The 72089-nt window shown below is 38.7% G+C and overlaps 1 protein-coding gene across 1 annotated transcript; it reads right to left on the bottom strand.

The window, feature by feature from the left end:
• Window positions 1–202: 202 nt before the first annotated feature.
• TSPAN8 (tetraspanin 8) lies at window positions 203–32289 on the bottom strand. The gene is made up of 8 exons (XM_043565034.1): window positions 31832–32289; window positions 18868–18930; window positions 14006–14143; window positions 12477–12551; window positions 12272–12379; window positions 7814–7948; window positions 4952–5035; window positions 203–499 (listed from the first exon to the last, which is right to left on the bottom strand). The coding sequence occupies exons 1-8, from the start codon at window positions 31889–31891 to the stop codon at window positions 446–448; spliced, it is 717 nt and encodes a 238-aa protein (XP_043420969.1). The 5' UTR covers window positions 31892–32289; the 3' UTR covers window positions 203–445.
• Window positions 32290–72089: the final 39800 nt, after the last annotated feature.

A 72089-nucleotide genomic window follows, 5' to 3' on the forward strand; every position in this document is an offset into this window, starting at 1 on the left:
CAATTTGAGACTCAATTCCGTCTTATCACCAATGGTTGATACGGCACACAAAAGAGAGTGTTGCTTCTGAAAAGCCCACATTCACTGCTTTAACTAACTATGGCCTTGTCTGTCACTTAGCAATGAAGATTATTCCACTGGGTGGCTCCAGAAGAAGGTTTTAAGCACAGTACCACCTGAACACAATGATCAGACATGAAAATACACCAGCACAAACAGTGTTACTTTTATTTTAAGTAAAAATCACATTCATATCATTTTCCTTGGGTCGCTCAAATCTTAAATATGTTCAGTATGTCTGGAATATATCAGTGATCTAGCTAAATGAGACGTTTTAATAAGACAGCTGCTCCTAACATGTACAGCACTCATATATTTAAAGTTACAAAACCAAAGCAAAATTTTAAAGGGGGTTGATGGGTGATACCTCGACACATCCACAGATTCATTTGTTCCCAATCTGGCAGTACAGGACCATAGAAAATACCAGACCAAGTATCTAGAAAATAGAATAACAAGATTAACATGGAACTTAAAATGATGGCAACATTATAAATAGAAAGAACATTACATGTGAAAAGATCCTGACTACTGGCAGTTCTAATCTTATTTTATCTAAGTTATCTCTCTTCTTGGGAAATTGGAGCCTCCAGTGGGACAAAAGAGCATTGAGAAAGCTTTCTGAGTATTGTTGTGTTTCAATCAGGGTTTTTAGATGGCCGATCTGCTTCTAACTGGCCCAATTTGATGGTGCAGAACTGGCTACCACCAGAGCACCCTACCTTTCTGGAAAACACACACTGGATCTACACTGTGGGGCATCTACACTGGAGCTCTGGAGAAGTCAAGCCTCTGGGGGCTAAATACACCTACTGCTTCCATGAAAGGGTTATATGATCATCTGGTTTAGATCATCTGCAGAAAATCAAGGAGTCTAGAATTTCTCTTGCCATATTTTTAGGCATCGCCAAGAGGAATGAAGAAAGTAACTTTTTTTTTTCTTAAAAAGCTTCTAAATCTGTGGGGAATAGCTTAATTCAGGAATTTCCTTTGAAGTGAAAAAGTACAGCTGAAAATCTGGGGCATAATTTCCATCTCATTAAATGGCTCTCCCAAGGAATGAGGGACCCCAAAACTTGCCCTAATTGGCCCTGCAGTTAGTGCTTTGCATGCTGTGGCTTTGATGTAGAAATGATGGAAAGATCGAAAGTTTCCTCCCCACCAGAAGCAGGAGGATCATGAGGTGCCATTTATGCTTAGTCATCTCCAATGTTCCTACTGTACTGAGGCATCCTGCTTACTAAATCTTTCCTGGAAACGAATCTCAGATGAGAACTGATGGCCAATACCTTCTTAAAAACAAAGCAGTAGACACCAATTCTCTGCAAAAAAAAAAAATATATGATTTTCTTCCAGAATGTTCCAAAAGTCATTCTTTTAGAATGACCTGGAAAAGCACTGAAATTCAGTCTTTCTGCCTTTGTCCCAAGCTTGAAGTCTGGGAGACAAGTACCAGGACAGAGTAAAGAAAGTGGTCAAAATACTGGGATAACACAAATCTCTATTGTCATTCACTGTCACATCCTTGAAATGGAAGCCCACCATTCATCGGCAGACAAGACACTTAATGTCACACTTTCTTGCTTTGGAAAAGATAATTTATCGTTGCTGATAAAAATGGAAATAATTAAAAGGGATTCGTCATATGGTAATGCATGCTGAGACTCAGGATAAACTTGCTAAGTAGTGTGCGTGAATTCCCACATTGTGAAGCAGTCTAAAAAAATGTTACACAGTTTTCCTTTCCCTCTTTTAACTGCTCTGTTCCTGGGACCTCCTGCCAAGCTAACTTGTATCCTACAAAGTGGTGACTATCATTATCAACCGCTTCTTCTTTTTTTTTTTTTTTTTCTAATTAAAATGAGAGTGAAAGCACTGTTTATGTTTTATGCTTGTAATTTGCTGTAGTCAAATAAGGAGAGACATGATAACCTGGTCATTTAATTCTGAACAAGGAGAATTCTGATGCCTATAGATAAAATTTTCTTACAAAATAAAGCATCCTGCATAGACCCCTAGCATCTTATCTGAGGAAAATTCCTCAGGTATGTGGTCTTAACAGAGCCTTGAAAATAACCATCGGCCGCAGTCTGCTACAGGCTGTGACTAAACAGATTAACACCAAAAGTCTAAATGCCAGCGGGTAGTTTTTTCATGTGAGATTTTTCTATGGAAAGAGTTTGAATGTAATTTCTGCAAGAAGATATTTGTTTCTTTTTCCTTCTTAAAAAGAGGTATTACGTGGGGGCCTGTGCAAGTCCCAACCTGTCTGTGGTTTGGGCTTGCTATCTCCCTCATAAAGCAAAGTAAGAGGGTTTGTCTTCTGGGAAGACAAAGTCGTATTCTCCTCTGAAGAAGCTTGCCATGTAGTTGGCTTTGGCATCTTCTGGGAATTGGGAGGCAGGGACTGAGGCCTCATGAGTCTGGGTTTTCAGCTCAGGTAGAGAGAGAATACAGTGCTTGTAACCTCCAGGACTCATTGCTGTTAACCCAGTCTGGACTTCATGCTAGTCACACAAGTGGATTCCTTAACAATAAAATAGTAATAATACAGTTTTTTAAAAAAGCTATTAGAGTGATTTTTCTATGTATTTTTGTGTTTTCTTGAATTTGAATTTGGGAAACAGAATGGAGATAGGCCTGTTAGGCAAGTAGTATTAACACCTGTAAGACAGACTAATGTACATTTTTTGGATACAGTTTTATAGACTAGATATTTTCAAAGCTCCTTTTTGAATAAAGAGAGAGGGAATATAAAAATGAATTTTTTTTTCTCTTGAAATGCTAGAGGGAGGGCAGATTTTAGATTGAGGGAATGAACAACAAAAAATGTCAAGCAGTTCTTTGAACTAACTATTTGCCATATCTACATATAGTCTAAAAATCACGCTTAATTTAACTGGCATTAACTCATAAAATGGTTATAATTTATGATATTACTATATAAATTCCATACCTATAAGTTACTCCATGGAAATTTTTTGTTAAGGTCTTTCCCCATACGTGTCTTTAGAACAACCAGTAAAATATCTAAATATGCAACAAATACATGGAATATACCAATTTCATAAAATGTTATTCCTCTTGTAATGCTATCCCTCTTGTAATCTCATTTTCCATTAGATGTATTTAGATTCTTGGCAATGTCTTTGGCTAAGATATGAGAGACATCAATCTTCCCAGCTGATTATGTCCTTATTTTCTCTGGCTTTGCTTTTGAGAAGATTCTTAAAAGCATCAGTGGGTTGTAGCCAGTCATAGTCAATTGTCTGAATTCAAGTCTAACATGGATTTGACACTTAATAATATTGACACTTACATTGAAAAGCCTGTAATTGAAAGCTTTACATTTAAAGCCTGATCTTTCAAACATTCATTTGAAGTCTAGTCACCAACATGTATTTGTGTGTGTTTTATGCTTATAAATGTATGAGTGCATATGTGTGTGATTCCTAACTCACCTCTACAACCAATAAGGAAAACAGAGAAACAAAGGACATTTTACAAAAGGCAGAATCAAGAAAAATAGACCTAGTATATGGCACCATTTGACTTCCACCATATATCAGACAAAAAGAAAGACAGCCATATCTACCAACAGAGAATGTGTCATATTTAGACCTATTCATTTGGACTACGAGGAAGCAATACTCAACAGCCCAACTTACTGCTTATAGTACCTACCCTTTCCCTAATGGTTGGTGGGAAACTCTACCACTAACCAAAAGACCACTTAGAACACTAAATTGCTTCATTCCCAGCTAAAATTCCTCTCTGTTGGAGGAGTGGTTGGGTGGCTCAGTCAGTTAAGCTTCCAACTTTGGCTCAGGTCATGATCTCACGGCTCCTGGGTTCAAGCCCAGCATCAGGCTCTGTGCTGACAGCTCAGGTCATGATCTCGAGGTGCGTGGGTTCAAGCCCCGTGTCGGGCTCTGTGCTGACAGCTCAGAGTCTGGACCGTGTTTCTGATTCTGTGTCTCCCTCTCTCTCTGACCCTCCCCCACTCATTCTCTCTCTTTCCTTCTCTCTTTCTCTCTCAAAAGTAAATAAACATGAAAAAAAAAATCAAAATTCCTCTCTGTTGGTAAATTGGCACAAGTAAGAGGTAGAAAGTTACCAGAAATCCCAAGGAGGACATTGTACTACGTTCCATGACAGTGAAGCATAAGTCACTCCTCTGACCTAACCAGCCCTCAGAGGCAGTAACCAGGAAAACACATCACATATTAGAATTCTTGCCAATGTCCTGATAGGGAATCAAGAGTGAATTGACTCATTTGATATCTAAATTAATATCCATTTTATATCTAAATTAATCCAAAATCTGGAATTATTCAAAAAATGCTTCTCTGAAATAGTTTTATTTCATCTTTTTAGCAAAGAATTTTAGGCCATATAGAAAGCATCCTTGGATTCTTTAAAAAGTCATGCCAAGAAAGTCCATCAAGATAAAAATCCTACACAGGATTTTTTTTCAACATCAGTAATCACATTGTTGAGAGTAAATATATAAACCTTAAATTTCCTTTAAAACTTCTTCAAGTGAGTTCATAGTCCTTAAGGCAACTGTCTCTAGTTTTTAAAAATTGTTAGATTTCTCTTGTTAGTCCTTATCTAGGACTAAGAACTGGGTGGAAATTAATTCAATTTTTGTTTCCCCGTAGAGAGATCATTCATAAATAACGGTCTCAGCCCTGCTCGATTGATAAGATTATAATCCTCTCCCCAGACCAAAGACTGCTAGAAAAAGATGCTAGACCTTGGGCGTTGCTACCCAATGTTTTTCTCAAGAACCTGGTCTACATTTGGCTCACTAAAAATATTTGTTGGAAGAATTAATGAATAAACAAGGGAATGAATGAAGAATCAACATTGCAAGATAATACTATACCTCAATTACTGCCAGTCCAAACGCAATTCCAATTACTATGAGAATATGTTTTGCAACTACGTCTTTTATCAAAGAAATGCATGGCTGTTAAAAAACAAAACATAAGAAGTTACCTTGAATCAAAACTTGGACCTTACTTTAAGATATTTGCTCATTGGGTTGACTTTTTACATTACTACTGAGGAACACACTCAACCAAGAGGAATTGGATTATATCACTCTGCCCCTCCACACTCCTCAAAAGATTGTTAACTGTGGTTTGTTCATACATTAGAAAGCACCAAGAAGTAAACTTTTGCTTCAACGGTCTCGTTGCTAAATCTAGGGATCTTTAGGCATAAATAATAATTTTATCCTAACTTCCAATTTTTCATTTTAGAGTTATTATCACTTTGACTGTGTATTTTTTAGGCTTGTAATCTGTAGCAAAGAGTTCCCTAGTTGGGGTTTCAGCTAACAAATTTTCATTTTTAGAACACGGTTTTTTAAAAAATCCCTTAATAATATATATCAGGGTTATTTTCACCTTAAAAAGGAAAAAAAAATATTATGTCCACTATTTTGTCCTTACTTTAGATAAAAAAGAGAATTTAGAAAGCTGCTTATCTGCCACATTTATTGAATTTATTCAAGCTAGCATGCAATTTCAAGCTTATAACATTTCAGACCAAACCTAAAAATTCCAACAATTTTAAATTATATGGCTAATTTTCAAAATGGAAAAATACTACATAATGTAATAGTGGTATTATCCATATTGCCAGAAAATATATCACTATCCCTATGATAGTTATATATGCACAAAGGGCTAACAAAACATTGCTCTGGTTAATAAAATAAGAGTTCTCCGTACAAATGAGTAAAACATTCTTTTCCCTCTCATTCTTGAATGTAATTGGTTTCTCCATTCACATCTGATCCAAAGTGGTAAACATTAAGGTAAATTATTATGTCTTTTAGGGTTAACTATGAGATTAATGACCTTATCTACTGAGTCACATTTATTATATTTGAGGAGCTTTCTCCCTCTTTCCCTTCCAGATAACCAGGTTATCTTGGCAAAAGGGAGAGGACAAAAAAAAAAAAAAGAAAGAAATGTGAATTATGGCCATTCCAGATTTCTTATTTTTCCAGACTTCTTGCAAACTACAGAAGTTTGCAAGTACAGATGGAAGTATTTTATGAATTTATGACCCTCCTTTTGGGAAACTAGTGCAGCTATCAGCCTATCTTCAGCTGAATTATGTGTGAATTTGAAGGGAATGTCAATTACTTTTTAGGATAATGCTAGAGCTTTGCAAAATCTATCCTGAGGAAAAACATCTTTGAGTTGAATCTTAAACAGATAACAACTGCAACTGAATTTACTAAGTTCCTCATTATCCGAAGTAGAAACTGCACTCATTTACACCATATTTATTTCCCCTCTTCCTTGCAGATACTAAATTAGGAGTATAAAAAGTAAAAATAAAACTGTTTAGTGATACCACTTGGCCAATTAAAAAAAACATGGTAGCTCTGTAGTCTGGTAGATAACTTCTCCACATGAATTATCTTAAATATTGGTAATAGCAATTTTCCTTTAGAAAAGAGTCTCCTTATTTTGATTGGATTAGTAAAAAGGGATGTGATAGCAGGAGAGAAATTTCCCCTGAGATGCTTTCTATTTCCTAATATGTAACTAACCTTAGTAGCCATTACTAAGCCAATGGCAAAATCAAACTAATCTTCAGGTATTACAGAAATTAATTCATTGGATTATAATAGCTTTAACATATCCCTCTGCCAACTAGATTATGATCTCACAGAGGGTCCAGAAGTATGTGCGATTTTAGCAAGGGTCTGTCTGAGACATAGTGGGCACTGAAGAATAACAGCAAATACATTAAACATTAATATTAATTATCATTTTTGTATGCATTCCTCCCAGGCAGAAGGAACAATTTATGTAAAGCCCTCTGGTAAGAGACAGATATCATATCCTCTAGGATACCTTGAACCCTGAAGACTGAGTTAGACAGAGTTCCATAATACCTCATGCCTGCCCCTATCTAAGAATTACCAATAATTCATTTGATTGAAGTTGCCTAATTATCTCTCTCTTTTCACTATTTGAACATCAGTTCCATGAGTGCAGACATTGTGCCTGTCAAGAATGGATTTCCAGTGGCCAATAAAAGGTCTGGAGAATCGGAGGGAGTCAATATTAATTGACGAATTAAGCAATGATAAGAAATATGACATCCATATATTGATGTTTACAAGTGACACAAATGTGACATTTACAGCACATAAAAGATAAACCCAGCTTTTTCAATATACTTTCAATGTCTGAGGCAACTTCTCAACGGGAGCAAAAATTAGGCAGATTTTTTGATAACATTTAGTATCCAGAGCCCAACCCCGAAAGGGCAGGTCTACGCAATTACTTGAGAAAAGGAACATTTCATAAGAAAAAGAGGTCTTTATTTGATAACTAAAGTAAAAATATAGATTTCCAGGATTTACGTTAAAATAGGAAAAAAAAAAAGAGAAGAATAATGATTAAGGTCACCAAAGAAAGGACACGATAAACTTTCATCAGTTAGCTTGTACTTTCATTCTCCTTGCAGTGGGATGTTTCTTTGATCTATTAAAGTTGACTTCAAATAATATCAGACTCAGAAAAAAATGAACTAATTTCACTTTTTTTATATCTGCTTTTATCTTTAAATAGGATTTATTTTTTATTTGGGAAATTCCTGGGACTTTTATATCATGATTCCTATTGTAATTGCTGCAATTTAATTTTTCTATAGAGACTTTCATTGTGAAAAAAAATTAATGGAACCACTTACTGTATCAAATTTGATTTGTCCTCACCTGTTTGTAAACATATTTGCCATCATACAATGTACAAGAAGAATCTGATGGACTTGGACATGCACATGACTTGGAATTCTGTTGAAAATTATTTCCCCAGTCAGCAGGTCCATTGACCAAACCACAGCATTTAAACTGTTGGATGAAAAATAGATATAAAAAGCTATCGTTAAAGAAGATAAAAATGTTGCCAATACACTGAATCATATTCCTCTAAAACTATTATTAAGATGTTTCTTATACTAAAATATCATCTAAATCACCTCACCAACTTCTCTGAATGTAGAAGCAAAAATACAGGAATCTTCCATTTTGACTTTAATATTAATGAACGAAAAATAGGGTTGCAGATGCATAAGTCTCAGGAAGTTGGAGAAAAGATGAAAAACCCACCTAGTTTTAAATGACAAAAGAGAGGGGCAGAATCAAATCTATGTATCCTAGATTTTGGGAAAGAAGCTTCCAAAGAGTTCATGAGAGAGTCAAGGTCTCTTTAAAGAACTTTTACCCAAAAGAGATGAGAGGTTTTTAAAAAATTATATTTCCATCTTTGATCTTTGATCATTTTTGGAGGAGAGGAGGAAAAGAGTGAGAGGCTTCACAAAGGAAAAAGTGGCTTAGCAGGCTTCCCATAAGTCTGAATTTAACATGGACATCTGCAAAATGGGGGAGGGGTGCAAATGAAGGATGAAACTCTTAGGATAATGTCAAGGAAGTTTAAGGCTCGGAATATACTGAAACACTTAGAGAATTTGTGGTCGTGTTTTGGGAAGAAAAACAAGGAAACCAAAAGCCCAATGACTCAGGGTATATGGCACATCATATTATTAGATGAAAGAGAAAAATAACTGTCCCTCATCTTGTCCTATTTGCTCTTCATGAAGAGCATGTCCTTTTCATGTTCTATTCTTCATGTCCTATTCAACTCTTCATGAAGAAAGGTAGAAAAAAAAATTGCTGAAGAAAACAGAACCAAGAGTACATTGTTTTCTAGGCTCAGATGCATTGTAATGCCAGGATATTGAGAAAACCTTCACTTCCTCACTGGGTGACCCACATTACTTAACCTCTCCGTGCTACAGTTTTTTCATCTGTAAAAATGCAGATAATAGTAGTTGTTCCCAATAGTATGTAAGTTTTAGATTTGTTGTAAAGATAAAAATGGGAAAATTGCTGTGAAGATTTGAAGTGCTTAACCCAGTGCCTGACTTGTAGGAAGTACTCAGTATATGTTAGGTATTATTGTTGTTGTTTCTATTTTGCAGTGGTTGTTGTTTCCATGATGCTCTCACATGAACATGATCTGTTCAACACTGATATCAATAATTTAGACAAATATTTGGAAAGTACCTTTTCAACTCTGTAGTTGATGTACAGCTGAGAGTGATGGTTAACACATTGAAGACTGGAATCAAGTTCCAAAGTTAGTTCAAACAATGGACTCAAACCAACAAGTTCAACAGAGGCAGGTATAAAGCCTTGGACTTTGGCTCAAAGACTTAATTGCACAAATATATGACTCATCAGCCATCCATAATGCAAAAAGCTAAAGATTTCAGCTGGTCCCAAGGTCAATCCATATTAGCAAAGAGGGCAACGTTGAAATAGCCTCCTTTCTTGTCTTCCTATCATGTCCACGATAGACATGATTAATTGCGTGTGCTTTCTGATTAAATAATCTAGAATAATATTAATTTATATAGAGACCTAGATCAAAAAAGAGAAAGTCCCATTGTATGCACTCACAAATCAGTCCATATTTTGAATACAATATACCTCAGGATTCCTCAGGGAAGCCTAGAAACAGAAGACAGGGTAGGAGGTAGAAAGGCTAAACTTGGTATGATATCTGGTCACCAGATCAGTTGTGAGCCAAGTTGAAGAAAAAGTTGGTCAAAACTTGTTGAAAGTGTTATAAAAGCTGAATGAACAAGGCACTGTGCATGGAATAATACAACAACCTCTAGACAAATAGTCATCACCAAGAATCCGAGAGGGGCACATTCCATTAGTATGTTAGCAGAGAGTTCATGTGAGAATTCTCTGAAATTCAAAGAGAAAACCACTTAGTGTCTACAATTTTTGTCCATGTGTGGTGGGGCCCCAGGTCATCCAGCCAGAGTTTGGTGTAGGACTCTTTATCCTAATCCTATCCGTTACTGAAAGGGAAAAACCCTGGTGGAAGAAAGAAAGAAGAAAGAAAGAAAGAAAGAAAGAAAGAAAGAAAGAAAGAAAGAAAGAAAGAAAGAAAGAAAGAAAGAAGAAAGGAAGGAAGGAAGAAAGAGAAAAAGAAAGAAAGAAAGAAAGAAAGAAAGAAAGAAAGAAAGAAAGAGACTCAAAATGGACATTAAGAAAGAACTATAGTACTGTGAAACAAGAAGCTTCAGGCATAGGATTAGTGTACAAGAACAGAAGTAATTCAGAAGCATGCTACAACACACAGAACATTTAGAATCCCACGGTTGGCACTGAGATCTTGGATATCAGAAACAATGTGCAGCAAAGATGATTCAGGACCCAATCCAGAGATCCAGTGGATACCTACAGTACATTTTGTCTTAGGACAACAACCTGGGAGGATCAAGGATGCTCAGTCCCACCCAGGGAAAGAATTGGGTTGCTTAAATCATTCCTGCTTTAAACCTGGATTGGTCTGGGCTCTAGAGTAGGATGCTAGAGGGGAGGGGATCAAGAAATGCAGCTATGGGGAAGCCGGGAAAAGCACAACACAGAGGAAGTGAAGCAGGGACTGACTCCTATCACGTTTCAGCTCTTGGAAATGATGCTTTCAGCAAAATTTTTACAAGCTGGAGTCTATTCAAACAGGAACTGGGGAATGCTCTGGAATAAAAAGTCATCTGATAAATAGTTCAAGAAACCAAGGATGTTTCAACTTGAAAAGCAAAGCTTTTTACAAGTCATACAACAGCCATTGTCAAAGAAGTAGCAATGTGCTAAAGCATCAGTAGATTTTCTTTTCCCTCTAAAACTCCAGAAGGAAGAACTAGATGATGTAAATCCTAGGGAAGCAGATTTTGTTTCAAATTAAGAAAAAACATGCTAATCATCAGACATGGACATAAATGGGATGGGATTGCAAAAATCGGGGCACTTTCAATTCTTCAATTTTTTAAAAAAATTTTTTTAACATTTATTCATTTTTGAGAGTGAGAGAGACAGAGCATGAGCAGGGGAGGGGCAGAGAGAGGGGGAGACACAGAATCAGAAGCAGGCTCCAGGCTCCGAGCTGTCAGCACAGAGCCTGACGTGGGGCTCGAACTCACAGACTGTGAGATCATGACTGGACGCTCAACTGACTGAGCCACCCAGGCACCCCAACAATTCTTCAATATTTAATGAGAGACTGGATGAACATAAATATAAAATACTCCAATCAATGGATCATGTTAAATGAATCATGTCAAGTCATGTCAGGTCAAATGCCCTAAATGTCCAGCTCTCCTCTAAGATTCTGAGAATTTCTATATGTGAAATGAAACTTCCATGTAGCTAATATGATTTGAACTCCGAACAAAGAAGGTGTGATTAGGAGTTTCACAAAGCAATTTTTTAGACACACCTTAAAGCATGTGTCATATTTGAAAAGAAAGAGAAAAGGAGTAAGTAATTTCTAAGATAAGGTAGGGAATGATACCAAGTCAGGAAGGCAGAATTATGTAAGGGAGCCTGAGTAGACAAACCTGACTGGACTAGGGTGGTTTTGTGTTATTTTGTTTGATGGGGTAGTGCCTACTAACGTTAAAATATTAAGTAAGAGCCAGAGAATGTAACACCTTCAACATCTGCCCAAGTTTTGACTATACCCTAATGACAGAGAAGCAGTTTCAATAACTAAATAAGGGAGGGGTTGATATGCCAGTTTAAAAAATTAACTAGTCAGACAGCTGAGTTCAAATTCCAATCCCATTACTTGTTAGCTGTCAGACCTCTCTAAGCCCTAACCTACTTATCTGTAAAATAGGGATAATAAAGATAATATTATCCATCTCAAAGAGTTGTCTTAAGAATGAAATGAGCTACCAAAGGTAAAGTCTAGTAACACTAAATAGCAATAAATGATAGGTACAATTATTTTTATGACAGAGGGGCAGATATGAAGGCAGAGAGAGAGAGAGAGAGAGAGAGAGACTCTCAAAATGCTCCAAACACACTACCCTACTAAATGGTAAATACGAAAACAACTATTGATTTGGCTCAACTGAGGCTTAATTGATCATAAAGATTTCTTAATCTCTGTCCTTCTAAACTGCTTCAAAACCTCATAAGCTGGAAACAGAGTTAGAAATATTCTTGGATTTTTACTATTGCAGAGTGACAGAATAATCAGTCGAAATCTGCAAAGTGGAGACATGTTTTAATGTTAAATAATATCTTTAAAAATTAGGTAAATACGAAACCTATGGCAAACTACCCAGATGACCTACAAATTCAAATTACCTCTTCTTGAAATTCAGCCAGGGCTTTCTGGAATGCTTTGGCATCATTATCTGCTGCTTCCAAAAGCTTTACATTTTCATAGAGAGTCTCATTCAGAATGCGCTCGGACTGAAAATTGAAAAGCATTGTTAAATTATTCATGCCAGAAAGTACTATTTTGATTTTTCAGGCTTTTCCAAAATCATCATACGTCATGTGTACGCACCTCAGATTTGAAAGTAGCTCCTAAGATGCCTGCTGCTACTTGCAGAAGCAGGATCAAAAGCAAGCCTATGAAAAACTGGAAAAAGAAAGAAATGGAACACATATTATCTCCAGGGCATTCAGTGACATCTTGGGACATTTGAGCATGGTGCTTCTTTCTCCAGTCGGGATCATATTACTGTTGGAATAATAACCGTGTTCTTCATTTATTCTACCCTTTGCCTCAAAAAGCCAATTTGGGGGCCATTAGTGGTCAGAAACATTTGCTTCAGACACCAATCAAGCAGTGTTTAAAACAAAAATGTATGGATAGGATTGTAGACATCAGTGTGATGTTGAGTGGAGGGAAGTTTGAAAACTTAGATACAGTTACTTGTGTATTATCTTTCTCCTCTTTCTTCATCAAACACAAACTCACACAAACTTTAAAGCAAATTTCAGAAGTGACTTCAAAACAAGTTTTCTACCGCTACCAAAATCACCCAGAGTCTTGTTATAAATGTAGACTCCTGAAACCTGTCTCAGGTCTACTGAATCATAACTTTAAAGAATGCGGTCCACAGATTAGGTTTTCTCTTTTTAAAACCAGCTCCTTGAGTAATTAAATTCCCCCAAACTGCAAATGAGACCTATTGATCAAAAAGTAACCACTAGGGATACTATTAAAGTCCTGCTAAAGCTCTGTCTCTACCTTCTCTCTTAATAAACAAACAGTTAACAAATATCTTTTCAGGGACACACACAATACTTATTTTATTGGAGGAACAAGCTTAAATGAGTTCTGTAAACTCTAATGTTAGATTTTATTTAACAAATACATCTTGGTCTTTATCTAATATTTTTCTACATCCATTTATCATTCTATTGTACATGTGAAAAGTAAATGTCTGTGGGTTATCCCAACCCAATCCATCCTCCTTGAAGCTTTCTAAGTAGCAAATTTGATTACTTCAGTCCCTTATAATTTTGTTACTGTGGGATATGATTTGGTGCTGTCCATATTCAGACCCATCTCCCGTCATTTACTGAAAGCAGCCTCTGCCTGCCACGCTCCAGCCATACCCAAGGCCTTGTAATTCTCTAAATGTGCCAGCATTGTCCTGCCAGGCTCTCTCCCTGGAAAGCCCATCACACCCTCACCCACACAGCCACCTTATTCCCCTCTGCTCCTAGTTTGAAAATTCTCTCCTCTCCTCTTGCCCTCCTCTTCTTGGACCATGCACACTTGTAGCTAATAATTTGCATGTCAGTCTTCCCTAATGTCTTAATGTCTATGTCTTTTAGCACAGTATCTGGCACACAGCACGTACTCAGTAAGAGTGAATGAATGAATGAATGAATGGATGAATAAATGAAATTTCTCAGGGTACCTCTAATCTAAGCTAAAAATAGTACTCTCCATAATCAAACTCTTTAAACAAAAGTTAAAGTTTCATCAATCTTGGCAAGTTCTTTTGACAGACAACGGGGATGGGAGATAATCCTCCCAAGTGTGAAGACTGAGTATTTTGATTTGTCTAGAGAACTCACCAAAAGAAGCATGCAGCGGCTTTCTTTCACGGCACCACAGCATCCCAGGAAACCCAGAATCATGATGACAGAACCCACAGCAATCAAGATATTCACTGAAACATAGGGGTTAGTGCTAGAATCCCCAGGGCTGAGAATCTGAAAATAAGAAAGGAAATTAATGACAGAAAATCCTTTTCTTTGGTGTTTGTTTTTCAACAAATAGCCATTGAGTACTTAGTATGTGCCTGACCCTATTCTAGAACCTTGAGATACTTCAGTGATCTAAACAAGCAAAAATCCTTGCCCTTGAGGAGCTTACAATCTATTGAGGTGTTACTTATCTGAATAACATTTCCAACTTCCATGTGGTATGGAAGAAATATAATAGGCTTTTAAAATACCAATTACTTTTAAAAGCTTAGGACAGGTACTTTCACCCATGATGTGATCTTTGGTTTGCATGTTTTGTGTTTTATATGTAAGAGTAGCATTGTAAAGCATGCATTTTTATGCCAATTTAATTATCTAAATTAGAAAGGCAAATTTCTCAAACTACTGACAAGCGCGACAATATGAATGAATTTCAAAAAACATTGCGGTGAGCTAAATAAGCCATATTCAAAACAGTGACTACCATACAATTCCATTTATATGACATCCAAGAACAGGTAACTCAGAAATCACAGCGGTGCTTGACTTTGAGGGAGGTAGGAAGGAAAGACGGAACTGACAGCAAAGGGATAGGAGTGAACATCTCTAGGTTTATAAAAATGCTTTGCATACTGACTGCAATGGTGATTACACAGGTCTATATATTTGCCAAGACAAACAAAAACATTTAAACTAAGAAAATAGGGTCACCTGGGTGGCATCTGACTCTTGATTTCAGCTCAGGTCATCATCTCATGGTTCATGAGTTTGAGTCCCACTTTGGGCTCCACAGCTGACAGCACAGAGCCTGCTTGGGATGCTCTCTATCCCCCTCTCTTTCTCTCTGCTGTTCGCACACTTGTGCACTCTCCCTTTCTCTCCCTCTCTCTCTCTCTCTCTCTCTCAAAATAAATCAATCAACTTTTTTAAAAAGTTTGAAAAAAAACTAAGAAAATAAGTATAGTTCTTGATATTCCATATAATTCTATCTCCTTGTTCCCAGAAAGTGTGCAGAGTCTTCCAGAAACTCTTTATTTTGCCTGTTAAGTAATGGGATATTGAAGAAAACATCCTAGAGCTCTTTATGTTGGCTTGGGCTACCCATCTTCTATAATTCAGTTCTTCTTTCCAGCAACACACATACTGTCCTTCATCACCTTCATCATGCCCTGCCTCAATCTACCACTTGTCCTCTAGATATATCACAATCAAAAAGTGAAGCCTTGTGCCTGTGTTATACGTGAGTACTCCATGTGGCCCATCTGTCTTGTATGATCTCTATCTACTGGGCTATTTCCAAGTGGAACACTACTTGTTAGACTAACTCAGAGACTCTGCCTCCTAGAATCTGCTGCACAGCATGTAAGTTAGCTCCCTTAACAGGAAATACAAAACAACAACAACAACAACAAAAAACAAAAACAAAAAACTACTGATAATGATGCATACATTTTTAAAGACTTTAAAAATCAACTCATAGCCTAGAGGAAAGCTTCATTCAATGATCAGTGGAAAGTAATGTGTTGAAATCGTAAAAGCAGTAAAACAAAGATTTATATTCTAGTCAGGGTCTTTATATATAACTAAGTTTATTATTTATCCCTGGAATAGTCAACTAACCCTGCTGGGCCCCAGTTTCCCATTTATAAAGGAAATTGGGTCAGCCTCTGTGGTATCTAAGGCCTCTTTGTCTCTAAAAGTCTATGCTTACAGACAATGTTTCAACTTACAGATTTAGAAAGCTTGGTTATGTCCCAAAGACTTTTTTTTTCAGGTTTTTTATTTGTTTGATTTTTGTTTGCTTGCTCATATTGGAGCTAAGAAATCAGTTTTGTTAATAAACATGCATGACATCTGGGTCAAAATAGATAATGACAAGAAAAGGAAAGGAAAGGGAAGGGAAGGGAGGGGAAGAAAAGAAAAAAGAAAGAAAGGAAAAGAAAAGAAAAGAAAAGACAAGAAAAGAAAAGAAAAGAAAAAAGAAGGCCAGCATTAGGAAATCCACTCTACCCCCTCACCATCAAATACCCCTTCACTAGAATGTCGTGGCTGGTGCAGGCAAAACTTAAGGCTTCTGAGAGGAATAACTCACTGTCTGAGTTATCAGAACTCTGCTTAGATAGGCCAGATATAGAAATAACAGGTCCAATATTTACAAGTGTGATGGATGGTGCAACCAGCATTTATTCAGCAGGTAGTGAAGTACTTCCCTAAGACTGGTCTGGGCAGGGTGACCCCCTGCCAGGTACTACTGGCCAGAAAGCAGTGTGTTGGATGCCTGGAGGTCACTGTTTCAAGTCCAGCTACACAAGTGGCTATTCTTTTTCAGGCAAGAAATGGAAATCTGAGTTCAGCTGTTTGTTCCAGGAGAGGCACAGCAGAGTTTTAAAAGCTGTCTTGGATGAACAGTGTCTGTGTGTATTAGGACAAGAGGAGAATTTCTAATGGCTGAACCTTGATCTTTGGATTATAAGGGATCTCCTGGGACAAGAATGACTGTCCATAGATTTTTTTCCCTGAGGAAAAACAAAGTGTCCTTATGAGAGAGACATTTTTAGCACAAAGAGATACGCTAGAGGTTGTGCACAAAGACCTCCCTGACATTCTTCCTTTCTGTGTTTATGCTCATGCTTTTCCTTCTAAAACTGTTGCCTTTGTTTTTCCACTGCTAAATTCGGTTTTTTGCAGTCTTGATTCTTTGTCACTGACGGCAGATAAAGACAAATCAAGCCAGTTTCACAGAAGTCAAGCTGGTTAATGATGTCCTGGCAGATAAGGACTTTTATTCAGGGCGTGAGGCTGACAGAACGCAAGAGTAAAAATGTAACCGAAGATGCTGCCTAGCTCTAGTAATTCATTCGTGTCCCCGGATGTGGAGTCCCACCCTCTCAAGGACAGCAGTTTTTCTCTTAATACATTCAATGTGTGGAATTTCTTAACAGACTAAACACCAAATTTGTTTACCAGAAGCACTTGGGGGAAAGAAAATGTTCCCACATCAACCAGAAATAAAATAACATAAATAAAATACAGGCTGCACACATATCTTAAAAAGGCCAAAGCACCCTCTCAATAGGTGACTGTTTAATCTCTGTGCTTAATTATGAGTTCCAAAGTCAGACATCCGCTTCTAGATAGCAGAGATTCGGCGCATCTTCAAATACCCTTCTAGCGTTCAAACCCAGAGCCCAAGCCCACCAGGAAGCCACAGTTAACATTTACCAGTATAAAAAAATACATCAAGTCTGGATGGACTAGGGTATTATCAACTAGTTGCTACACCTGTCTCCCACCCAATTTCTTCATCATGGGTAGGCACAGAATGAGGAAGCAGCTGTCACTGTGATTCCCTAGGTTCTCTAAGGGTAGAAAGCAATTTTTAAAAAGAGAAGACAGAGAATGAAGGAAGGGAGGAGGGGAGGGAGGAAAGGAAGGGGCAGAAAAGTCACCCAGTTTAGGAAAGGAATCAGAACAGATGTTAATTTGTTTTCAATCTTTCTTGCAACGAGGCTGTCTCCAAAGGCATTCAGCTTAATCATGATGTAATAAGTTTTTACAGAACATACATTACTTTAATTGCTGGCTTAATATATCTTAATGATTATCAACTAAGAATCAAAATTCCTCTTACAGAGAGAAATTTTATTTGGGCAAATAAATACCTTGAAAGGGTGCTAGCAGAAGATGTGATCCTGAATACTGGCAAGAGCCCAGACAACAAAGAACAAGGGGACTGCGGTGCATACGGTTAAGAACAATAATTTAGGAATTTTGTGAGGGTTGGGTGGAGGGAGTGCTCCTGAGAAGAAGGGAGAGAGGAAAATGGGAGCAGGAGAGCCAGGAAACAATGCCAGGTATTATGCCGGGGAAAACCAAGAGAAGGGCCCTACATGCCCTCCACTTTTCTCCCACACACTCTCTTTCCACCTTCACAAATGTGTGCGTGGTATGGAACAGAAACAGCACACGTGCAGTCGAAAGACTGGAGCCAAAATTGACTCTATGAACTAAGCTTCCTCCAGACCCATGGAGATCTTGGTAAGAGCTTTGCCACAGGGCGTGGAATGGTGCATGGTGAAGGAAAGAGGCTCGTGCTAATCTTATCTAGAGAGCAAGAAGCTGGACACCCCCAGCCAGCTGCTGAGTCACACTAGTGTGACCAGCTTCTTACTGCTATAAGGAGTTACCCTCAATGCCAGTTGATGCAGGAATTGCCAACCATCGTGGTACCTTGTTGCCTTTAAAACACAGATCCAGATTCTTCTTCTCCAAGAGAACTTCTCACCTTCTTTACTTTTGGACCAGCCTCCCACCTTGGGATCAGCCAAATGATTGTCAGTACCTCGTATGGCAAAATTTGTTCTTGATGTGGAGGAATGGTAGTCTGTACCCCCCAGCCACACTTCAGCCTGGCCTATGCAAATAACAAAGGAGGCTGATTTCCATTTTGGCCCCTTCAACCCCCACTTTCACGGCAATCTCCCTATCTTTGGCATAACACCTCTCCCGTCTCCAGAAGGCTTGATCCATGCCTAGCAAAGTGCCAGGCACACAGTGAGTGAGTGAACTTGATTAATTAAACTGAATTTTTAAATGATAAAATCACATACCAGCACAAATGACTACATGAGGCAATCAAGGAATATGCTACAGAAATATTTACATTATTATTGTCATTACTTTCATCATAAGAGAAATACACTGTTTTGGAAACAGAGAAGTTTATTTACCTCTTGACCGTCTTTGCTTACTCGTACCCAAATCGCTATTGCCAGGATCACGATGCCACATAGCTGTAGAAAGGAAAAAAAAAAAAATGTTAGACAACCAAGGCGAACTGCAACTCTGATTGAACACACTCCCAGCCTTCCGGTTACGATGGTTTATCATTAATTATATATTACCACCTAAAAGAAAATCTGGTATATTCACGTGCAGGTAATTGCTAAAATGTTCTGCTGTGACTGGTAAATTTGATAAGAATAATTCTTTTTCCTGCCCATGATCCATTCATGGGTCTACAGACAAGAAATCATCACCACTACAGGGGAGGGGAAAAATGATTTTTTCGTGTTTCAACTCGAACTCTGTTTTCGCTAGATTGTAATACACAAAAGATAAGTCACAACAGCTTAAAGGCAAAATATCCTTACGAGAGCCCTGGGTTTGTTTCTAAGAAGCTGTCTTGAACCAAAAAGGAAGAAAATAACTAATTATCAAACATTCCTTCAAGATTCAAGAAGCAAGAAATCAGGATAGACAGGGAACAGTAGGACATCTGACAAAATCTGCAGGTAAACAACAAGGGTTTACAACACTTTTTGTACCCAAATAAACTCTTTTAACAACCAGCACTTTTAGGTTGTAAAGCTTACCCAGAGAGGAAGAACAATGAGCGACAGTACTTAAACTCTTAAATGCATTTAATGACTTTACCAGATTATTTAATTTGGACCAAAGCCAACACATAAAATGTGAAACACATTTTACTTTTGTGTAAAGAAAACCCTTGTCTTTCAGGGTTTGGTTTGCTTTTGTTTCGTTTCAGATATATATGTTGCAGCCTCGAAAAAAAAAAATCAAAGATCTATTATCAAATAGAGATGTTGAGAACAAGCTTGGTAACATAACAGACACAGGAGGCCTTGCAAGACTTTCTAGACTCTTCCAGCCGTATGGTACTCTGACGGAGAAGTGCCCGAGTCCTCTGAAGCCCGGTGACCTTGTAGTATCATTGCTTTTGTGCATGGTTGAGCCATATGCTTGGAATGTCAAAACAGCAGTTTCACTTTTTTTGTAATGTTTATTTAATCTTGAAGGACAAAGAGACAGAGCATGAGTGGGGGAGGGGCAGAGAAAGAGGGAGACACAGAATCTGAAGCAGGCTCCAGGCTCCCAGCTATCAGCACAGAGTCCAACATGGGGCTTGAACTCATGAGCTATGAGATCATGACTTGAGCTGAAGTCAGACGCTTAACCGACTGAGCCACCCAGGTGCCCCCAACAATCTCACTTTTAATGGCGTCTCATGAAGCCTGCCGTGGAAATAGAGTCAAAGCCTTTGGGAATAGGACATACCATGAGCAGCTGAATAAGGGCAGAATATCTGTGTTCACTAAAAGATCTCAGAAAACACCATCTGAGTTCAAACCCTTTCTTTCAGGTAAAGAAGCTAGAACCCTGTGAGATAACAGTCACATCCTGAAAATCTGGGACCTCTCCTGATCCAATCCCGCCCTTCTATGTGCCCCAACTCTTACAAAATAACAAACGCAGTAGAAAACCAAAGCTCTTTCTCAAATCGCCAAATAACCTATCCAATTTAATGATCTTGTAGGCACACACTCGCACACACTATAAAATACAAACCACTGAAAAGACAGCTTTAGAGCTTGAAAACCCTCATTTTTTTCCTCCTGTTTTCCACTAAATCCTAATTTCCCTTGCAGATGGAGACAAACGCTCATTTTAGCAGTTCTGTGTTAATAAGTAAGTCTATAAAAATTTATGTTGAATGACAATGAGACCCTCTGAGGTTTTCAGTAATCTACAGCAGTTGGATTTTTGTTATTCAGTTTGTTCACTGATATTTTCTTTCTTTTCTTCTCAAGCAGATTTACACTGATTGCCTTAATAGTTGGCCTGGCTTTTAGCTTAACTGAAAATAGTATTAATTATCCAAATAGGTATTATAGTTATTATCGTTATCTGATATTTATTTATGAGACTATCAATGAGAAAACTGTAGGAGGTCCTAGAGACTAAGACTGTGGTTTTTTTAAAACTCTGAACTTTTTTGCTTGTTTCTGTGTGACTTTTTAGTTTACTTTTTCAATGCTTTTAGATCTCAAATCATTGAGAAATCTTATGAAATCAACTCTATTTGCTCCTCAAATGATAACTTTTAGTCTTCTCAGTCAACAAAAGTCACCTGTAACATTCATTAACTTTAAAAGAAGGTGTATCAGGGGCGCCTGGGTGGCGCAGTCGGTTGAGCGTCTGACTTCAGCCAGGTCACAATCTCGCCGTCCGGGAGTTCGAGCCCCACGTCAGGCTCTGGGCTGATGGCTCAGAGCCTGGAGCCTGTTTCCGATTCTGTGTCTCCCTCTCTCTCTCTCTCTGCCCCTCCCCCATTCATGCTCTGTCTCTCTCTGTCCCAAAAATAAATAAATGTTGAAAAAAAAAAAAAAAAAAGAAGGTGTATCAAAATGAGACACTATTACACGCCCACTGAAATGGCCAAAATCTGAAACGCTGACAACCCCAAATGCTGGCAAAAATGTGAAGCGACAACAGGAACCCTCCCATTCGATGCTGGTGGAAATGCAAAATGTCACAGCCACCCTCAAAAACGGCTTGGCAGTTTCTTACCAAACTAAACATGCTTTTACTATATGATCCAGCAATCATGCTTCTGGGTATTTATCCACACAAAAACCTGCACAAGGATATTTACAGCAGCATTGTTCACCCTTGCTGAAACTTAGAAGCAGCCAAGATCTCTTCTAGTAGGTGAACAAATGAATAAATAATCTGTGGTACATCCAGACAAGAAAGCATTATTCAGACTTAAACAATATAAGCTATCACATCATGAAGAGACATGGAAGAAGCTTAAAAGCATAGTACTAGGTAAAAGAAGCCAATCCGAAATGGCTACATACTGCATGATTTGGACTATATGACTCTCTGAAAAAGGCAAAACTATGGAGACAGTTAAAAGATTGGGGGTTGCTGGTGGGGGGGGGGGACAGAATGCAGAGCTAGAGCACAGATGATTTTTAAGGCAACAAAAATGCTCTATAAAATATTATAATTATGGATACATATCAAGGCCGTTATACATTTGTTCAAACTCATAGAGTGTATAAAACCAAGAGAGAACCCTAATGAAAACTATGATCTTTGGATGGTTATGATGTGTCAATGGCGGCTCATCAATTATAACAGATGTTTACTGCTCTGGTGAGTGACACAAATAACAAGTTAGGCTATGCATGTGTGAGGGTAGGGTATATGGGAAATTTTTGTACCTTCCTCTCCATTTGGCTGTAAACCTAAAACTGCTCTAAAAAATTAAGTATTTTTTTAATGTTTATTTTTATTTTTCTAAGAGAAAGAGCAAAAAGAGAGAAGGAGACAGAGAATCTGAAGCAGGCTCTAGGCTTCGAGCTGTCAGCACAGAGCCCAATACAGGGCTCAAATTCATGAACTGAACGGTCAGATCATGACCTGAGCTGAAGTTGGATGCTTAACCAACTGAACGACCCAGGCACCCCCCCAAAATTAAGGTTTTTTTCCTAAAGAAAGAACATCCAATTATTTCAGAAGTCAAGAGTATTTTGCCCAATTTGAATCTTTACAATTAGATCAATTTTCTTAGAAATCTTGAAGTCGGGCAAACTATCATTTCCATTCCTATCTCTCTATTTTTTCTTCAAACTTCCTCTTAAAAACAGAAGAAACAAATGTTGAGAACACGCCATTCTCATCTTTTTGAAGATATTGGCATGTAAAACTTAGTCTTAAAGATATAAAATTATTAAATTTTATGCTGACTGACTTTAAAAGTAAATTGATTTTCTGTAGAGAATAATCATTCCAGGGGCGCCTGGGTAGCTCAGGTCATGATCTCACAGTGTGTGAAGTTGAGTGCCAAGTCCAGCTCTACACTGAAGTGCAGAGGCTGCTTGGGATTCTCTGTCTCCCTCTCTCTCTGCCCCTCCCCCATTCTCTCTCTCTCTCTCCCTCTCAAAAAATAAATACACTTTTTTTTTTTTAAAAAGAATAATCATTCTAGAGTCATGATTGATATTAACCTATGTTATCCCAGTTGTTAAAGACTGGCTATCATAATGGTTCTTTGAGCCTTTTTCCAGTTTGGCTTTGGGCGTTTGTCTCCAGCCTTCTTATGTTGTTTAAATAATTGAGAGTATAAATCAAGACATAAGTATCCAGCTCTGTCCTGCTTTCTGTTGATCAGGTGGTAAAGGAAATGAGTAGATATTTTGGGCCTCTGAGCCCAACGTAGACGTGGCAGAACAGGCCTCCTTCCCCCCAGTGCCCACCTACTGGTTTCTCTTTGAAGGAAGATCATGGTGGTTGCTACTCAGCTCTCATGAGACCTCTTTCTTTTTACGGAATTAGGCTGCATTTTGTCTGAGCCAGCATTCTAAAAAATTAGGTAATAATTTTGATGTTTGCCTTTGAGCATGCTATGGACTGAATTATATCCCCCCAAATTTACATATTAAAGCCCTACCCTACAGTTTGACTGTATTTTGAGATAGGACTTTATGAGGTTAATTACTGTGTAATGGGGCTCTAATCTGACATTACTGGTGACCTCATAACAAGAGGAAGAGACTTCTGTGTCTCTGTCTCTGTGTCTTTCACTTTCTCTCTGCATTGACGCATGGAGGAAAAACCATGCGAGGACACAGCAAGAAGGCAGCCATCTGCAAGCCAGGAAAAGAGCTCTCACCAGAAATCAAATTGGTTGGCACCTTGATCTTGGACTTCTAACCTCCAAGATGGCGAGAAAATAAATTTCTGTTGTTTAATCCACCAAGCCTGTGGTATTTTGTTATGGCAATCCAAGCAGACTGAGACAGGAAAGAAGCTGAAAACTACAAAGTGTCAGGAAGAAAAATGGAAGCACCATCTAGATCAAGGATAAATGACATAGAACAAGCTGATTTGTCCTCTTCTCTGATAGTGTGTCCGCCAATCATCCCTACTCCTTCCTCTCAATTCTATCTTTTTTTAAAGTTTATTTATTTATTTGGGGGTGGGGGGCAGAAGGCAGAGAGAGAGAGAGAAAACAATCCCAAGCAGGCTCTGTGCTGTTAGCACAGAGCCTGACACAAGGCTTGATCTCATCAGCCGTGAGATCATGACCTGAGCTGAAACCAAGAGTCAGACTCTCAACCAACTCAGCCACCTAGATGCCCCTCAATTCTATCTTTGGATTTTATCACATTGTATTTGAAGAGTGTTGCACATGGAGGGAAGTGCATAGCACTATGCTATGAGGGAGCATGGATTGTGAGCTACATCATTATTGGTCCAGAATGGATACATTTTAGATAAGCTTAGGGGAAAGCTTCCTAAAAGTTTATGAAAGAATAAGAACACACCCAAATGGATAACCTGGAAAACTACAAGATTTGTCTTTATGGTAATCCCAGGACACTAGACACCATGATTACAGGCGGTGAGAATCCCAACAGCCCTAACATTTTAGGACAATACTAACATTTTAGGAAAGTTGCTAATTTTCAAGTTTCTTCTTCTCTTAAACATTTATTTAAAAGTCTAGTTTCATTGCATGGTGGTAAGATAATGCAGAGTGTGCAACTGTTGCTTATGTGAATTTTTTATATTAAATTATTTGTTTTCCATTTATTGTATCCTCTTCCTCAGGAATACAAATTGCCCTGGTTTTCCATTCTCTGTTCTACCTTCTTCTTCCACCTCATTTATCTCTTTCTGCTTTTCCTCTGGGAGAGCTTCTCAATTTGGGATTCCATATCACTGTATCCATTTCATGTAGTTTCTGGAGTGGATTTTAATTCTATCATTGCATATCGGGTTTACATGAACCATTTCTTTATTGTATCCATTTTCCTTTTCTTCCCATTCTATGCTTTTCTGGTTAACTTTTTTCTTCTCTCATGGTCTCTCTCCTCTGTTCCACAGGGAGTTATTATTTCCTGGCATTGCATTGTGGAGACCGATTTCAGGATCCTTCTTCCACGATGCTGGAGTGTTTCAGGGATGTGTGCTTGTCCTCTAAGGTTTCAGAGGGACATTCCCTGTCACTTGTTCCTCAGTCCTTTTACTGGGACTTGGGCTAGATTTTCCTTTATTCATCCTTGAATAAGATGAGACCTTGTCTGCTGTATTATTCATTGAGAGTAGGGTCTGCCCTTTGCCTCACTCTCTAACAACGTGGGTCATGGTAATTCTCAGACTTCCTGTTGGAGGAGAGGTCACTCTACATCCTCTCCACAGCCATGGCCTACTGCAGCTCTGATTTACTGACACGGCCTCCTGCCACTCACACACTGCTTTTCTGCTCTAAACCAGTGGAGTCAATTAAAAACTTCAATTCTTAGCAGGCTCTGCCTTCATGGTTTTTCTTTCTTCAGCCCCAAATGACTGGTATTTATTGTAACAATGAGTATTAAGTACACAGCAAAGTGTCTCTATAGTCGCATCCATGGCTATCTTCTAAACCTAGTAAGTAAGCCAAACGCCCAGTACAACTGCTGCAAATTCTAATTTCAAATAGCTCTAAATGTAGGGGAAAGAAATCAAACACATTCCTTTCTGACATAAGTAGGGTCTGGGTGAACGTGCTTCGGGTTATCTTTGCTGCATGAAAGCACACAATCACTAAAATTTACATAACTTCAAAATAGGTAAAGAGAGATGTTCAGCATTTGATTAGCACCCGAATGTTTCTGAATCATAAAACAGATGCAAATTCAGGGATGTTTTTATCGCTTTGTGTCAAAAGCACAACTGCCATGGCAGTAACACCTGCAGACCTGAACACACTTTTGCAGGGCCCCCCGGGGGGCAAGGACACAAATCACAGACGGTCCACAGACCACAGGTCTCTATATTGAGAAGTTAGAATTCACAGTAATAAACATATATAAAATGTTTCCTAGCTTCAACCTTGACAAGGGTGCCCACTTAATGACCTGGAAGATGAGGTTTGATTTAGAATGCTCTGACTCCTCAGAATCTGCTACCAGCAGCTGGTGGCCTGTGGAGAGCCAGCCCCGCCCAGGCCCTCACTTCCGGTTCCGTCCTGAACTCTGAGGGACATGATAGGAATGAGTGTGGATACCTCAGTGCAAGCCAGCTCCGTTACAACCTGCTCCCCTTCTGCCAAACAGCCCCCCCTTGATCGCTTCAGGAGAAGGGCGTGGGCAGACTCTGGAAACAGGTTTGGAGCCATTTGGGAAGGGAAATTTGGGGTCCCAAGTCCCCAAAGTGGAGGCCAGGCTCAGAGTGAGCACAGTTCTCTAGCCCCACCGATCCCTTGCCCCATGAGGCGAGAAGAGGACCGGAGTAGGGCTAAAATAATATTTAAGTTTTAAAAGCCAATGAGGTATACAATGTTACCATACCAGATTCTAATACTTAAAATGAAAAAGCAATATGATGGTTGGAATTGAGGAAAATTGCATTCATTGAACTATTATTGCATGACAGTCCTTGGTTATAGGCTTTCAGAAAGTATCTTATTTAATCTTCACAATTAACTCTGCTGGATAAAATTATCATCCTCATTTTACAAATACAGAGACTGGGGCACAGAAAAGTCAAGGGACATGTTCCAGGCCACAGAGCAATATAGAGTGAATTCAGGATTTGCATCTCAAGTCGGCTTACAAAAATATGCTTTCTTTCCATTCCCCTAATTTGTAATAGAAGAATTTCTGCCTTCATCATAATTCTTGCCATCTTATTTCCTCCTCTGTTTCAAACTCCAACATTGGAATTGATTTATCACTACACAGAGTACTTTCATATTTTTGTCTCATAAAAATGTCTATACAACGTTGGTCGAAATGTCCGTTTCTTGAACATTTCTTTTGCGTTGTTCTGTTCTTTCCTATGCATTAACTCAATCAATGACTTTCCCGGCAACGCCATGAGGTAGATACTACTACGATCCCCACTTTTAAAGATGAAGAACTTTAAAGCACAGAGAAATTAACTAATTTCCCCTAGGTCACACAGCTAGTGATGAAGGAGCTGAGGTTCAGTCTGAACTCTCAACCACTGGGCTTCCATGTTGTAATTCTACACTGATGGCACAGTGTCAGAAAGCCACTGCATATAAAAAGTTCACACATTCTAGCCACAGTCAAGTCTTTATCATGGGAGATTTCAACAATTGACAGGATGTAATATAATTGGGCCTGATTCTTTCTTTCTTTCTTTCTTTCTTTCTTTCTTTCTTTCTTTCTTTCTTTCTTTCTTTGTTTTTTGGGAGAGAGAGAGAGCACAGGAGTGAGGGAGAGAGGCATAAGCGGACAGAGGCATAGACAGGAGAGAGAGAGTACTAAGCAGGCTCCACACTCAGCACAGAGTCCAACATGGGGCTCAATCCCATGACCCTGAGATCGTGACCTGAGCTGAAATCAAGAGTCAGAAGCTCAAGTAACTGAGCCACCCAGGGGCCCCTGGGCCTGATTTTTTAAGGTTCCCCTATCTCAGTTATGTCTGCCTTAACTCTCTTCATTGCTCTCAGCACAGCCAGCCAAGAGACCCAGGCACCACATAAAATACAATGAGGAATATCAAAATTCTGGTTCCTGGACTCTCTCCAAGTTCTGACTTCCTTCTGCTCTCTTCACACTGCTTCACACACTGGCTTCCTGCAGTTGCTGATACATTTGGTTTTTACAACCTGGCTTCTCCTTCTCCCCTTACCTCATTTGGGATTGGTAATGTGGCTTCACTCTGCTTTCCTGCACACAGGGCTGGCCTCTCTATAGCTCTCTACTTCCGGCAGGAGTTCCACTGCATCCCTGGGCTAACGGCTGTGTCCCGTGTTTATCTGGACAACTACCATATCCGAGCAACTACCATATGCCCCAGCATCTACCATATTCCCTCTCAGATATCTGAGAGGAGCACAAGAAAATTTGGGCGTCTCATCTGTTCACACACAAGACTTGGAGAAATAGACTTTGAACCTGGAATTTATCCATTCTCTACGGCACCTTCCATTCACCGTAACTTACATCAAATGCTAGCATCAGTGATTAAGAATGATTTCTGCTTCCACGTGTTCTTCTTCAAATGCTAATTCTGACAAATGAAAATTGCTGCCTATTTATGTGACATATCTCAAGTTCTCTCACAAAAGAAACTGGTATGTTTAGCTTACACGACCATATGCATATCTCCGAGATATTTCAACATCTGGCCCTACTTTGCAAAAGCTTAGTTTTGCAAGTTATACCAGAAAGAATGCATTTGAAAACATAAAGCCATGGATATCTATAAGAAAACCACATCAGTGGGACCATTAAAATTTTTACTTAAGTAAACATTAGGAATGTGACAAATCGCTAATTTCCTATGAAGAGTCATAAAATCCTAACTGAGAACTTTGGGCTGGGGGATAGAGGGGAGAATAGAAATAGCAGTGATTCCCTAACCTCAGAGACTCCTGCTGTCTAGATTTTGAATGAGAATATTGATGTCACCTGTTGGCTGAGAAGTTATCATTGGTCTTTACCACCATTGTTCTCACTCAAAGACTACATTTCAAGATATGTCATATAGAGATTGTAGGTCGTACCAATATGTTGATGGAAAGAACAAGGCCTTTTACTCCAGCGAAATTAGAAATGTCTAACTGAAATATAATGCATCAGAAAGACTTTGTATTCATTATCAGAAAACAAAGAGACAATAGCAACCATAAAATAATCAGAGGTCCCCAGGAAAGCAGTGACAATATCTAGGTTCAGCATGGTACAGATCTCTAATCTTACATATATAATCCTAAACATATAGCATGCCCCTTTCCTAATGTGCCTTTATCATTTCAGTTTAAAATTCAGACCTATTTCAAATTCCCAATTAGCTATTTAATGAAACATTGACCTCTGATGTATTCATAATAGCAACTGGCAATTTATATGCTGTTTTTATGCAACAAATATATTTTGATGATTTCATGATTTGAAGATTGCCACCAGTTTAGGCACTTTAGAACATCTTACTAAGGAACATCTTATTAACATAGGAGCCATGCATTTATTAGCATTTTCACATTTTGGTTGTTTAAATGGCCCATGTACGTTGTGTACCATAAAAAGACAATGGTCATAGTTTCTTAAAAACAAATATGAGGACTTCTTGAAGAAAAAACTGATTCCAGGGGCGCCTGGGTGGCTCAGTCGGTTAAGCGGCCGACTTCGGCTCAGGTCATGATCTCACGGTCTGTGAGTTCGAGCCCCGCGTTGGGCTCTGTGCTGACAGCTCAGAGCCTGGAGCCTGTTTCAGATTCTGTGTCTCCCTCTCTCTCTGCCCCTCCCCCGCTCGCACTCTGTCTCTCTTTCAGAAATAAAGAAACCTTAAAAAAGTTTTAAAAAAAACTGATTCCAGGTATATTGCAGGAACTAGTGAAGTAAGCCTGGAACATCTTTTCATACCAAATGGGGAAGAAGTTATGTTGTTGAGATCATGTCAAAAGGTCTCACTGAAAATACTCCCCAGTGGTCAAAGGTAAAACAAATTGCACATCAACAAAGATAAGAATGGTGATAGAGTTTAAATCTACTATATCATAAGGCTACTTACAGAAATACTTGCTTATTGCTGTTGTATGATCCTGCAAATTAACTCATCATTTTGTTAAGTGAAGAGTAAGAAGCCTTTATGCTGCCTTTTTTTTTAATAAAAACTGGATACTACTGGTAACCAATCAGTAAATGCCAAGTTTCTCTTTATTGAAAATATTCCAGCTAATAAATGAAGAAAAGGTGATAGACATAGAGTATCACCAGTTTGTATATGTGCTGCCGAAGTGAGCACAGAGTATCACCAGTTTGGAACTCTTAATGGACTGATTCTTAGGTTCTCCAGCATCAGTGGCAACTAACATCACAAAATGTGACATGGTCAGAGAGTGTGTGAAGAAAGAACACAACGTCACTTATAAAGTAGTTGTGCTCCTACCCAAATAGCAACCTGAATCTTTTCAAGGTGACATATGCCATCACTAGATTGGAGATAATATGGAGGACAGGGGAACATGATAAACTATACCATGGATATGTAAATAGCAAACTCCAGCCTGTGGGTAATGTGATAACACAAACAATGACACCAATTCATAAAATTTCAAGGTGGGGAGAAAGAGATGAAGACAGAAGGGGAACCTAAAGATGAAAATGGACATAAAGGATATATCAACCAATCACAATGTCTGAACCTTATTTAGATTCTGATTCAAAGAGGAATATGTATGAAGCAATTAAAAATTTAAACCCTAGGTGGATATTTGATAATCGATTAAGAAATCCTTATTAAATTTTAACATTGTGGTTATATTTTTTAAAGAATTATTTCTCTTTTAGAGATATATATTAAAATATTTATAGGTGAAATATCTAGGATTTGCTTCAATTTACATAGGGTGGAGAAAGTGGATGAGAACACCCGGAAGGATTGCCATGATGTCCTGGCTGTTGGGGCTGGGTGATGGGTTGATTATCCTTTTCTGTTCTGTGAATGTTCAAAATTCTCCGTAACAAAAAGCTACAAACAAAGCCAATCAAAAGTACAGAGACATTCCTTTGTTTATATTCTACTCTCAAGCTTTAAGCAACTTTAAATATTTCAAGGGAAGAAATTAATCTGGAGTAACTTTAAAAAACTGGTATATATTCATGACCTACATTTAATATTTGCAAAAGCAGCCCATTTTTCCTAGGGAAAAGAGGAAGTAAAAGACAAATTTTCTTCTTTATTTTATTTTATTTATTTATATCCTCATTTGCTTACTTCATCAATATTTCATCTGTCGTCATTAGGGCTACTGACATTGAATGAAAGTAATTTTGGACAATAAGACTGTATTCCTGCAATTGAGATTAATTAGGTACATCATTATTTTAATTGGACAGAAATTTACCAACACAGATACCAGCTGCCTGTTTACCAAAGGTAACCAGGTAAAAAACAAAACCAGAATTCTCTCCTGCTTACACCGCATAAGCCATTTTTTTAATTCAGTATACAAAATGACTTTTTCATTTAAGAACTTTGGGCTATTTTTAATGATTTACTTCTGAACAATCTTTAACTGTACCATATATACTAAAAGTGATAATGGCAATTTTCCAACATCCCAGCCTGCCTTTTACCTTTTGCCTTCCAGATCTTATTTTTCCATTTTTTAACATTTGATGCTACTTACCAACTTATTTGCTGTCTTATGTCAATAAGCTTTCAAAAAAAAAAAAAAAAAACCACCTAAGAACCTGCTAAAATGCCAACGCTGTTGATTAAAAGGTGGGGTGATGACACATCAAAATCAAAATACTGACTTTCAGTGGTTGATATAAACCTAGTAAGTATAATTTTTTTTTCCATGATGAAAGTTTAATTTTTCCTTGATTAAACAATTTTATTGTTTCCCTCTCAAGTTATTTTATGACTCACTGTTTCTTCTTTGGGTCTCTGAAAACGATCCCTTCCTCATGTCTATCATCTGACAACCCACCACTCACCTGTTTCAGACCCAGATGTAAAGATTAGAATTCAGGGGCTGGGTTCTGGTGGAATCAGACCAAATTTTTCCCACAAGGTCCTTAAAACTAGGGAGGCCTATATGATATACAACTAAGAATAGTTGTCCTTTAATTAAAGGGTATTTTTTCTCCTGTGATTGTTTTGCAACAATATCAAAACATTTATGAAATGTTTACCCTCGCAGATCCTGAAGTCTACTTTCTTGAGTCACTGGCTCATTTTCAATTACTGAAATAACCAAAGAAAGAACAAACAAATCCAAACAAGTAAATGGAAAATACATTTTCTTCCTCCTCCTATTTCTCTAGTGCAGAGTCTGTTCTTATTTGTGCTATTGATATCAAGATCCCCTTTCTTGCATAAAATTGATAATTAGGAAAAAAAGAAAACACTTACCCAGAACAAGAAGTTGAAGATAAACATAGAATATTTTAAACAGCCGCTCACACCTGCCATGTCGAAGAAAGATCAGGAATCCAGATGCTGCAAATGTATCTGTTGGTTATAGGATTGTCCTGCAATATGCTCAGGAGTAATCTGCCTGCAGAGATTTCTGTGCCCACGGCTTCCGAGCAGAAATAGAAAGCAAAGGAGGGGTGGAGGGGAATAATCCAGTTATTAAAGTGGATAAAAAATTAACCCACACATTTAAATATCACAAGGGCTATCTCTAGGCGAGTATGTTCTTTTGCTTGTCATGGCTCCTGGGGCACCGGGCCAGGATATTTATGATCCTTTCTCCAAAACTGCCTCCTCTAAAGTAAACAGATATCAAGTTAAGGAGTGGCGCTGGGTCGGGGAGAGAGTGGCACAGCGATACTTGGTTGTTGGATTTCAGAACCCACAACTTCCCTGCTCTCTATTTCCACTTTAGAGAAGTAAGACTGGTTTTGCTTACAGATAAAGGGGCATTGTGTCTCAACTCGTTTTTGCATTGTATTTTCTCAACAATGCACAATTTTTTCCGGGTGCAATAAAAATACATTGAGAAATCTGAAAAATCTGAAGGCTTACACGTAGCCACCTTTCATTCTTAACCCCAGAATAGTGGGAACAACCATTACAGGTACCACCTTGCAAAGCCTCTGAACTAAACTCAAAACAAGTCCACGGAGCTGCTATGAATGACTCATAGAGGAAGTGAGGAAGAAGAAATTGCCCTGCCTATGATAAGACCATACGGTTTTTATCTTTATTTCTTACAGTGGAAAAGAAAAAAAATTCAGGAGTCATTCTCTGACTGCCCCATTATGTTCATTTTATAATGTGTAGCTATTTTGATAGTTCAGTTTACTGTTAAGGCAGGCACTGTACTTCCCATTCTCTGATAAGTTATACCTAGCAACAGCTCCTCTCCACCAACCCAGTTTCTGGATTCCGGGTCCTCTTGGACAAAAAAAAAAAAAAAAAAAAATTCAAAATGTGAAGGTGGTCATAGTTCAGCGACCATAGATGGTACAGTTTGTTTCTAGAGCTAATAGAAGGCAGCTGCTGCAGGTAAAGGCAAAATTCTCTGACCTAATCAGGGAGGTGTGGACTGCTTTTGTATAAACAATTTGGGTCATGCTAATTTTCACATCCTGCATCTAAAAGGGAGTTCTTTTCCCCCTAAAGGAAAGAACCCCATACTTCAAAATGCTGTTGGGGGAAATACCTCTTTAAATCTTTGTTAAGTTCTGTACAATAAGCAAGTGTGGGCTAGTAAAAAAAATGGATTAGTTAGAAGAATATTTTTCTACTTTTCACAAACATACAAAGATGCTTTTGAAACAATTCCACTCCCTGACTATAAACAAAATGTATTTTTAATGTATGAGCACCGATAATGTTTAGTGCTAAGGCCAAATTTAGGATTAGTTCAAAAAGAATGGCTTAATATTTAAATAATCATTAAAATTGTTGGTGTTCTATGCTATTTCTTCTAGAAAATGGAAATAATTTCACTCCTACTTCTACTGAGATAATAGTGCATATAGTGCATATCCATCGCTGAAAGAAGAAAGAGTTTTTGATTGAACTGAAAAACCAAATGGATTTGAAGTCCTACAAATGATTATCATTTAGAGGTAAAATCAAAAGAAATATATAGATAAAAATGCTGTTTGTTGACAAGAATGTATTGAGTGCTTATCAAATTTCAGTTTGGAATATACTTTTTTAAATCTGCTTGTAAAGAATATAAGCCTTAGTTAAATCACTGTGGAACCCTGAAACATAAAAATCAATGGATGTGTTTTACAGAAAAATTACTCTTTGTAAAAGAATCCCCAGTCCAATTCAAAATCTGTATGAAGGAGTTCATTCTTCTGAATTCCTATCCTGGTAAATGTTATGATCACATAAAACTTGCCCAAGCTAAATATTGTGGAATCCCTTTGTGGTCCTCTTTTCTTCTTGCCTGGTATCCAGTCACTCCCCACAGTTCACAGAGCTCCTCAGTTTCCTTCAAATCTGGTTCCCCCATCTCTCCTTTAGCTACTGTCATTATTCAACCTGTTATCATCTCATATGTGGGCCATTCCACTAGAATCTTAATTAGTTTTCCTGCCAGTCTCTTCCCCCTCTTATCTGCCTTAACACTCCAGAATTTTCTCTCTTTCCCTTCCCATAATTCTTTTCATGAATACTTATTGACTATGTAATTCTCCTGGTTAAAAACCATTCTAAAGGGCTCCTGGGTGGCTCAGTCAGTTGAGGGCCCGACTTTGGCTCAGGTCATAATCTCACTGTGTGGGTTCAAGCCCCATGTCAGGTTTGTGCTGACAGCTCAGAGCCTGGAACCTGCTCCAGATTCTGCGTCTCCCTCTATCTCTGCCCCTCCCCACTCACACTGTGTGTGTGTGTGTGTGCATGTGCATACACGAGCGTGTCTCTCTCTCTCTCTCTCTGTCTCTCTCAAAAATAAACAAACACTTAAAAAAACATTCTAAGGATGGCTTCCTGTCACAGGAAAAATTTCAGATTTCTTAGAATGGCACTGATAGCACAGGGCAAGCTGTCCTCTACCCACCTCCCAGAGAAAAGATTATATTCTATTTTATGTTATATATTTTCCCATCATCACTGTCACTATATACTATATTGTTTTTTTAATAGCATTGTAAATATTAATTTCCTCAAAGGCTAATAGCACTAGCGAGAGAAATGATGTTGAAGTTTCTCTTCCTTATGACTACTTAGGTGTGGGTGTGTAAGTGCATGAAGACATGAGGTCATGCATTCTAAATAATTAGAGTGAAGAGAAAGTTCTGATGCTCTTTAGCATTTCTCATTTTGAAAAAAAAACTTTTTTCCTAGTTTTGGAAAATAAAGGTTGCTCACTTACAGGTTTTATGATCCCTTTCACAGGAGCAGAGGCCTGGCTCTTGTCCTCTAGGCCAATTCCAACATTCCCAAGACCAACATTTTTCTTCTGTTTTCATTTGAGCATAATACTCTATGCTTCCTATCCTGTGTGCTTATGGAGCCTAGCTCATAAAAACCTCTTGCATATTCCCACTGGGGATGGGAAGCATCTGGTATGAGAATGATCTGTCTCCTTCCATTGCAGGAAATTTTGAAACAATATCTATTTGTGGTGTTAATTCCAGCTCAAAAATAAATGACTTAGACTTGTCTTTGTAAAGTACCAAAACGGTGTTCATGAACAATGGATAGCCAATGAATATTCTTCCTCTTTTACAGATATTTTTGCTCTAAAATTGTCATGATTTGTACCTAGACATAAAGTCACTAACCATATTGGTTACAAAAGGAAAAATATGAAAACGTGCATAAGAAAATAGACCTTAGATCACCAAAATCCATTTTTAAGTGTTTATTAGTGAAGATTGAGGCAAAATAGTATAGTGATTACAAATGCAGTGTTGACCATGATGGATTAGAGATGCCCATGAATTCTTATTAGATCTCACTATAGTGTTTATACTCTCTTCACGCTTTGCAGTAAGATGAGAAAGGGCCCAGTTGCTCGTTGGGGTCCAGGGTCGGGTCCTTGGCTTGACAGCCCCCGAAGCTCAGCTTTGCCAACCTTTCCTGAAGTGATCTGCTTCTTAGGACAGATTCACTTTCAATGATCTCACAGGAGCCAGAATGTCAATTTCTTAGTTTATGGTGAGAAATGTACCCATTAAGCCATCCAGCATAAGACAGTGACTGACCGGAAAAACCACTCCCTGTCAGAAAGCAGCATGGAAGCCAGAACATACACACGTGGTCTCTTGGAGGGGAAATTCAGTAAAGGAGTCGGTGGATGCATTGCTAAGATTTGATAGGCTGATGATTCTAGCACCATCTCAGGGATCCCACAGCCAAACCCACCAAATGACACCCTCAGCAGAGGCAGCAGCCTCTCCATGAACATTGCTGTGACAAACCACAAACTGCTTCTCCTCCAGATGCCTTCTCTGTCCTCTGTTCAGTCCATGCCCTCTCTGTGATCACAGTCTATCCCCAGGCAAGAGGACGTGAACATTGGGTATCCATTTACTCGACCATAATTACAATTCAGTCCTGCTTCCAAGATCACATTTTAATTGCATTTTATGTATTTTTAAAATTCTTCACTTAAAAATGATTGCCCTCTTGGTCCAGTCCTATAGATTTTACTAGTTGGTCTCTCCGAGGTCAATCCTATTTTCCTTCTCTCCAAATCAGGATGTGTGCCCACGTACAGACAAGAATACTTAACAGGAGAATGAAGAATACAAAACAGAGCTCTGTCATCTCCAGCCCAGGATCATCGGATACTCCATTTTCGTGCTGAATTTGCCTGGCTGTTTGCTTTTTAAGTTTAAAGTGTAAATGCCAACCTGCTTTTCTCTGAGTTCTCTCTGAATCAGTCCTTTGTTTGGTCAGTTCACAAGGTACACATTAGCTGCCAGGCATGATTAGGCTCTGAGGTAACAGTGATTAAGAGGTAGGGAAATGAGCAGAGGCCACCAACACAGAATTTAAAAAAGAAAAAGAAAAAATACGCGGGTGGGGATGTTTCATGCTTATATCAGACACCAGTTTCTCAAACTGAAAGAGCCAACAAAACGTTACACTGAATTTAACACAGGCGTATCCCATGACTGGTCAGAAATAAACATAGACGTTTTACTCATAATGCTAATTAGGATCTCACAAGTGACTGATTCTAAATTAGAAAGGTTTATTCAACCTCACACAGTGGGAATGTATTGCATGGCTATTCTAGTTCCCAGGAGAAAATAAAATAACAGAAAGTCTCTGTAAAAGGTCATTTATGAGGAAATCCCAAACTTCCATTTCACACCTTTATAAGAAGCACCAAATATATCCCAAATTAAGCCCAGGTAGAAAACAACTCAGACTCTGTTTTGAATTTTTTTTTTAAACTACAGAGAGTCCTATTTATATTTTCCCTGAGCACTTGAAAGACTTGATTTTCCCTTACCGTGAGAAAGCAAAACTGAGAAAACCAGAAAACCTGTGGATAAACACCTAAACCATCGTTCCCACAACGACCGTGCCTGGCTGCATTTGCTTCACTATCATACTGTTTAAATGGATCACCCCAATCTCAATCCATATCAAATAAAACTATACATATTTAGGAATATAATATCTAAATGCACTATTTCCAGAAATGGAATACACCATTTCTCCCAGAATTCTCTTCTAGTTCCATTTTTCATTTATATTCAGGTATTAAAGTATCCTTCCCTAACTCTTCCCAGTAATTATTTTATTGTTAGCACACTGATTTATTCAGAAAATGCTTCATCCGTAGGCGAATCATGTGAGGAAGTCAAAAAAATTTTAAATAAGATACTCTTGGGGTCATTAAAATGTCTATGGGTAAAACAAAGCTGAGGAATTGTTTTTGCTTTCTACAGAATCAAGTTGACCTCTCATTTAGCCTACACTAATCATTAAACCTTAAGAAAATATTCCAAAAGAGAATTTACTGATTTTTTTCTAATTGTGGAATAGGTCCAGACTCTTTCTGCATACTAATTTATTTATACCATATTCATACTTGAGGCTTCAGATAGCCAGAAAATTCCCGTAAGTGCTCTGCTCTGTTTCCTATTCACTCTTCATGGTTTCTTGAATCCACGAGTGTGAAGAGGTGCTGTTAAGCCAGGAAGATTGGCCTAGCCAAGGTCCCTCAAAAAGGAATGTGCAAATCTGGGAACACATTCCAGGATTTCTAGCTACCAGTTCAGGGCCTGATGTATAAGAAATAGCCAGAAATTTCAAGTTTCTTGAGAATCACAGATTCTCAGCCAATCCCCTAAGGAGCTCTCTGAAAAGGAAATAGTTCATAAAGCAATTCTCTGTGCAGTAAAGGATTATGTCACTCCCATGCTTTGAACGCTCTAATGGATTCCCATCACAATTAGAATCAAATCCAAAGCCACACAAGATGGGCCCTTGGCTGCCTCACTGACCCCATTTCCTCCCACTTTCTCCCTCACTCATGCTGCTCCAGCCACAGCGGACTCCTTGTTGATCCTTGGACTTGCCAAGTATATTCCCGACTCAGGGCCTTCCCACTTCCTCCTCTTTCTGGAATCCTCTTCATCTATAAGAGCTAGATGGTTCATCCTCTCCACTCACACCATTACATATTTATTTATTCATATTATTGTCTGCTTCCTTTCTGGAATGTAAATTTCAGGGGATCAGGAGCACTTTCTGTGTTGTTCACAGAATAACATATCCCTTGGGTTCAGAACATAGTAGGTGTTCAATAAATATGCATTGACCGAATGTCTAAATAGCAAGTTATCTAACTATATTTTCTAACTTATTTTTTAAGAATAACAAAGAGCACCTGTTTGTGTTCCCCATTATATTCCTACTGCCTACCACAGTGACTAGCAGATATAATCACCACATGTGCTAGGATGCAACACTGCAAAAGAAAATTAAAGTCCACAATGTCCTTATGAACTTTATATTCCACCAACTTCACACACACACACACACACACACACACACACAAACAAATATACAAATAAATATGCAAGAAAACAGTAAGAAGAGAAAAATGACAGGATCTCGTGTTGCAAAGTAACTGAGGCAAATACTTTACATTAGATGGAACCCTGAAAACTTGACATTCAAACTGAGTCCTGACTTGGGTCAAATCATGAGGAAGCACAAAACAAGCCCAAATCAAGGGCATTCTATGAGATAACTGGCCTAAATCATTTAAATGCTCAGACAAGGAAACTTAGGAAAGAGTGAGGACTTATTCCATATTCAAAGAGGCTGGTGAGAGACTCGAAACTTGGGGGAAATGTGATCCTGAATCAGAGCCTTTGCTATAAAAAAGTTGTTACTGGTGAAATTAATCAACATGACTGGGATCTCTTGGCAGGGAAACATGGGGATTCTTTGTATCAGTCTTGTAACTTTTCTGTAGGTTCAAATTGTTTGGAATAAAGATAAATGGTCTCCGTGAGGGGGAAGTAATTGAGGCAGAGAAAAGTTAAATAACTTTCCCGAATTCCCATAGTTTGTAACAAAGCCTGGATGTGAACCCAGGCAGTCTAGCTCCAAACTATGAAATTTTCAACCACTATGCGTGTTGTTTCTATCAAATAGGACATATAAATGTTTAGCACAATGCCTTATGCAAAGTAAGCTCTCAAGTGATACCCTTATTATTAAAAATGAATACACTGTAAACAAAGAAACAGAGTCTTGCATGAGAAAAAGGCACAAGCCATGTTAAGATGTATGGTAAGAAAATTCCACACAAAGGTAACAGATAGTACAAAGACCCTAGGGTGAGCACAAACATGGCATGCTGGAGGAAAAAGGCTGATGTGTATGTAACATAATGAGTTAACGGGGGGCAAGGTCTGAGATGAAATCAGAAGCAGATTCAGGTCAGATCCTATGGAGAGGTGTAAGATAGGGAAAAGAGAGTGGATATATTTAAGTGTTATTAGAAATGTAGGGTAGGTGTTATGGACAGAATCGTGCTCCCCAAAATTCATGCTAAAGTCCTAATCCCCAATAACTCAGAATGTGACTATATTAGCAAGATCAGAAAGATGCTGGGGTAGGAGGCCCTGGACCATCCTTCTGCCCACAAACAGACCAATTAAGCAACAATTCATGAACAAATGCTCTTTATGGGAAATCTAGAAATTAAGTGAAAGGCTCTTGAATGCTGGGCAATCACGAAAGCAGATTTATTGATGTCAGTAAGGAGATTCAGGACACTTTCCTCCTAGAGTTGCTTCCCCTGGTGCTATGTCACATGGTCAGAAGGAGATCTCCCGGCTCCCAGCTTTACTCCCAGGTAAAGTAGAGGTTGGTTTGCCTATCCAGTACTCTTTTTTGAGGGGCCTCCCCAGTAAACTGACCTACCAGTGTTGGAGCTTAGACCCAATTTTAAAATGTGCTAAGGACTTGAGTAGAAATTTTTCCAAAGAAGACATACAAATGACCAACGGTATATGAAAAAAATGCTTAGTCACTAACCATAAGGGAAATGCAAATCAAAACCACAATGAGATATCACCCAACACCTGTTAGGAGAGTTATCATCAAAAAAAAAAAAAATCCAAGAACTTAACAAATTTTGGTGAGGATGTGCAGAAAATAAAACTCTTACATACTATTAGTGAGAATGCAAATGGTACAGCCACTATAGAAAACTGTATGGGCGTTCTTCAACTAAATAAAAATAGAACTACTGTATCATCCAACCATCCCACTTCTGGGCATATATCAAAATGAATTGAAATCAGGTTTTCACTGATATATTTGTACTACATGTCCAATGCAGCACTATTCACATTAGCTAGGATGAGGAAACAACCTAAATTGTGATCAGCATATGAATAAATAAAGAAAATGAGATACAAACATAAAATGAAATAATATTCAGCTTTAAAAACAGGAAATTGTGCACTATGTGACAACAGGGATGGACTCTGAGGACATTATGCTAAGTGAGCTAAGCCACACACAGAAAGATAAGCAAGTACTACAGGATTCCACTTAAATGAAGTACCTAAAGTAATCAAATTCATAAAAATCAGAGACCAAAATGCTGGGGACTGCAGGAGGGCAAAATGGGGAGTTATTTATCAGGAGGCATCAAGTTTCAGTTTTACAATATTGGGCCTATATGCAATAATAACTTATTGGACACTTAAAATCTGTTAATAGATCTCATGTTAAGTTTTTATCTCAAAATAATAAACAAACAAACAAACAAACAAACAAGATGTGGCTATATTTGGACACAAAGTCTTTAAAGAGACAATTAAAGTAAAATGAAGTCATTAAGATGGGCCTTCAACCAATATGATTAATGTCCTTATACTAAGAGGAAATTAGGACACAGACATACACAGAGGAATGATTATGTCAAGACACAAAGAGAAGACAGCCTCCTACAAGCCAAGGAGGGAGCCCACAGAAGAAATCAACCCTGCTGACACCTTGATCTCAGACTTCTAACACCCAAAATTGCAAGAAGATTAATTTCTGTTATTTAGGTCACCCTGTCTGTGGTAATTTGTAACAGCAGCCCTAGCAAATTAATACAGCAGGTTTCAAGCAGTTGCAGTGACATGATGCAGTGATCCAGGCAGAAGATGCTGGTGGCTGGTCTAGGGTGACAGCACTGTAGAGGAAGAGAAGTGATTGGATTCAAGACTTTAGAGGTGAGATGAACATTGAGAGGGGAGAGAAAGAGAGGAACATGGATGGCAAGATTTTAATGTGAATAACTTGGTGGATAGTGATGCCACAAAGATGGAGACAACTGGGGGAGAAGTTCTGTTTTGAACGTCTCAGATTTGAGATGCCTATTAGACATCCACGTGCAGACGTCAGGTAGGCAGCTGACTATATGAATCTGGAATTCTGGGACAAAGTCAGAGCCCAATATAAACCTGGGCATCTTTGCCACATGGGAGATATTTAAAGCCAAAGTACTGGATAAGATCATCTAAGGAGAAGCCATACATAGATAAAACATGAGAACCCTGGCCCAATTCCTGCAGCATACCAATATTTAAAGTTTAACAAAGGAGTAAGTACATCAGACTAAAAAGCAGTTACAAGTGATGCAAAAGGAAAACTAGCAGAGTGGTCTCCAGGAAGCGAGAAAAGGAAAGTGTCTTATGGAGAGACAGGGCAGATGTCAAGAGGTCTGGAAATATGAGCACTCCCGATCACCACTGGTTTTGGCAGCATGGAGATTACTGCTGCCTTTGAGAGAAGACTAGTCTTAATCACATAGTAAAGACAGAGTCCAATTAGAAAGGGTTGAAGAAGGAATGAGAAGTATGAAAGTAAAATCATTTACTTTAGACAATTATTTCAAGTTTCAGTGTAAAGGGGAGCACTCACTGGGAATTTCAGAGGGATGTGAAAATACGTTCCCATGTAAATTAAATTGGAGGGTTTCTTAACATATGTACCATTAAAATTATGATGTTGTACTATGTAGAATTAAACTCTTCATTCATTCTATAAAAGTCTGTAGGAAATCATAAATGCAGATCACAGGTTAGTAAACTGCAATATATAACAGGAAAAATAGAAATATAGAGTTTCTTGGATACTAAATTCTTATAAGTTCTTAGGTAAATTTCCTCTCAAATGCTTTGGTAACTAAGAATCATAACTTACACAATAGATATTAATAAGAAAGAAACATTACTTATCAACAGAATTAATAAATCCAATCAAATATTAACAGTATTAAATGGGAAATTAAGGAAAACTAATGGCCAGAATTTTAATAGCTATATCATACCATGTTCCAGAAAGAACAACCTTCTTAGGCAACTTACAGAAATATACATGTAACAGGGAGAAACTTAGCATGTCTGACTCCATATTGCTTCTATTTCCTTTGTTGCTATGATGTATAGCTTAGAAAGTTCTGTTTAACCTTGTACATTGGCATGTTACAGCTAACATTTGCAAATACCACTCTTTACCCCAAACCTACTTCACCCAAGGAGATAAGAAAGGTACATCCAGAACTACCTATGCTATGTTTAAGATTTACAGGGATGACATGACCAGATGCCATATGCAAAGATCAACTAAGGATGAAGAAGTTACATGACCTTCCTTAGATGCCTACAGATGTCAGTCACCTTTTGAATCCAACCCCATCCTGCTTCTCCCTTTCACTGACAAAAGAAGCCCAAATTTCATACTGACGGGAGATACTTCTTTGGGACAATAGTCCACTATCTCCTCGATTTGCTGGCTTTCCAAATAAAGTTGCTTTCCTTACCCCAATATCTTGCCTCTCAACTTATCAGCCTGTCATACGGTGAGCAGAACGAGCTCAGACTTGGTTACACATACATAATTATAAAATACCTAAATAAACAAGGAAACTTAAGGTTAAGGAATGAATAGGGAGTGGAGGCAAGACTTCTCATGGTATATCTTTTATTTTATTTTGATTTTTGAACTATGCAAATATATTAGCTATCCAGAAAATTAAATTTTTTAATTTCAATTTAAATTTGAGTTTCAATTCAAAGCTGAGGAGACAGATAACTGGACAGATGCCAGCAGACAGGCTTGCAGATGGCATTTAAGATCTGCTTTGGGTCATATCAGAGGGGAGCCAGAAAGGTATAAGCTCTATGCCAGCTGGGTAGAGACAGAGTCTAAATACAGAAAGGAGAAGTCAGTGATCAAGGACCAATCAAATACTTAGGAAATTTTTCAGGATAGGGAAAGGGGGCTTAATTATATCAGGAGATGATGCAAGCAGGCAGATATGTATAAAAGAACAATGTTCTATGAGCATCTACTGTGGGACAAGGCCACTTTGGCCCATGCTTTGATTACAATGGTATTCTCAGAGAATAAAGACCAATTTGGGACATGTTAGATTACTCTCCGGAAGAAAAAGAAAATGAGTTCTTCCAAAACTAGAAGTTAATGATGACAACAGGGCTAGTTCCTCTCAAACTTGCTGGAGGCTTGAGGCCTAGATATGGCATGTCTTTCAAGAGGTATATCAGTCGGGGCGCCTGGGTGGTGCAGTCGGTTGAGCGTCCGACTTCAGTCAGGTCACGATCTCGCGTTCTGTGAGTTCGAGCCCCGCGTCAGGCTCAGGGCTGATGGCTCAGAGCCTGGAGCCTGTTTCTGATCCTGTGTCTCCCTCTCTCTCTGCCCCTCCCCTGTTCATGCTCTGTCTCTCTCTGTCCCAAAAATAAATAAACGTTGAAAAAAAAATTTTAAAAAAAAAGGAGGTATATCAGTCAGATACAAGCTGTATTCTGAATGTGGTGGTCCCTCTATTCTCACCACAGGATAAATTATTGTTATCAGTTTTGTTGCTGTTTTACCCAGTATTTTGTTGGCCTTCCTTGGTGGGTCACTTTTGACCCTCTGTTTAATTGCTTTATGTGCCTTACTGATATCTTTATATATCTCAGGACCTCAAACTCAAAACTATCAAATTAAATGAATTTGCTCTCCCAATCACCATCTTCCTCTTTACTATTTTTTTTAATTAATAGACTTTATTTTTATAGAGCTGTTGTAGGTTTATAGAAAACTCGAGCAGAGTGTAGAGTTCCTCTAATCTCCCTCCCCTGCCCCCCACCAGGGGGCTTCTTCCTCTTTAGCATCTTGCATCAGTAGGGCACATTTGTTACAATTGAGGGGCCAGCATTAATACATTATTAATAATTAAAGCCGGGTTCATTCTTGGTGTTGTACCTTCTATGGGTATTGACGAATGTATCATTACAGGCACCCACCATTACAGCATCATACAGTAGAGTTTCATTGCACTAAAAATGCCCTGTGCTTCACTGACTCATCCCTCTCTCCCTCCACTCCTGGCAACCACTGGTTTGGTTATTGTCTCCATAGTTTGCCTTTTTCAGAATGTCATATACTTGGAATCATACAGTACATACCTGTGGCATAATAAGGAATATATTTGGTCTTTGTTCCCCCTGGGTTCCCGGCACACAAGCTCCTAAAACCCCTGGAATCTCAGAAGGAATAATAATGTCATCTGCATGCTAATGAGGTAATTGGTAACATGGGTCCCTAAAGGACTTCTGGATAGTGGCTGGTTGCCAGAAGACCAAGGAAAAATTGCAACTTTCATCCCTACCCCCTGGCTTCCAGGGAGGGTAGGTTAATTCAATCATCAAGGGCCACTGATTTAATCAATCTTGCCTAAGTAATGAAAACTCCATAAAAATCCCTAAACAATTGTGTTCAGAGAGCTTCCAAGTCCGTGAACACATTGAGGTGCTGGGAGGGTGGCATGTCTAGCGAGGGCATGAAAGCTGTGCACACAGCAACTGCCCCCATACCTTCTCCTATGGGTTTTCCATTTGGCTGTTCCAAACTTGTATTTTTTATAATAAACCAATAATAGTAAGTAAAGCACTTTCCTAAGTTCTGTGACTCGTTCTAGCAAATTATCAAAACTGAGGAAGGAATGTGGAAATCCCAAATTTATAGCCAGAATTTATATACAGGCATACCTTGGAGATATTGTGGGTTTGGCTCCAGACCACCGCAATAAAGTGAATATTGCAATAAAGCAAGTCAAATGAATTTTTTGGTTTCCCAGTGCATATAAAAGTTATACTTACACTATACTTTAGTCTATTAAGTGCAATAGCATTATGTCTAAAAAGCAATGTGCGTCCCTTAATTTAAAAATTATTGCTAAAAAATGCTAACAATCATCTGAACTTTCGATGAGTCAAAATCTTTTTGCTGGTGAAAGGTCTTGCCTTGATGTTGATGGTTGTTGACTGATCAGGGTGGTATTGATAAAGGTTGAGTTGGCTATGGCAGCTTCTTTTTTTTATTTTTTAATTGAAGTATAGTTGACATACAGTGTTATATTAATTTCAGGTGTACAACATAGTGATTCAACAACTCCCTACATTATGCTATATTCATGGAAGTCTAGTTACCATCTGTCACCACATGATATTATTACAATGTTGACTATATTCCATATGCTGTAATTTTTATCCCCCTGATTTATATATTTTATTCTTCAAAAAAAATTTCTTTTAATGTTTATTATTTTTGAGAGAGAGAGAGAGACATAGAGCAAGCAGGGGAGGGGCAGAGAGAGAGAGGGAGACACAGAATCAGAAACAGGCTCCGGGCTATGAGCATCAGCACAGAGCCAGATGTGGGGCTTGAACTTGGGAACAGCAAAATCATGACCTGAGCTGAAGTCACCCACTTAACCGACTGAGCCACCCAGGTGCCCCTATATATTTTATAACTAGAAGTTTATACTTCTTAATCCCTTTCACCTCTTTCACCTACCCCTCCCCCCCACCAAATCCCTTCCCCTCTGGCAATCACCAGTTTCTTCTCTGTATTTATGATTACATTTTTGTTTTTTGGGTTTTTTTGTTTTTAGATTCCACATATAAATGAAATTATATGGTATTTGTCTTTCTCTGCCTGGTATTTTACTTAGCATAATATCCTCTAGGTTCATCCATGTTGTCTGTCAAAAATGGCAAGATCTCATTCTTTTTTATGGCTGAGTAATGTTCCATTGTGTGTGTGTGTGTGTGTGTGTGTGTGTATAACCACATCTTCATGATCCATTAATCTCCTGATGAACACTTAAGTTGCTTCCTTATCTTGGCTATTGTAAATAATGCTGTAACAAACATAGGAATGCATATATCTATTTTTTAATTTTTTTTGAAATTTTATTTATTTTTGAGAGAGAGAGAAAGCGTGAGCATGAGTGGGGAAGGGGCAGAGAGAGAAAGAGGTAGACACATAATCTGAAGCAGGCTCCAGGCTCTGAGCTGTCAGCACAGAGCCTGATGCAGGGCTCAAACCCACAAACAGCGAGATCATGACTTGGGCTGAAGTCAGATGATTAACCAACTGAGCCACCCAGGCACCCCTGCATATATCTTTTTTAATTTGTGTTTTCATTTTCTTTGGGTAAATACCCAGTAGTGGAATTTCTGGATCATATGGTATCTCTATTTTTAATTTTTTGAGGACCATTCATACTATTTTCCACAGTGATTGCACTGATTTCTATTCACACCAATAAAGCACAAGTTTTTCCACATTCACCAACACTTGTTATTTCTTGCCTTGGATATGGTGACATCTTATTGTGGTTTTGATTTGAATTTCCCTGATGATTAGTGATATTGAGCATTTTTTCATGTGTCTGTTGGTTATCTGTATGTCTTCTTTGGAAAAATGTCTATTCAGATACTCTGCCCATTTTTAATGGTATTGTTTTTTGGTGTTGAGTTATACAAGTTCCTTATATATTTGGATATTAACCCTTTATAGGGCATATCATTTGCAAATATTCTCTCTTCGTCAGTGGGTTGTATTTTTATTTTGTTGATGGTTTTCTTCACTGTGCAAAACCTTTTTATTTTGGTGTAGTCACAGAAGTTTATTTTTGCTTTTGTTTCCCTTGCCTGAGGAGACACGTCCAGGAAAATGTTGCTAAGGTTGATATCCAAGGGATTACTACCTATATTTTCTTTAAGGATTTTTATAGTTTCTTTTTTTTTTAATTTTTTAACATTTATTTATTTCTGAGAGACTGAGAGAGACAGAGCACGAGTGAGGGAGGGACAGAGAAAGAGGGAAATACAGAATCCGAAGCAGGCTCCAGGCTCTGAGCTGTCAGCACAGAGCCTGACGGAGGGCTCGAACTCACAAGCAGTGAGGTCATTACCTGAGCCAAAGTCAGACACTCAACCGACTGAGCTACTCAGGCACCCCAAGGATTTTTATAGTTTCAGGTCTCACATTTAAGTCTTTAATCCATTTGAGTTTGTTTTTGTGAATGGCATAAGAAAGTGGTCCAGTCTCATTCTTTTGCATGTAGCCATCCAGTTTTCCCCATACCATTTATTGAAGAGAGTGTCTTTTCCTCATTATATATTCTTGCCTCCTTTGTAGTAGATTAATGGACCACATAAGTGTGGATTTATTCTGTGTCATCGATTTATGTGTCCATTTTTTGCCAGGACCATGCTGTTTTTGTTTTTGTTTTTTTGATAGACTTTTTTAAAAAAGTTTACTTATATTTATTTTAAGAGAAGGGGGCAGGGGCTGGGTAGCTCAGTCGGTTAAGCGTCCGACTCCAGCTCAGGTCATGATCTTGCCGTTCCCACGTTTGAGCCCCACATCGGGCTCTGTGCTGATGCTCAGAGCCTGGAGTCTGTTTCATATTCTGTGTCTCCCTCTCTCTCTCTGCCCCTCTCCCACTTGTGTTTTCTCTCTCTCTCTCTCTCTCTCTCGTGCAAAAAATAAATAAACATTAAAAAAATTTTAAGAGAGAGAGAGAGAGAGAGCAAGCAAGGGAGGGGCAGAGAGAGAGGGAGAGAGAAAGAGTCCCAAGCAGGCTCTGCACCACCAGTGCAGAGCTAAAGCAGGGCTCAAACTCACAAACCACGAGATCATGACCTAAGCAGAAATCAAGAGTCACATGCTTAACTGACTGGGACACCAGGCATCCCAATACTGTTTTGATCACTATAGCTTTGTAGTATATCTTGAAATATGGGATTGTGATACCTCCAGGTTTGTTCTTCTTTCTCAAGATTGCTTTGGCTATTCAGGGATTGTATTGTATATGATTATTTTGTAAGAAACTGCCAAGCTGTCTTCCAAAGTGGCTTCACCATTTTGTATTCCCATTAGTAATGAATGAGAGTTCTTGATTCTTCACATCCTTACCAGCTTTTGGTGGGGTTGGTGCTGGATTTGGGTTATTCTAATAGGTGTGTAGTGATATTGTTGGCTTAATGTGCAATTCCCTAATGACAATTGATTTGAGTATTTTTCATATGCTTATTTACCATCTGTGTATCTTCTTTTGTGAGATGTTTTCATATCTTTTGCCCAGTTTTTTTTTTTTTTTTTTTAATTTTTTTTTTCAACGTTTATTTATTTTTGGGACAGAGAGAGACAGAGCATGAATGGGGGAGGGGCAGAGAGAGAGGGAGACACAGAATCGGAAACAGGCTCCAGGCTCTGAGCCATCAGCCCAGAGCCTGACGCGGGGCTCGAACTCACGGACCGTGAGATCGTGACCTGGCTGAAGTCGGACGCTTAACCGACTGCGCCACCCAGGCGCCCCATGCCCAGTTTTTAATTAGGTTATTTTCCTATCGCTAAGTTTTTGGAGATCAGTCTTTTTATCTGATATGTGTTTTGCAAATATTCTCTCCCATTATGTGGTGTACCTTTCATTCTCTTTTTTTTTAATTTTTCTTTTAATGTTTATTTTTTTTGAGAGAGAGAGACAGAACACAAATGGAGAAGGGGCAGGAAGAGAGGGAGACAGAGAATCTGAAGAAGGCTCCAGGCTCTGGGCTGTTAGCACAGAGGCTGATGCAGGACTGGAACTCATGAACCACGAGATCATGACCTAAGCTGAAGTTGGACACCTAACTGACTGAGCCACCCAGCTGTCCCCCTTTTAATTCTCTTAATCCTATTTGTTATTAGTGAGATAAGCATCATCCCATGGGAAACTGAGGCTCAAAACCCATTATTTTTTAACATTTATTTTTGAGAGACAAAGAGAGACAGAGCATGAGCAGGGGAGGGGCAGAGAGAGAGGGAGACACAGAATCCAAAGCAGACTCCAGGCTCTGAGCTGTCAGTACAGAGCCTGACGTGAGGCTTGAAGTTGGGAATGGCAAGATCATGACCTGAGCCAAAGTCAGACTCTCAACAAACTGAGCCACCCAGTCACCCCTCAAAAACCATTATTCTTAATGAATTATTTTCTCAATGTATGGATACATTTTGTCAATTCTATCTCTAGAAAACGTTAGACTTATGTCCACTACCAATACCTTATAGCGCCTTATTGAGTTATAATAACTGTCTCCTGGAACTTCAAGATTTCAGCCTGTCAAGAACTTTGAAGGCTAGGAGATTTTACCCCACTTACAAATTAACAAGTTAATTTGCTACAGTTTAATGGTTGCTGTCAAAAGACATGAGACTCCCGGGTCAGGAACAAAGGACTTCACAACTCACAGCACAGCAAACTCTATGAGTTTCATGTTTATATCAGGTCTCTTGATCCCTATGTCCCATAGTAAAGATGCCCAGCAGTCCAGATGAATGCTGAGTACACAGTAAATTTGTATCACACTGAGGAACTCTGAGTTTAAGAAACTCCAATCTCTTACATCTCAATCTCCCTTAAAAATCTTCCCTCTGCCTCTAACTTCCAAGGACATTCTTGGAAAAAAACCCAAAAACTTTCAACGTCTTTGCTCAGAAGTTGTGCAGAAATGTGGGACCCGTGAAGAATTTTCTCCCAAAATAATCTTTCATCACTCATGGTAAGAGTAAGAATTCAATTTTTAAAATTTCTTAACAAAAATATCTTTTATAATTCCCTATTTCCTAAACAAAATATAAACTCCTTAGCAGAGCATTCAAGGCCCTTCAACACCAATCTCCCAATCTCCCCTTCCACTCTTATATTCCTAGGACTTCCAGGGGCACCTGGGTGGCTCAGTCAGTTGAGCTTCTGACTTCTGCGTAGGTCATGATCTCGCAGTTTCAGAGTTTGAGCCCTGCATCGGACCCTATGCTGACAGCTGGAGCCTGCTTCAGATTCTGTGCCTCTGTCTCTCTCTGTCCTTCCCCTGCTTGAACTCTGACTCTCTCTTTCTCTCGAAAATAAATGAACATTTAAAAAAAATTTTTTTTTAAATTTTTTTTTTCAACGTTTATTTTTATTTTTGGGACAGAGAGAGACAGAGCATGAACGGGGGAGGGGCAGAGAGAGAGGGAGACACAGAATCAGAAACAGGCTCCAGGCTCTGAGCCATCAGCCCAGAGCCTGACGCGGGGCTCGAACTCACGGACCGCGAGATCGTGACCTGGCTGAAGTCGGACGCTTAACCGACTGCGCCACCCAGGCGCCCCTAAAAAAATTTAAAAAAAAGACTTCCCAACTGGTACCACCTATGTCAACCAATATGGATTTTTCTTCCTTTTTCCTGTTTTTATCAGCTGTATCCTTTTATTCCTCCCATTCTCCCTGTCCCAAGTGCTCTCCCATGTCAACAACTCAATCATACAATCAGATCTGTTCAATTCTGAATTCAAATGATACCTCTCACATGAGGCCTTTTTTTAATAGATCTCTTCCTTCTCTTGAACTCTTATAGCATCCCCCCCCCAATAAGTCAATTTAAACATTCTCCATTAGACTTAGTTGTCTATTTGTATTTTCTCTTTACTAGCATGCAAGTAACCAGGGTCTAGATTTCTTCAACGTTGTGTCTGTCTTACCATGAACTGTGTCAACCACATACTGAATGAATGGAAGAGTAAATAAATGCTTTGATTTTTGTTTTTTCCCTCAGGGATTTCTAAGGAGATACAAGGGTATGATAAAACAACCATCTTTTATCAATAAAACAACTGTTCCCCAAATCACCAACTTCTTCTCATCATCACCATAATTAGAGATATTTTTTAGACTTTCTAGTTGTTTTGGCACAAAACTCAGTGTTTCCTTTTATTAAATTTGCTGTAATATTTTAACCTAATGTGAAAGTAGCAAAGCAAAACCAAAAACTGCATTCTGACTTGTCAACATCCCTCTATTTAATCCCTTTTATCTCTTAACTGAAATCCTTCACCAACTTTCCTATTTGACATCCTTCGAGTGCTTTCATGTTACCATTGCTTATCCTGAAGTCACCTTGCACCACCCAGCCCTCCCACAAGGAGAGCAGGTTCCAATTAAGCTAACAGACAGCAGGTTGAAAACAGTGTCCACTGACATCAGAATAACACGTTTTCAAGAATGAAAGGCTCACAACTTTTTTTCCCCAGAAACAGTAACACACAAGGCAGCTCAGCTTGCAAAGAAGTCTGCATCAGAGACTGTGAAGCAAACTGGCAAAAAAAAAAAAGTGGGGGTGGGGGTGGAGGGGAAGAACACAGGGAGGGGATGCTGAGCTATCCAAAGAGACAGAGGTACAAGTCAAATGCTCTTGGCAAAAGCATGGGCTTTACTTCAGAGTCCTGAGTTGAAAAGGAAGAATCTGCTTCGTACCATCTCAGAGAACTTTGTTCTTTTGTCTAGTCAACAAATATTTTTAAGTGCCCATAAAGTGTTAGATTCTGGGTATGATAGTCAGTAGAGCAAATACAGTCTCAGCTCTGGTAAAGTTTACAATCTAGCAGTGCATAAACACAAAGCAAATAAACCAACAAATCAATTTGTACTTACAAATTATAATGAGTGCTATGAAGGAAAAAGACAGGTGTCAAAAGCATCAATGACAGTAAGAGCCCTACTTTGAAGAAACCTGTTGGGAGGTCATGAGTTAGTTAATATGAAAAATAAGGAGCCAACTATACAGAGTGTGGGTGACATGATCAGAGAGAGGACATGATCAGAGAGAGGAAAAGGTGTTTTGCTTCATTCTTTTTTTTTTTATATATTTATTCATTTATGAGAGACAGCACAAGCAGGGTAGGGGCAGAGAGAGGGAGACACAGAATCCAAAGCAGGCTCCAGGCTCTGAGCTGTCAGCACAAAGCCCGATGCAGGGCTCGAACTCACGGACTGTGAGATCATGACCTGAGCTGAGTCGGATGCTTAACAGACTGAGCCCTCAGACGCCCCTGTTTTGCTTCATTTTTAAGATGGGTGCTCTCGTGAGAGTTTATTACAGTATATGTGCAGCCGAAGTGAGCACATGAAAGTTTATACACAAAGTGCTTGGCACAGAACTGGCCCTTCGTAAATTCTCATAAGTGATCATTCTTGTTATTGCTATGGCTGTTGACCATATATACCTGGTAGCCATGTATAAAAGCCTACAGACCACTGAGAGATCTTTTAAACCCTAGCAGACACTCAACAAAAAAGCATTAGTAGTTACAGCTTTAATCTAGAAGAAAATATATATCAAAAATTTTGTAAAACATAGAGACAAATCTCATGAGAAGTTTAGTATCTTTTTTCTCTTCTTTCTTTGATTAGTCCTTCATCCGGATTTCTGTATTATGACTAAAGCTTACTAATTCATATGCTGATAATTAGGGATTTCACATTTGTTCTGTGAAGCAAATAAATAATGCAATCAAAATGTAAGGGGCAAAATGCTAATTTAATTCAGGAAACCTCTTGTTTTCGGGCAGCTTTAACCACATACATTTGCATACAATTAATGTGCTGATTACAAATGACTTGAATTTTCTCATTAAAGCAAAGCTAGTTAAGATCTTACTCTGTAACACTTAGCCTTTGTAAACTTAGATTTCTTGTCAAAGTTTGCCATAAATAAGGCATGTCATTAACTCTCATTTTTTTCTTCAGTTGGTCCAAATTAGTTTTCTGTATGGCCGGTTTTAAACTGACCTGCTTTCCTTGAGTAGCTTTTCATAATTTATATGTTGCATTTCCCAGAAGTTAGTGGATCTAATTAAGGTGGACTCCTTTATGGTTAAATAATCTTTGTAATAGTTACAATTTGATAAAGATTGAAAGGGTGTTTGAGATGTAATTTTCCTTTCTTTATTATTCTGCCAAATCTTCCTTTCTATAATCCTCAAGACTATCCCCACATCTCTGATTCCATATGCCCAGAGGCCCATAAGGGTCCCATATGATTTTCTACATACTTAAAAAAAAGTTGTCTTTGTTCTCTGCCTCATGGGATAAGAGGAGTTATTAGAAAAGTTGTGCAAGTTTTAGCACACAGATCCTGAAGTCAGGCCTCCCATTAGACAAAAGGCTTCAAACTTGATCCTGTATGACTAATGTGTTTTATTCATCTTCAATGATAATCTTGATGCCCCATAGGAGGGATGGTTTCAGATCATCTCTAGAATGAGTTTTATTTAGACCATCTCATAAAATATTTTAAAATTTCCAAGATCATCATTAGACAAGTTTGGGTCACAGTTAAAGAATTAAAATAATAATAATAATAAATGTCATAATACTCATATAGATATCAAATGAAGATGCGTTAAAGATTTTATTTAATTCGTCATTAATGAAGCAGTTGATACGAAGTTACAAGTGATTTCAGGGAGCCTAGGTGGCTCAGTCGGTTGAGCGCCCAGCTTCCGCTCAGGTCAACATCTCACGATTTGTCATGATTTCATGGTTCGTAGGTTCGAGCCCTGCTCTGTGTGGATAGCTCAGAGCTTTGAGCCTGCTTCGGATTCTGTGTCTCCCTCTCTCTGCCCCTTCCCTGCTCATGCTCTCTCTCTCTCTATCTCCCCAAAATAAATAAACATTAAAAAAAAGTTATAAGTGATTTAATGAAGACTCTAAAGACAGTCTGTAGGTCAAGAATATTGAAAGGAATGTGCAAATGAAGGCATAGTTAGCTACTTCAGGAGTGAGAGAGAGAAGTCAATTGAATCTCTATTGTGCTTAATTTATTTTCATGCCTAAAACAAGAATTATTATTCATTTCTATCAATTGTCTACAATTTACAGGATTGTAAAGTAGCTCAAAGGCAATAAAAGGCCCAGAGCCTCCATAAAATCAAAACTGGTTAACCCAACCCAGTAAGGAAAGACCTAACCTAAGCAGAGTTTTCCATTGGAGCACTGAAGTTTTTCCATTGTAGGGAAAATTTTTCCCTACAGTGCAAATGACACATATACTTTCCACTGTTATTCCCGTATCTGTTCATCCACAAATGTATATTGAAATATTCCTGTATGCCAGACAGAATGCTAATCTCTGGAGACTAAGACATGAATCATTCATGGTTCCTACCCTCAAAAAGCTTAAAATATATGTGAAAACAAATGAGGGCAAAAAAAGTCCCAGGGGGCTTATAATAAAGGTTTATACAGAACACAGTGGAGACAGAAATAATAAGTAAACTTCAGACTAAAAGAATCTTCTTCAGAGACCCTAGCCAGCCAAAGAGAAAAGACCTTAAAAATACCAACATCGAGGATTCCCCAAAGAAACAGGCTTACCTAACTCCTGCCACCACGCCCATGGTCCACAGTGCAGAATGTACCCTATTCTCTGAGAATCTGCCATCAGTGTTTAGTGCTGCCACCTTAACACGAGCAGACAGGCAAAAATCCCCAAATGATTAAAGAAACCCTCTCGACAAATAACCAACTCCACAGGGAGGTGAAAACTGTAAAAAGCTACGATTCATATAGTCAGAAAGTGTACTGCCCTTGAAATATGAACAAAATGTTACAAATAAAGGGACAACCAAAGAATAAGAAAGAGCCCTTGAAAAAATAAAAATGTTTGCAGAAACAAAATACTTAGGAAGAAGGTAAGAAGATATTCAGGAAATCTCTAACATAGAGCAAACGATAAAGGGATAGATAAGAGAGAAAAGAACATTGGAGAATTGATCAAAGAAGCCCAATGTTCAAATAGTGGACATTTCAGAAAGAATGAACAGAGAAAATGGAGGAAAGGAAATCATCAAATAAATGTAAGAGCATTTCCTATATTGAAAGCATCTGTAGAGAGCCCAGAAAAAAACAAAAGAGGTACAAATATATTAGTATCAGGCACACTGTGAGAAAGTGTAGAACACTGTGGACCAATCTACGTTCCTAAAAAGCAACTGGAGAGAAAAAAAATTTTTTAAGTTCAAATTTACTTTGAAAGAGAGAGAGAGAGAGAGAGCTGGGAAGGGATAGAGAAAAAGAAAGAGAGAGAGAGAGAGAGAGAGAGAGAATCCCAAACAGGCTCCACACTGCCAATGCAGAGCCCGATGCAGGGCTCAAACTCATGAACCATAAGAACATGACCTGAGCCAAATCTAGAGTCAGCTGCTTAACTGACTGAGCCACCTAGGCATCCCAGAGAGTAGAAAATTTTAATTAAAATATAAATAAGATTAAGTCACATGCAAAAGATGAGGAATTAGCATAGCTTTGGATTTCTTAGCTTCAAATTCTAAAAGTGATTTCTGACTCAGAATTCTATATACAGCCACACCACCAATTAAGTGTGCTGATAGACTGCACACATTTTTAGACATGCAAATACCCAAAATATTTACGCACACACACACACACACACACACACACACACACCCATGCATCCTTTCTCCGGAAATGACTGGGAGTATTCTACCCAAATGAGGGTGTGGAAACAGGGAATCCACCTCAAGGGTGAGGCAGAGGAAATCCTGAGTGATGAAGAGAGATTCCAGAAGGACAGCTGTGTGCCAGGTGTGAGTCAGAGCCAGCCCAAACCAGAGCAGGTCAGAAGGCTCCAGGAGAGAAGTCTGCAAAAGGTGAAATTGATAGAATCCCTGATGTGTTTGAACACAGTGAGAGCAGATTTAGACAACTGAGGACGGGTTAAATAAATACACAGAAGACTGAGCAAATGAGGGAAATAAAAAATGTTAACTCCAGGAAGTAGAAAAAGGTGTGTGGCAAAGGAAATATCATGTCATTCACCTATGCATGACATTTGACAGTTATAGTTGTGTGACACCAAAATTAATATATAACTATATTGGAAAGGAAGGGCTTGGAGTACATGTGTGAAGGATGGTGTTAGAGAGAAATCTTCATCTTTCATAGAACAGAAATGATCAACAGGTGTTGCTGACAATGGAAAAATCAGAGAATAGTATGTTTTGCAGGGATACGAAGAATACAAAGATAAAGAAAATTAAAGCATATTGCCTTGGGGAACTATTTGGCTATTTAAACTGAGATTTTTACCAAATTTTACATTTTGGTAAAAATATAAACTAAATTAAAAAAAATTTTTGGTGTTTCTTTATTTTTGAGAGAGAGAGAGAGAGAGAGAGAGACAGAGAATGAGCAGGGGAGGGGCAGAGAGAGAGAGGGACACAGAATCTGAAGCAGGCTCCAGGCTCTGAGCTGTCAGCACAGAGCCTGATGTGGGGCTCGAACCCACAAACTGTGGATCGTGACCTGAGCTGAAGTCAGACACTCAACCGACTGAGCCACCCAGGAGCCCCTAAACTAAATTTTTAGCAAGTGAATAGGAGCTAAGGATGTAAGGATAAGCACACAAGATTTTTGGATGAATTTGGTGAGAAGGGAAAGGTAAGAGATAAAGAGGTAGGTAAAAAAGGACACGAGTTTTATGTTTGTTAAATATCCATGAGAGGCTTGAGCATGTACACCAGGTGCAACATTAGGGTCAGAAAATGAGAGATTGAAAATACAAATGAGAGAGGAAACAATGAGAGAACAGAGTCCTGGCCTTGACAGAGGTGAAGAGCTGACCCACAGAGCACAACCTTTGCACAGGAGAGGAGACACCTCTTCTTCTGAAACTCCAGTAAAGGAGGGAAGGTGCATGTGGATGAAGACAAAAATGAAGTGATGTCAGCAGTCAGGAGAAGGGGATACACAGCATTCTAATGCTAAATTCTCAAGACCCAGTGTTACTAGACATTTGAGATACTCTTCCTAGTTTTCAAGATCAGTCTCCAGTATTTATGTTTTTAAAGTTCATGGGGTGGGGTTGCCTGGGTGGCTCAGTCAGTTAAGCATCTGAGTCTTGATTTTGGCTCAGGTCCTGATCTTTCGGCTTGTGAGTTGGAGTCCCACACTGGGCTCTGCACTGACAGTATGGGACCTGCTTGGGATCCTCTGTCTCCCTCTCTCTCTGTTCCTCCCCCACTCATGCTGTGTCTCTCTCTCTCTCTCTCTCTCTCTGTCCATCTCAAAATAAATAAATAACTAAAAACTCAAACATTAAAAATAAATAAAAGTAAATAAATTTCATGGGGTCAATGCACTCAACAATCCCTGGTTTATTTTCTTGCTTCCTTTCAAGTCACTCCTACAACAGCAAATGTGGGCTTGTACTCATGTACACACACAGACACACACACACACATCCTTTACTCACTGATAGGCACCTGCTTACTGAGAATGTCTCTTCAGGAAAAACTATGCTGATAGCTTAGCAAAAAGGTTTTTGGTATTTTCTTATAATTAAGAATTTTTTTTTCCTATTTGCATCTCTCAAGGAAACTAAGACAATAGCAGTATCGAGTGGTACCTACCAGCTCAGGCCCTGGAAACTCTACACTTAATTTGGGGACTGTAATTCAACAACAGGTTCATCGCATTACATTTTCTATGCATTTCTAGTCCTACATGGATCTGGGATGCCATCAACAATGTCCTCACAGGACATTTGGACATCTTCCAAATGATAAATCATAGCCCTGGAGCTCCACGCAGGAACCTCCACCCTCTTCAGTTTCAATTTTTTCACATTAATGTACCTTTTATTATGAGCCATTCCTGTTTGCATTTCAAACATAAAAAAGCTAAACTTGATAGAGACTATGATAGAGAATATACAATATGTCAGATACTGTGCTAAGCGTTTCACATTCATATATACGTTTACATTCATCAACTTCGGTTACTCTCCTAAGCGCCAAGTACAATATTAGCCCCACTTTAAGGAATTTGAAGTGACCATCCAGAATGCAAGCCCATCTTTCTCCCTCCAGAGTCCTGGAACATCAGGTGTACTGCCACTCTGCCTCCCATGGTCCAGGGGCAGAAGAAAGGGCTCAACCCTGCATAATGGTCCACTGGCAAATGTGGCATACATGCTTTCTCCTCTTCACTGCACAGCACTTTTGCTTCAAGTCCTTAATACAGCTAACACTCACTGAGAAGTTATGCAAATACCCCTTCCTGTTACAAAGATCTTTCCTGAATTCTTTAGGGTTTGGAGATGACCATGGGTAGGTGTCTGTTGGTGTATATGCATTTCTGTTTGTATGCCAGAAACTGTTTACATACCACTTTGTCAAATCTGACAATAACACTTTGAGTTATATGTTGTAATCCTTGTGTATGGAAAAGAAAATTGAGATTCAGACTGGCTCAATGACGTGCTTGAGACTGTGGGGCCAGACAGTTTGGGTGAAAGTGCAATACTGTAGCTGGCAGTAACTCTGGGAATGGCTGCGTTCCTCCTTCCTGTCTCTCTTCTGCACATGGCCCAGGGGAGTTGGTAATATGTAAATATTTTGTTTCTTTTTTTTAAAAAAAAGGCCATACCCATTCAGGAAATGATAAATGTATACTATTATATAGAGATACACAAAGTGCATGCTATTCCCCATATGATTTAAATGCAGGAATTGATAGGTTAAACCAGCTTACTGTTTTTTATAGTGTAAGAACAGACCAAGGATGTTAAGTACTTATAAATATAAGATCATACAATAGTTATTCCTTCCTGAAGCTTATGTTATGCAACACGAGGTTTAATAATCCCACGTGGATGCTGCAGACAGATGTGTCTGGTCCCTTTTAAAAGACAAAGGCATTTCCCTGAACAACTGCATTTCTTTCCTACGAAAGCAGTCATGCTAACCGTGAACTTCCCTGTCTTGCAGTATTCAAAGGACAATCTGTTTTCTATGGAAACAATACTGTTTTCTATGGAAAATTTGTCTCAGAAAATTATTCTGACCTTGAGATGTTTTTGATGTAGAATCAATGTGAAAACTGTCTTTGGGCACTCCCTCTTCAAAAAAATGTTTTGTGAGAAATTTCCATTACCTGAACTGTTTAATTATGGTTTTGACTTTCCTCACATCATACTCTTTGGCTGTTGAAAGGGCCCTTCTTTATTTATTTCAGTTGGAGCAGACAGAAGGACTGGCATAGCACGGGGCCATTTTAATAATAAACCATGCCCTCAGGAGTTAAAAAAAAGAATAACTCATTTCTCTTAAAATCTTGTAAAACTATATTTTCTTACTAATGCTATCTTGCCATAGATGCCAAATCTACAAATTAAGGACATCAAAACACAGAGAATGTATATCTATGCTATATAATCCATCTTCAGAGAGTTAAGCCCACTTTAATGGACTTTTTTTTCTATAAGGAAGATTCTAGAAAATAAGCATCTCTTGTTAGACAATAAAAAAGAATGAAGTTGCATACAGATACCAGCTAAACCCACAACAGACTTTAAAACAAAACAGTTCCACATTCATAATTATGCAAAGCATTCCAAATATGAGGCCGTCACACCCAAGGGAAGCACACGAATTTAAAAATCTCATCACTTGTGTGACTTTTGGAGACTTGCACTCTTCTCCCATTTCATGCTACATCATGTGTTACAGTTTCATCAAAGCCAACAGTTTGTTTCATTTAAAATGTCTTCAATGAGCTTAGTGAGAACAGCTGCAATGCAGGTCTCTCTCACACAAATACTACTGAGTATTCCTTTTTGGTCCATTTCCAGTCTAGACTTAATTAACCGGATCTGTAAAAAGTCTGCTCAGCCACCTGTCTCCATGTTCAAAGTTAATTGTTGTTTCTCCCAGGTGAGTATAAGAGTAAGTGAACAACATTAGTGTACTCTTTATAGGGAGAACAAACAAACTATTAACAGTTAAAAAGGAATGAAGGGAGGGAGGGAGGGAGGATGAATGGATGGAAGGAACAGAGGAAAGGAGGAAAGAAAAAGGGTTTTCTATAAGGGTTTGCTCTGGTCTTTCTTTTTTTTTTTCTTTTCATGACTAATCAACATAACAGTTGCATTATTTTTAGCATAAGTCAATTACCCTTGGACAGGAGTCAGGATGGAGACAAAAAGTATCCATTTGCCCTGCTGGCCTCAGTTAATGAAACATAGGAATGAATCTTACACATATTACCTATCGTGACATCACTTGGCCAATAAGAAGAGGTAAAGAGCACCCCATTCCCCATTATTTGAATAATCTGACTTCACTACACTATGTTTCAAACTGGTTACAATTCAACAAACTGTTTTCCACAATAAACAAAGACACATGGACAAAAGTCAAAGAACAAATTAAAGAAAACATTTTAGCTGTTAAGACAAACATAAATACACTCTGCTTTAATAAACTCATCAGATGTTCATCCATACAATGCACATAGAATCACCATCAATAATATAGAACTCCCAAGACAAAGCCCTGGAAATCAATTAAAGGAAATGCTGACACTAAATTTACACACATTTTGGATGTACAGCATTAATCCTTTAATTCTCTTTAATTTCACACATCTGGTCCTCTTTTTTCCTGAGGATTTCCATATATAAAGAAATACTCGCTAAGATCAGAAGTTTTGCATTGTTCTCCAAAGCAATACTGTTCCTTTTGAGTTGCTTAGGATGCAACTTTGCAAACACATGCCTCCTGGTTGGGCAACATATTCAGAAGACTGGAAACTCATCACCTCCAGGAGGTATGGTTACAGTTTTAAAAACCTAGCAGTGCAATAACTCCAGGGTCAAAAGCCATTAATTTTAACTCACACTGCCAAACCACTGCTAGCCAAGTATTTGTACATGGCATCCCTGATCACAGGTGTATCAATCACCACCTAAGTATATCCTGTATCGTGAGAAGTTCTTGTCTGTAGAAAAAAAAAAAAAACCAATCTATATTCAAACTAAATGTATGCATCTGTGATCTACTGATTGGGGATGAAATCTAAGGGCCACAGATGCATTTGATATTAATTCCAAGCTTCATCTAGCAACAATCTCATCCTCTCAAGTGAAGAAGTTAGAAAACATTTCCCCCCAAGATCCTGTTAATTTCATTACCTGCTAATGGAAAAAGTGGATAGATTAGGCCTAATTTAAATTAGCTAAATCCCTTCACATTGCTTTTTCAGGGAAATGAGCAAAAAGAAGAACCCCAGTCTGAAATCTATAAAGGTATTCTTCACAGTTTTGTACAGATGGCAGTTTCATCAACAAGAAACAGCGTAGTGCAATGAGGTGTCGGGATACCTGGTTTCCAGTCCTGGTTTTACCATTCAGTAGCTATGGGGTGTTTGGAAGGTTGTTGAGGTTCTCTGGGCCTTCATTTGTTCACATTTTCCAAATAGAGAACTATGTTTGTTGGTCTTGCTTTGCTTTGTTCCCATAATGGCCTTTAAACTCAGTTATAGAAATGTGTACAAGGCAGAAACATTACATTATAAAACTAATAATGTCAATGGTATTGTTAATGTTCACTTACAGTTCTATCTCCTATTTTTATCTCATCATTTCCATGTAGGGAACTGGTAACACGTCACCATTGCTATGCAACCTAGACAGTTCAGTGGCACAGGCAAATATGAGCTTGACTGTCCCGTATTAATACCCACTGATGCAATTAATCAAGCTGGAAAAGCTTCCTGGGAAAACAAATGGCTACAAGGGTAAAGTGGCATGGGTCTGCTTCACAATGGTTTCCAGGCAGCCCTCTTAGTTGGTGCCAGATGAGTGACCAAATCAGGATTCAGCAAATTTTCCTATAAAAGTCCAGATAAAAAATATTTCAGGATTTGCAGGTCTTTGTCAAAGCTATTCAACTCTGCCATTACTACCCAAAAGTAGGTATAGGCAACATGTAAGTAAATGAGTATGGCTGTATTCCAACGAAACTTTATTTATGGTCGCTGATATGTGAATTTCATATAATTTTTATACATCACAAAATATTATTATTTTCTGAGTTTTTTTATGTTTTTATTTATTTTTGAGACAGAGAGAGAGACAGAGCATGAGCAGGGGAGGGACAGAGATAGAGAGAGACACAGAATCCAAAGCAGACTCTAGGCTCTGAGCTGTCAGCACAGAGCCCGACAAAGGGCTCAAACTCACAGACTGTGAGATCATGACCTGAGCTGAAGTTGGATGCTTAACCAACTGAGCCATCCAGGCACCCCAAAATATTATTATTTTGACTTTTATTTCAATTATTTAAAAATGTGAAGACCATTCTTAGCTCTTGAGTGTACAAAAGCAGGTGTTGGCTGGAATTTGGCCCAACAACTTTAGTTTGCCAATTTCCAAATGAATGTTAGGAAATTAGACAGGTTTTTCATTTGGACTCTGTTGAGATGTCTATTTGGGTTACATTTTGCTGTTATTAATTCTCTTCAGCACCAGTAACCCTCACAATGTATGGTGATTGTGTCCATGGATCAAAGACACTGCACTAAGTAAATACAGTGAGAGAGGGAAAAAAAATCTCATATGTGGCACTGAAATAAAGACAAGCAGCGGAATGCAGCAAGTCCTAAGCCAGGTGGCAAGTACTCTGATCTCTGATCCTGCCCTTGGCACAGAATCACCAAGAGACTAGAGGAAAGATAAAGGCAAGAGTCCAGCCACAGTAAAGGCAAGGCCATGCTAATGCCTGCAAATGAAGTGCAGTGTTCTCTCTTAAATAGCTCATCTAATATATCAATAGTCATCTGCTCCCAAACTGGTCTGACAGGTCTTGGAGGCCTCCTGCTCATTGTGGCTAGTAAAATTCTACCAGGTACACTCAGTCTTATCTTTATCCTCCTTTGGAACTTGTAAATACTTATGAAAAGAAAATAACACAAATCACCAATGTTAGCGTTGAACAGGTTATTTTACTCAGGGCTTGGAGCAAACAGCAGGTAGGGTCTAGGGGTGATCAGGCATTCGAGAAGGAGAAAGCAGGTCAACAAGAAGGAAGCATTCAAACTTTGCCAGTTTCATAGTTCAGGCTAAGTAGATCCTTGTCATTCATTCCATAGCATTTATTGAGCTCTTGCTCGGGCCAAAGTGCTTGGCAATCAGAACCTTCACCTTCATGATGCTCGCAAACGCAGAAATATGATTGAGACATTCATCCTGTGTTAATAATAGCTAAAATTAAGATAAAAGGTCAACTGAACTCTAGTAAAAAAGCCAAAGTTTACTGATAATTTTGGAAATATCCATTTGCATTCAAAATAACCCATAATGAAATGTGCAGTATAATGATATATTAAGCTTACAGCCTTACAGATTCTTTTCCTTTTTTCCCCCACATTTGTAACCAGAATACATTGGTTATTCAATACTAACATAATGGTTTTAATGGTTAATCAACCATGTGTAAGAAAAATATGTAAGAGGAATAATCCCAATTTAAGTTTGGCAAGAATTTCTACCATTTGCTTCACTAATATTTGGTAGTAAGAACAAAGCTCAAGAAATTCTCTGTGGAACGTTCATTTCATTAAAATACACATCAGTTACCATATTGCCACTAACTGTGTTGGAAAGGCAGATCAATTGGAAATGCCTAAAAAATAGGGGATAATACTTGGGGTAAAATAAACATTAGAGTCAGATGGGCCCAGATTTGAGTTCCGCCTCACGTATATAACAATAGTGTCACCTCAGACAAGTGATGTCCACTCCTCAAGCCTTAGTGTCCTCACCTGTCAAACATGGGTAGGAATTCTACCCATGGGTTTGTTGTGATCATTCCAGACACACTGTCTGTAAGAAGACTTAGGACAGCATCCAGAACAGAACAAGTTTCCAATCATGGCCAATTTTAAGAGACATATTATGCTGACCTCTACTTGAAAGCCTTGAAAAGTCAGGACGGAGCCCATGTAATTGGCTTTCTGGTAAACTGAGGTTACACAGCAATCCCCCTTCCTCAATCACTGTGAGACCTGGATTCACTTTCTTACTTCACTAAGCAAGCCTAGAGGGATATATTTAGGGATTTTTTTTTTTTTTGTAACTGAGGACCCAGCAATGACTGTGTCTAGAGTTGAATCCTGTCATCTACTAGCTATATGACCTTGCAAGTTTTTTAACCCTTTAAATGCCTCATTCCTCTGTCTTTAAAATAAGAATACCTAATTGTTAAGCTCTTAGGGTTGTTGTATGGAAATATATATGTATAGAAACATATATACACACATACATACATATACACAAAGCTTAGCAACAGTAATAACCTTACTGGAGTTTGTAAGTATTAGCCATTATGATTAACATTAACATCTGGGACATTAGAAAAAATACTGAAGCTAAAAGATTGAGAAAGTGTAAGAGAGTTGGCAAAATGGATGGAGAAAGCAAGATTTATTTACTTAAGAATTATAATTGAGTACTATACTGTACCAGGCACTGTTCTATTTTTGGTTACCTTTCTTCTAGGTGAGAGGAGACACATCTAAGCTGTACTTTCAAAGTTATTTGTTTGTTTTTTAAATTTTAAATAAATCTCTATTGTAGAGTTATGCTATGGCCATTTGCCTCTTTCTCCTAAAAATCTAAAGGGAGAGAAAAACAATTTAGTCTGCCAGAATTTTCTTCTTAGTTGTGGTCCTATTATAGGTGTGTGCCTTTGGTTAGTTCTGTAGGAGACCTCTCATCTCTCACCTCTCACCTCTCACCTTAGATTCTTCATGAAGGCTGAACCATCGTTGCTATGTCCTTTGTGAAGCCCAGAAAGGAATCCTTGCACATGGAAGCTGCACTCAAATGTACTTTATATGAAGAATCTACCATCCTACTTAAGGCTAGAGGTAGCTATGGGCCAAGAAGAAACTTAGTTTGTTTTTTTTTTAAATTTTTTTTCAACGTTTTTTATTTATTTTTGGGACAGAGAGAGACAGAGCATGAACGGGCGAGGGGCAGAGAGAGAGGGAGACACAGAATCGGAAACAGGCTCCAGGCTCTGAGCCATCAGCCCAGAGCCTGACGCGGGGCTCGAACTCACGGACCGCGAGATCGTGACCTGGCTGAAGTCGGACGCTTAACCGACTGCGCCACCCAGGCGCCCCGAAGAAACTTAGTTTTTAAAAACCCAAACCCTGAGTTGCTATGACAGACTCATAATGCTGGGAGTATGAACACCAGCCTATGTTAACTAACAGCAGGAGAGTAAGTCTTTAAAGAAACCGTCAATTTGGTTATTGTTTTTTCTTTCTTTCTTTCTTTCTTTCTTTCTTTTTCTTTCTTTCTTTCTTTCTTTCTTTCTTTCTTTCTTTCTTTCTCTTTCTTTCTTTCTTTCTTTCTTTCTCTCTCTCTTTCTTTTTTTCTTTCTTTCTTTTTCTTTCTTTCTTCCTTTCTTCCTTTCTTTCAGGGCTGAGGAGAGGTAGAGGTGAGGAGACTTATAATATGTTTAACTCAAATTAGTATTCAAGACTTAAAATATCTCTTTTTGCTAGAGATGAATAAAAAGTGAAATCTGAAAATGAATGTTCCAGGATCAAGATGGGTACTGATTTCCTAACAATAAAAGCCACTGGACTTGGACTTCTTTGGATGTAGGCTCTGGGGACTGCAAGAGTCACCCTCTAAGGTTCTGCGAATAAAGGACCCCTTCATCCTTATCTGTCCTGTGGTAGCAGCAGGAGCACAGGGTCCCGCCCTCCTAGTTTATAGCTGCTCGCTTTCTGGTGACCTGTACGGCCACTTGCCAGAGCACTGCTCCTTCCTTTCCCACATAAAGGACTCTTCCCAACATCACCTTCTCCCCCAGGCTGGAGGAAATTTCCTAGATTTTGGTTTAAACACATCAAAATATAAAAGAGCTAGTTATACCCTTCCATCAGAAAAACGATTCTTATTTTCTCACACTTACATAGTGAGGTAAACCAATTAAATGTTTTCCACAGAATAAGGAAGATCTGCCTTATTCTTTCCTGCAAATAACAATCAAACTATCTGTGTTTGGGGTGGGGGGAGAAAAAAGTCATCTCTGGAGATCTCTGGCTAAGCATTTGCTCACGACAACTAAAAGGTACCTCCAGCTGACCTGGAAGAATTCAATTTTGGGAAATTCTAACCATCTACTAGCTACCACGGGCTCAGAATACATTTTACCATACTTGTTTTCAAAAACAGAAAAGACCGGTTTGTGGTTTATCATTTCTCCTCGGAAAGGTTGCATTAAATCAAAAGGGTAACTTGACATCCATGACATCCTAACATTGAAAAAATATGCTATAGAACCTTTCCTTTAAAGTCCCAACAGAAACCAGATTTCGACTATCCATTTACGTGCAAGGGACTCCATTCTGGAAAATAAGGGAGGGGTAGTATGGGTATTTTAAACAAGTGAGTAGATCGAGTTGGTTTTACTATGGTAAGTAGTCAAACCCCAGTAGGGGAAGGACTAGAGAGCAAGGTCAGCAAGTTAGAGGCTGTTTCTCTGGGAAAGAAAAAGTTGGAGCAAATCCAAGAGACACTTCAGCAACTACACCTACAGCACACAGTTGTCATTCTAATATAGGTCTCATGGTTGAGGGAAAAGGGCAGGCAGATAAAGAAAATTACACTGATCCTACGATGTAGGGGAAGAAAGCTGTACCCTCCTTTCCTTCTTGGTTCTTCGTCTGGTCTAATAATTAAATTGACACAATACGGATTAACAGGAGAAAAATAACTTCAGTATTGTATGCACTGAAGCCCCAAAGATAGATGACTCAGAGAAGTGGCCAAGCAGGCAGCTTTTACATCTGTTAGACAAAGAAACAATTCTTTCTGAAGATTTGACAAATCAAAGGAATATGGGCGTGGGGTAGCAAATTAAGGAAGAAGTGACAAAGTGTGTGTATACAGCCTTCTCAGCCTCGAATTCCTTATCTCTGGTGATAAGGATGCCTTCTACGGTCTTTGTATAGGAACGCTACCCTCACCTGGGAGCCTTACTTCCTACTTCAGGGGAATATGGAGGTCAGAGTGTCTTTCCTGCACTGGCTGTTTCCTAAATAACTTTAATTCAAAATAATCAATATGCCAAAGTGGTATATTTTGGGGTGGTGTATTTTGCTCCCCTCAATATTCTCCAAAAATAAGAAAAAGTAGCCGTTGGCTCTAAATATTGCTGCATGCATCCAAGATACAATAGGATCAGGGAGGTCAGAGCTGCTAACTGCATGGAAAGAGGCCAGGAAAGGCCTTGCCACAGAGTGCCTAAGCCCATCATTGAAGGAATAGGAATTCATTAGGCAGACAAGAAAGACTTTTCTGACAGGAGGCCATAAGAAACTATGTTCTGTTTTAGGAACCTAAGTCAGAAGATGGGATGTGGCAGATCACAAAAGAATTTCATGTTAGTTCTGTTTGGTTAGCAGTTCTCTTCAGTCAGGAGAAACAGAATTTTGCCAGCTTATGCCAAAGAAAATAGGGAAAAGGAGAAGACAATTAATTAAAAGAATGTGGATAACATACAGAAGCAAAGGAAACATTAAATAAGCATGTCTTTGAAAGAATCCAAGACAGCCGAAGGGATCCAGGTAATGGTTGCGAAGGACAATCTTCCTAGAGTGCCTTAATCTATAATACATGTCAGCAACAGCTTGAAACAAACCACTTCCAACTACTTTCAATCTTTCCTTCTCTTTATTGAAAATTTCCAGGAGAAAATTGGCCTATCTTGGCCGGGAGAGCAGAGAGCTTCTTGAACAGCAGTCCTACAAAGCCTACAGGCACTGGAATCTGACTGGATCTGCAAACTAATAGTTGTATGGCTCCCAGGAGAACTGAGGGTGGATATTCCACAGGCAAAAAGAGACCCATGAGAGGCCTGCGTGCTCTGTCAAGGAGTTTGGACTTTATCCTATAGGCAGAGGGAAGCCACTGGGGGATGTAAGGATGGAGGTGACCCATGCTTATGTTCTCTTTGGGAACACAAGGCACTGTGTAACTGTAACAAATAAGATCATAAAATGAGTGTCATGTGGTTTTGTGTGTAGGTTACCATATATAAATACAAATCCTCATGACATTTATTGGCAGACACTATCTCAGGATGTTAGAAAGAGGAGTAAATTTAGAAATCATTGAATGAATCCAATTTCATTCTACAGGTAACTATACAGAGACTCAGCATCTGTGCCTTTCCTTGGGTCACAAGTCTACTTATCAGCATTCAGGATTTGCGACTAATTTTCTTCAATCATCAATGCCATACCATCAAGCTGTTATGGAAAAAAAAACATTTAAAAATATCATTCTTCATGAAAGTATTGTGCTCTAATACAGATTCTGTGGTGCGTTTCATTATGTCTTTATAATATATAATATAGGGCATTTCCCTCACCATTATTAGAATACTTAAGGCATAATGGTGCCTTCCACTATCTTTCACTGTTTTATTTATTTAGCCAGGAGCTAGTATCAGGCACTGTACTGACTGAAGGCACAGAGACAGTAGTAATGACATTGCTAATATTCTCAGTGCTCTTCATATAGTAATTCATTTAATCATCATAAAAACTGGTAGGCTGGAATGGGGAGTGATTATTTATGGGTTCAGGATTTCTTTTTGGGACGATAAAGATGTTCTAAAACTAAATTGTGGGCATGGTTTCACCAACTGTAAATATGCTAGAAAACACTGACTTGTACATTAAATGGGTGAATTTTATGATATATGAATTATATTTCAATAAGGCTGTTAAAAAACAGTAAAATCCAAGACATAGATCATGCAGATAGTAATTTGAGGCACACAGAGGTTATATCATTTATCGAAGGCCACAAAGCTACTAAGTGACAGAGCTGGGATTTCCCATACAGGTAGTCAAAGAGGCAGAGTCCGTACACTAAATACTATACAGTCCTTGACCTGGAAGAACTTACAATCTGGGGCATCTTTAGAAACATGAGGCATAAACATCTTGCCCTTGTATCTAAATTATGCAGATCCATTAAACACACTCAGAAAAAAAGGAGAAGTACACAAAGGAAAGCCAATAGCTGACAGAATGCCAAATATCTGTCGATGCATCGTGTCTAAAGCCTGATTCTGCTCCTGATGATGCTGATGGAATCAGGAAAAAGTATGAAAAAATAAGCTACATTGGAAAAGAGGATGAAGAGGGAGGTTTCTCACTGTCCATTAACATAACAAGCTAAAGCTTCCCTGTGTGTGTGTGTGTGTGTGTGTGTGTGTGTGTGCCTGTGCATGCGTAGGCATTTGACCACTCGGGTGTGTGTGTGTGTGTGTCTGCCGGAAAATTCCCCTCCCAAAAGGCATGCCGGTTCTCCATCATATACCCGGAACCTGGTGGGGCACCTGGGAGATAAATGGATGATGATGAATGAATGACTCTCAGCTAGTTAAAGAATAGCTTAAACTGATCTCCAACTTCCTGGACTTTAGAGTGGCTCGAATCTAGACCATAAGTAAGGGAAAAGATCTGCACTGGAGGCGGGCAGGCATTAAATGACTATTAGTCACTTGGTGAGTGCGTGGTTTAATGAGGTCACAGCTCCAAGCCTTTATAGGTCTGGTTCTCACAGAAAATCCTTTTGAAGAACACAAACTATCATTGTGTTGAAAATGTATTTAACCGGTTATGAAAAGGACCGGGTAAGAGAAAATGGGTGGTTGAGCTCAAAATCTATTCTACTGCAAAAACAAAAAAAAACAGCAAAACTCAGTACATTCCTAGCAACAGTGATCTAAGAGCCAAGCATTTTCCTCAGTGTACACTCAATCTATTAATACAACCAAGATGCAGCAAGCAGGAATAGAAGATACCTAAACCAGAGTGCAGTGCCCACATTTCAGTTCCACAAATGGGCAGACGTTGCTCAAAATTTTTCTCAAGAGCATTAATGCTCAAGGACTCTGCTAACTGCTGGATAAATAAGTCATGACCTCTTGTGCTGAAGGAATTCACAGAACAGGTGTTTCTACCTCCTCCAAATTTTTAGAATTTCTGTGTTATCACTTAGTTGAATATTCTTCACATTGGGTAACAAATTATGAATGTGACATTCCCCAGACCCCAAACAGGATTCTTCTCATCTTATGAAAAACCAAAAGAGCTATGTGAAAACTACTAAGGTCGATTTTCTTACTCGAGTTCAAACAAACAAAAAAATACTAGTTATCATTTAAATGACAGAGCAAATAAATTTTAAATAAGGTAAAAAATACCAAATAATTCATATTTAGTAGCTTTTTAACATTTAAAGAAAAACGATGTACTTTCTTCTTGGATCTAATTCCTTCATCTGCCACAAACTTTATTTATTTACTTTTTTAAGTTTATTTATTTTGAGAGACAGCGTGCAGAGAGAGAGAAGGAGAAAGAGAATCCCAGGCAAGTTCCATGCTGTCAGCGTAAAGCCTGATGCGGGGCTGGAACACAGGAACCGTGAGATCAGGACCTGAGTCGAAACCAAGAGTCGGACGCTCAACCGACTGAGCCACCCAGACGCCCCCATCTGCCACAAACTTTAGACATTCTTCTGTTGGCTTGCTTATTGTATGTACCACAGGCTGGGGAACCAAGTGGTTAAGAGCTAGAATGTTCATACAGTGTATTATCCAAATCACAGCACTTCTGCGAGTGAATAAAATCACAATAATTACATTGGGGCAACAGAAGTAACCTGGGACCATCCCAGGCAAACTGAGACATATTGTCACCCTATTAAAAGCTTCTGCTCTGATGTCAGAATTTGATGCTGGGCAGGGAGAAACAATTGAAAGCTTCTGAATAGTGTTGTTAAATGACCATAACTTCAGGAAGTTTAGTACAGAAGTGAGTTTTGGCCGGAACAGACCGGAAAGAGACTGAGGGTAGGAAAGCCCATGAAAATGTTCTTAGGGTGCTAGGAAAGAAACAATAAGAGGCCCAGTGAGGATGGTGTCCATGAAAAGAGAAAACCTATAGGAGACGTCGGCAGTTAAAGAAGTCAGATAGGTTATACTACTTGTGCAAGTAGTTAAAAAATATTACACACATCTCGAAGGACTTGACAGGTCAACGACAGGCATACCAGAGCACCTGATAGTAGGAAAAACCAAGGGAGCTCTGATTCTAGGGAAAAGTTGTTTGCTCCCTATCTGTTCTCATACTTCCTGTTCATGTCAGTGCCAGGCTCACAGGTGTGTGCTTCATGCCAAGGAGAAGGGGAGCCCTCCACAGACCGCTTGCTACCATGGAAAGCATAGGTAAGCCAAGAGCTTCTTTCACTGGTAGGGTAATAAAATGCCACCAACAATTGCTCCAGACACCACTTGGTGGCACCAGTACCCTGAAATGATTGAAATGTAACCTGCTTTTCTAGATCTTAAACGGGGAAATTTTGCACTCATAAAAAAAAGTCTTCGGCCAACCCTCAAGTTCAATTTTTTTCATGATTATCTGACTTCTTCCAGAACTTTCACATCCTCCTTTACCTCAATCAATGGAAATCCTGAAAACTAGAAGATGAGAATGTTTTATTTTAATGATTTCTTGTTATTTCAAAAATTCCTTTGTAGGCATATACACATATAATTTGCATAAATGTGACCACACCAGATGTTTCTCATGTTAGGCTTTTCCTTTCTTGTTTATTTGCCTCATGCACCACCCCTATAATTCCTCCTTACCCCCTTCCAGACAACCCATTTAACAACCTAGTATGTATCCATTCATGTTTGTTTCCATTACCATATGACATTATACAAATGCATGTACAGACAAGAGAGATATAGACAGAGACAAATGTATACCTATAAAAGTGTTTTAGATCAATGATTTAGAAAACGGGCTCTTATAATTTACTCTTTTATACATCTTGCTTTTCTCCCTCCACAGTATCTGATGGTAATCCTTATAAGCAACTAGTATTGTTCCAATTCACTTTTTGGGGAGGTTGCATATATTCCATGGTATAGACATACATTAATTTATTCAACAACAGTCTGTTATTAAAGGGTACTCACTTGATTTCAAATTTGTTGTTGTTGTTTTGCCACAATACATAATGCTGCTGTGGAAATCTTGAGTTTATATCCTATATAGTAGTGTTTATATCCTATATAGTCTCTATAAGTTAGATTCGCAAGAGAGGAAGGATGCATTGAAGGGTAAGTATATACTTTCAATTTTAAGAAATGTTGC

The sequence above is a fragment of the Prionailurus bengalensis genome, chromosome B4 (genome assembly GCF_016509475.1).
Source record: "Prionailurus bengalensis isolate Pbe53 chromosome B4, Fcat_Pben_1.1_paternal_pri, whole genome shotgun sequence".
NCBI lineage: Eukaryota > Metazoa > Chordata > Mammalia > Carnivora > Felidae > Prionailurus > Prionailurus bengalensis.

Coding starts and splice junctions, on each gene's coding strand:
- TSPAN8 (XM_043565034.1), bottom strand. CDS start 31,891: ATGGCAGGTGTGAGCGGCTGTTTAAAATATTCTATGTTTATCTTCAAC. Junction 14,144..18,867: donor TAAGCAAAGACGGTCAAGAG/GTAAATAAACTT, acceptor TCTTATTTTCAG/ATTCTCAGCCCTGGGGATTC. Junction 5,036..7,813: donor GCAAATATGTTTACAAACAG/GTGAGGACAAAT, acceptor GTTTTTTAACAG/CCATGCATTTCTTTGATAAA.